Below are 58,644 nucleotides of genomic sequence, written 5' to 3' on the forward strand. Positions count from 1 at the left end.
TGTTTCTTGGCTCTCTCATGTGTGATGGTTTGTGATCTTTGGTTGTGAGCTTATCTGGACTGATCTCAAGCTCTGAAAATCTAGCTTCTTAACTTGGGCCAGTTTAGCTCAGTTTATTTTTGCCGGAGACTGGATTCATCCCGGATCCTTGCCCCCAGCTCTGTTCCTGGCTTCTGGATCAAGGCCTGGTTTCAAAGGAGCCCCTGGCCCTGGACCACCTACCTATCAGCTCACTTTTGTTCTCCAGTGTTGTGAGGATTTTCTCACTTCGTATGAATCCAGGATGCAATGAAATTACATTTTCGTGAGAGCACTAATTATCTTGTGGTGAAAAGTTCACCATAAAGCCAGAAGCCCTGGGGCGCCTGGGGGGTTCAGTGGGTTAAGCGTCTGATTCTTGATTTGGGCTCAGGTCATGAGCTCACTGTTTCTGCGTTCAAGACCCATATCAGGCTCTGTACTGGTGGCATGGGGCCTGCTTGGGATTCTTTCTGTCTCTCCTTCTCTCTGCCCCTCCCTTGCTTGCTGTCTTTCTCTCTCTCTCTCTCTTTCAAAATAAATAAACTTAAAAAAAAAAAAAAGCCAGAATCCCCTCCTCTGTATCACACCCTTCGGCCTCACTCTGGCCAGGACTCAGGAGGGGCTTTGAAAAGGCCACTTGAAACCCAAGAATTTAAAGTTTACCAAGACTGATTTCAAGCTTATTGCCGGTGAAATTATTTTTTATTATTTCGTATAACTTTCTAAGAAATTCTGAAGAATTTCCTTAAAGGCTACTTAGGTTCATAACAGTTGTCAACATTCCTAAGTAACACAAGTGAAAACATCACACCAAGTCTGTCCTGAATCTTGGAGCACGATGGGGACGTGTTTGGAAACTTATGAATGCCTTTCAAGTATGGCTTCCAGGTGGAGTGAGGCGCAGGGGTGGTCAAAGTCTTTCCGTGTAGCACAAGTCAGGGTGTGCACAGGCTCCCTTCTTTCCTTGACTCTGGATGCAGGACCCAGCACTCTGCTTGGAGGAAGCCAGGCCATCGGCTGCCACTGGTGCCTGCATAGAGTCGAGGGCTGCACCGCATCATGAACATGGCGGGAGCGCCTGCCGGCCTCAGGCCAGTCAGGCATCATGGGAGTCGGGGTGAGCGCCTGCCCTGGACTCAGGGGCTTCCGTGGCAGGGCGGACACAAGTTGTGCTGACAGAGGTATCCAGGTTGACCCTGGTCTCTCCCTGAGCATCGAGCGGGCCCTCTGCTTCCTAGCTGGATGGCGATGCCTGGCCCCAAGTCACCTCTTTTATCTGTCCTGGAAGCTGGATGTCCTCTCCATTGCACGCCTGCCCATCTGCAGGCTTCCTGGTGGTGGTGACAGTGGCAGGCTCCATGCTGTAGACCTGCTGCCTCTCCAAGGGGACATCCATGTGCGGCACATTCGGGCTGCCGGAGGGCGGTGTGTGCGGGAGCCTGAGTTTCTCCAGGGCTGCCTCCCGAGCCCGGATCTCTAAGGCCATTGGTGTGTGGACAGCCCATTTGGCCAGTGTGGGCTCCCCGGCTCCTGCAGAGCAAAAGAAAGTGCCATGAGCACCTGAGGGCGGTGAGCAGAAGGCGCGCCCAGTCCTTGGCCCCGGGTGCAGAACCGGCCCTCTGCAAGGAAGGCCAAGGACAGGTTCCCGGTGCAGTCCGTCCTGACATCTTGCCAGGAGGGCAGCTGCTTCTGCACAGGACATCTGTGTCTGCACACACAGCCCTGTTCAGCGGGTCAGCGGGAACCCTCCTCCACCTATCCCCCATGCTGGGATCCCCGTACTGGGCATCTCGTCGGACCCAGCAGCAATGCTCATGGCTCCTGGTGCAGCGGGCAGGCATTTCCCCACCCACACCCGGGATGACTGGCGGTGCCGACGGCCTTGTCCACCAGTTGTGTGTGCAGCACGGGCCCAGCCCACCAGCCACGTGCACGTCCCAGGCCCACCTGTGCCAGTCCTCAGTGATGTCAGACTCACACCTGCTCATGTGACAGGGACCTCACCCCACCACATGTGGTTTTCAGTCACATTTCCCGGAGGATGGCAGCAGGTACGCACTTGTTTGTGGGTCTTCTGGGTTCCCTGTTCCCTGAAGTGCCTAGTCATCATGTGTCTACGTTTTTCCTGCTGGTGTCATAGTACTTTGTGTCCTGGACACCAATTTTTGTCAGCTACGTGTTACAAATATTTTCCCAATTTTTGACAGCCTCCCTTTGTATCTGGGTGTGATCTAATTTCTGTGTATCTTCCTTTAGGGACAGTGCCTTTAAGAAAATCTTGCTTAAGGACCCTCAGTCACCATGAGGATATAAGGACAGTAGCAGGAGTGCCCGGGGGGGCTCAGTCTGTGAAGCATCGGACTCTGGGTCTCCGTTCAGGTCAAAATCTCACGGTTTCCTGGGATCGAGCCCCGCATCGGGCTCCGTGCTGACAGTGCTAAGCCTGCTTGGGATTCTCTCTCTCCCTGGCTCTCTACCCCTCCCCTACTCTCCGTCTCTCCCAAAATAAATAAATAAATTTAAATAAAGAAGATAGTACCAAATATTATCTTCCAGTTTGTATAGTTGTCCCTTCACGCATTATGTCTTTAGTCCACGTGGAATTAATTTGTGTAAACGGTACAAGGTGGGGTCTGGTTTCATTAGTGTTATTCCCACACGGCACCAAATGTTTCCGCGTTTATGAAACAATCTACCCACCCCTGCTGGTCAGTCGCCCCACGCCAGAAACAGTGTCCCTGTGCCCACTGACGTGCTCGCGGCCCCGGCAAGCCACCACACCAGGCCCTGCGCTTATTTCTGCACAGACACCACTCTGTCTTTGATTCACAAGCTTCGTGGAAGCAGCCCAGCCAGACATCCTAAATTGCTCCTTTTCTGCTTCTTGGCATTCTTGATCCTTTGCAGTTCCACACACATCTCAGACGCAGGGTTTCGAGCTGGCATCCTGCACTGGCCTCTCTGGGAGGCCTGGCACGCACTCCGTGAGCTGTGTCTGTCCGCACTCATCAGGCTCCTTAAAACGTCTCTCTGCAAGTTTTATCATTTTCTCCATGAGTCCGGCGTGTCTTTGGTTAGGTCTGTTCCTAGGGACATCGCTTTCTAAAAATGCTACGAAAATGGTCTATTTTTCACTCCCTAACATTCCTTACTTCTGTGTGAAGTGCCTGTTTCACTTTCACCTTCAAACGTGCTTCAGCCAGGGGGGCAGCCCTGGGCTGATGGCCCCCTGTACTGCAGGCAGGACTCCACTCTGCTGTAGCTTCCGTTACAATGAGTGTAGCTAGTCGATATTCCCTGGAAGGACTCCCCTTTTTTATCGCCAAATATTTTAAAATACGCATTTTATTTGTCTCTGGAGTGTGCCAGCTTGCTCACGACATATCTACAGTCTCATTTGCCGTTCCTGGACTCATCGGACCCGAGTGTGTGCGGGTTTGCAGTGCAGGGCCCTCAGCCCCACTGCCTCGCACAATGCCCCCGGAGCAGCCCTCCTTGTGGGGGACTCCGCTCACACCACAGACCCAAGCCCCACCTCCGGTCACGCTCTCCACCTGTCGTCCCTTCTTTGAGTGTCAGGAAACTTCTCCAGTTCCAGCTTCGAGCTCACGAACTCCAACTGTGACCCGTGTGCTACAAAACCCTCAGTCAGCTGCCCCACGTCAGTGGTATTCTCTGCAGCTCTAAGTTTTATTTGGTTTCTCTTCAAATACACATGCAATTTAAACAAGTTTTCTGTTCTCTTCAGATGTTTTTCCCTTTGCCTGTCGTTTCCCCAAACAACAACCACAGTTACTTTGCATTTGGTCCTTGAGCCCAGCTCCCAACATGTGTCTTTTTCGGTGGTGGCCTTGGCCTCCGTGAGGGCGTGGCCATGTGGGATGAGAGCGGCTGGTATCTTCCCAGCTCCTGCGAGGGGAGCGCCTCTCGGCACCTGCAAACGGCTGGTCCACAATCACTTGGTGTTACTCCTCAGCTTGAGGAGTTTGGGGATTTTCTCAGCTCCTTTCGGCTCCAAGGTTCATTCTTGTGTCCTGTGGGAGCGGAGCACGGGGTTCCTCCGGGCTCACCACTACAATGCACGTGTAGCCATTTGAGTCCCGATTTTACAGGATGACTTATTGGCCTTCCATTCTGGCTGTGCCCTGAGCTTGGGCCTGTCTCTCCCTTATGTGAGGCCGTGAGAACCCGGCTCACCAGGGAGGCAGGGGCCCTTGGGACATAGGCTGCAGGTGCCCACGGGGCTCTCTGTGGGTTTTTTCTTTGCCTCCGTCCCTGGCTGAGGACGCCTTGTTCTTACCTGTCCACAAGCACCACACCCACACGGACAGTGTGCACATGCATGTGCCCGTGGCGTCAGTCCACTCAGGAGCCAACCTGCCGTGTACCCAGACCTGAGGCTCAGGCTCCCTGTCACTTATGCCACTTGCTTGTATTTTATGTTTCTTAAAATCCAGCTTTGGCCCTTTCTGGAATCACGCAGAAATCAAACTCACCCTCTCAGCCTCCACCTCTTTTCTAGAAACAGGAGCCACTGACTCCTGCGGCCACAGGTGTGTTGAAAGGTCAGCCTCCACCTCTTTTCTAGAAACAGGAGCACTGGAGAATTGCACTGTGAGCTCTGAAGTGATGGTGGCAGTAGGAGGTGTCATCGTGGCCAAGGGTAGGTAGTTGTTTAAAAGCTGAGTGGTGAACATTTCCTTAGATGAGGTGGGGCCGTCTCAGAAGGACTCTGGAAGGGTCAGGCGAGTGAACAACGAAATCACCGTGCATTTCGGCAGACAGCGTGCGGGTGGTGGAGTCTGAGCCTCGTAACAGAGCACATCAGGCCTTTGGTTCCAGTCACTAGTCAAACTCTCCGTGGCCCTCGCTCCGGTGCCATCATTAGGCTGGCCACCCCTGCACGTCAGGGTCCATGGCTCACATCGGCAGCCACAGCAACGCCATCCAGGGCCAGCTCCTACCTTGCAGGCACTCTGCCAGCGGGGCGTTCAGCCCCACGTCTTGCACCTGCTGCTTTGTAGCACACAGAGCAGGTGGGGGGGCTAGCGTGGGGACGCCAGGCACCATTGGCAGACACTACGTGAGCCCAAGCTTGTCCTCCTTGCCACTGAGACAACAAGCGTCCTAGCCTTTGACTCCCCACCGGTGATTTCTCCCTCTCCTTGTTTTTCTGGAGAAAACATTTTCCTCTTTAGGGAATCAAACTTGGGTGGATGTCAACTCCCACACTGTGTGATGTCTTACCTGAAGCTGGGCCTTTGCCCTCAGCACTGTCTCCTTCCACAGGCAAACTCATTTCCTGTTGGTCCTTTGAGACCTGCAGAGAAATAACAGGAAATACGTGACATGGCATCTCTCGCACTGCCAAAGGGGACAGAATGTAGCAGCAAGAGCACAATTTGGAGATGGAGCCACGACGGGCTCTGGAACACTGGCAGCCATCTCGCCTCTTGAGTTCAGAGCACTCACTTGTATGTGGGGCTGCTGATGAGGCTGCGCTGGGGGGGGGGGTGGCTTTTCCCTCTGCACGCGCATCGGGACAGAGACAAGTGGTGCTTTTCCTGATGAGCAGGAGGGTCTCCTGGGGGCCAGCAAAGCCTATTTGGACCATTGGCATGGGGGGGAAGACACAACACAGGCCGCCTCGTCTTGCTTGGCACCTTCTCTGCACAATCTGCTTGCTGGTGGTGAGTTCTGGCTACCCAGGGGCCCCAAATGTCTTCACACCATCTCTCGAAAGCAGGAGGTTTCTCCCTTGCCCTGGTGCTACTGGGCCTGCTGACGGTGACTTCAAATCCCCTGCACAGACGACAGGGGAGAGCCTGGCTCTTGCCAAATGGCCGGGGACGGTGCTCCTTCTGACTTACAGGGCTGTGTGCGGTGGGACTGGACTGTGCAGCTGTGCACAACTTTCCTTGGAAGGTTCTGCAAGTCCAGTGTCTCTAGGAGATCTCTAAACCCGTACATGCCTTTGTCCTCCTCCCAGAGCCAGCTCTTGAGAATTAGTCAAGATACAAACTGAGGCATGAATGAGGTTAAACAGGAAGGAAATGAAAGGGGAACCTCATGAACAATGGCTCCCTGAAGAAGAGGAAGCAAACGGCAACAGACTGCAGAAAAGCCAGGCGTGAGGACAATGCTGTTGAGATGGACAGGCCCCCAGGGGACCCAACGCAGAGGCAGTTGTGGGAGCTGAGGTGGGGGCAGGGCTCTGACGGGTAAGAGGTGGCGGCGCCGGCCACAGAGGGCCACGGAGTGGGCAGCAACCTGGTAGAGGCAGGACGTGTAAGAAAAACCCACAGAAGGAGGTGATGGTGCTTGGAAGCAAAGGTGATCAAGGTATTACTGAAATGATGCCCCAGGGAAGCACACTGTTTGTTTAGAATGAAAACAGAAACACAATGGAGCCGGGCAGTGGAACAGTGGAGGCCTGCCTGCGGGGTAGAGATTTGTGGGGAGGTGGTGACACGTGTTCTCAGAGTGCACATCGGCATCCTTCACCTGAGGACAAAGCCAGGGAACAGGAAGCATGAGAGATTCGTCCTCCACAGATGTGACCACTGTGCTAAAGAGAGCCTTTTGGGGTCAACTATTCCAGACTCTGAAGCCAGACCAGACACGGTGCACAGCACCAGGGAAGAGATGCTGTCCAACTCTCCTGAGTGAGTGGTGTCAACAAAGCAGCGACAACCCACCCTCGGTCGTCCTGTGGCTACAGGCCAACAGCCTTCATTCCTGTGCAGGCAGTAGGGACTCTGTAGTCCAAAACTTGTCTGTTGTGCCTTTTGGTTGGTCTGGTCATGTCCCGAGGGGCCGGCACAAGGGCTCGCTTGCCCTGGCCCCCTTGGCAGCAGTAGCTGTCTTTGGGAGCATCTAATGGGACACTTATTCCCCCTATTTGCGGCCAGACATTGAAGGAAAACACTGGCTGACCACAGAGATAATGAGAGAAACTTTGCAACAACAAATACATGTTTTGCAAAAGTAGCTTGGGAGAGTCACAAACTGATAGTTCAACAAGCAAAGATCTACAATCCCAAGCAGTGGGAGAATCTGATGTCCAGACTTAACCACATTAAAATACTCAGAATATACAGTTCTCAACAAAAAATTATAAAACATCCAGAGAAACAGGAAAATATGGCGCATTCAAAGGAGAAAAATAATTTGACAGAGTTTCCTGGAAGAAGCCCAGACATTTGAATTAGTAGTCAAGGACATTAGGTCAGTTATCTTAAATGTGCTCAATGAGCCAAGGTGAAGAATTAAAGGAAGCCATGAAAACACCGAATGAACAAAAAAGAAAATCAATAAAGAGATAGAATTACAAAAAAGAACCAAATTCTGCCACTGAAAAGTGTGAAACTAAAAATTAACTAGAAGAGTTCACAACAGAGCAGGAGAAGAAAGGATCGGTGAGGCTGAAGATAATTGAAATTCTCCAACCTGAGGACCAGGGAGAAAAATGGAACAAAGGAAAATGAAGAGCACCCGGCGGACCTGAGGCCCAGAAGAAGAGAGGGGGCAGAGAGAAAAAGTATCTGAAGAAACACTGCCTGCACGCTTTCCAAATCCGATGGAAGATAGGAATCTACACATCCAAGAAGCTCAACAAACTCCAAGCAAGATAAACTCAGAAGGGTTCACACCAAGACACAGCACTGCCAGATTCTCAGAACCCAAAGAGAGGAGTCTGAAAGCATTGAGAGAGAAGAGGTTAATCACATACAAGGGGCCTCAGTAAGATCAACAGCTGATTTCTCATCAGAAACCATGGAGTCCAGAGGGCACCTTTCAAGTCCTGGAAGGAAAATCAATCTGCCGACCAAGAATTCTAAACCCAACAAAACCGTATTTTGGGAATAAAGAAGAAATTAAGATGTTCTTAGATAAACAAAAGCTGAGAGAACTCATGAGCAACAGACCTCCCCTACAAGAAATGCTAAAGGGAGATATTTAGGCTAAAACAGAGGCTCTAGACAGTAGATGGAATAAAGTACGCTCGGAAAGATAACCACACAGGTTGAGGCATAAGCCAGGATTGTCGTACTTTGGTTTGTAACTCCTCTTCTTCTCTAGGTGACTTAAAAGGCCAATTCACAGAATAATTATAAATCTTTCTTAATGGGCCCACAATGTGTAAAGATGTAACAATATAAAGGAAGAGGTAGGAAGATGTATAGGATCAGAGTATATATTACCGAAATTAACGTAGTATTATTCAAACTAGACTCTTATAAGTTTAAGGTATTAATTGTAATCCCCAAGGTAACCAGTAAGAAGGTAACTAAAAAGTACAAGCAAAAGGAAAGAAGATGGGAATCACAATGGCACAGTATGCAAATTCAACTAAATACAGAAAGGCAGTAGTGGAGGAAGTATGGAACAAAAAGTATACGAGACATACAAAAAATAAATCAGTGGGGGAAAGAAGGTCCATTTGATGTTTAGCGAAAGCAGCTGGAACAACAGAAACCCACCTGGAACGGATGAAGCTGGATCCCTACCTCACACTAAACACACCAATGACCCACAGAGTGAGGACTCAACTCTCAAAATCAAATGTTGAAAATTAGTAGTGGAAAGTATAGATGACTGTCTTTTAGAAGATTGGGTTCAAGATTAAACGAGACCAAAAAGCATTATCATAAAATATGCACAAGTGTGAGTGTGACTCTGACTCATCAAATGTTGAGTTCAGCTAAGCATCGAGTCGAGTTGCTGTGACACTCTATCTGTAATTCACCCAACTAATGAGGCGTTTGTATCAAGCATATATAAAGAACACAAATAAATCTATAAGAAAAGCAGAAACAGGCCAGGAGGAAAATGGGCCAACGACAAGAGCAAGCACTTCCCACAGAAGGAAATTCACGTGGCTAATGCGCATTCAGCACCATCGGTGGTGAGGGGAAGGCTGGGAGGGATCGTGAGCCGCCAGCCGCACCACTAGGTGCCCCGGGTGTTGGGGACGACACGGACCTACGGGGCTCCGAATATGCATATGCTTCTGCGGGAGTGCAGACCGAGCACCCCTGTAGAAGAGTCTGGCCTTGTATAAGAGATGGCCTACTGCTCATCACAGAGACCCGCACGGGGGCACACGTCCTGCTGGCCCACAGCAGAGGGGAGTTACAAGAAGCAGTCGCAGAAGGAAGGCAAATGAGCTCGGCCACCCGGGACAGGGAACCACCGTTTTGACCGAGAGGTGATTCCCCCAAATTCCAAACATCACATACACACTATGTCCTTTCTGTGAAATAAAGAGTAACCGATGTGTTGTGAGCATCTATTTTTTTGGAATACATATGATGTGAAACACTGAAGTGAAAGGAAAACATGAGAACAAAGAGCGTGGCCAAGCCACGTACGCAGAAGCAGACCACACGTGGCTGGGCCACACAGAAGCTGACCACATCAGGACCCTGCCTTTTTCTGGGGGGGGGGGGTGGGGTGGGGTGGGGTGATGCTTCATCTGTTACCAAAAATAAATAAAATACTGAGTAAACTTAGGAAGCAGGTAATGCAGAGATCAGTGATGAGTCTGTGTCCTCAGATGAGGATTATAATTAATGGGCAGCAAGGTCCAAAGCAGGTGTGATGGGGGATGGGGGTTACCATTTACTGAGCACCAGTCCCAGCTGGACACCGGCAGCAGGACTCGGGACCCCACACAGAGTCCATGCGTATCTTGCAAGCGTGGAGACCCAGGCGCTCCAGGAGGTTAAAGAACTTACTCTGGGCTGTGGAACCAGTCACGCCTGCACACCAGAGTGGACTCCAAGTCCAAATGTGTCTTATGGCGCCCATTTCTCTCTAATGACTCTGCTAAGAGCTACGGGCCTTGGGGTCGCCCGCAGAGGGGTGGGCCTGGCGTGAAGTGGGGGCACACAGGGTGTCAGGATTAAACGCGGGTTCCAGAATGAGCAGAGAGGAAGCCCCAGCCCGGGGAAGGGCGTGAGTTCAGTGAATGTGCATGGGCGGCTGAGCACCAGGGTCTGAGGGGCCCTCTCAAGTGCAGTCAAGCTCGAAGCCGAGGCTTCCAGCACATTGTCTGGAGCCTCGTGCTGTTACAGAAGCAACTCAGGCCCCACTGGCTGGGTGGCCTCGTGAGCCACTCTGGAAGGGAGCACACTCCGGAAGGGATGGACGGTGGGACCCGGGTCCTCCACAGCCCTGCCTTGCTGGGTTCTACGCTCACTTGCTGGTGAGGCTGCCACCATACTGTGTCTACCTGTGTCTCCTGCCTGGCCACACAGGCCACCCCACACGCCCTGTCCTGGGGCCATGAGCGTATCATCTGCAGGCTTCCTCACTCAACCCCGTGTGTGGCTCACACGCTCTGTGTTGACCGTCAGTTATACACACCCCTTCTCTATCCCAACATTTACCCCCAACATTTATTATGAAAAACTCCAAACACACAGAAAGTTGAAGGGATTACACAGAACACCCTGAAAACACCCACTGCTGAGAGTCTATCACAGCGGGCATTCTGCTCTGTGTCACCTACCACGTGGCCATCACCCGCATGTGGCACCAGAGCACACATACGAGGCTTGTTTTAGGGACACCTGTCTGGGGACTCTGCTTCTCACACACACGGGCCCCTGTCAGGAGCGTGATCTGCTCTCGCTTCTCCTCCTACTCCACACACACCGTCGGTGCTCTTTGTGTAGTGGCCCAGGCACCCAGTAAATGCAGAACACCAGTGCGACCAGCATCCAGGTATGGTGCTGAGCCCAGCTTACGAGGGAGCCCCAAGCCCTACATCTGAGCACAGGCTCACCTTCAACGGCAGGTGGTCCTCTGTGCCGGCAGCCAAGGTGGGGTGTAGGGTGAAGTCACTGGATGGCGACAAGGACACCTTGCTCCCAGGTAGGCTAGGGCAGAGCAGGGAAGGAGGAACACATTACAGAGCAGGCCCTCGCTGGGCGGGCTAGCACGTGGGGACCCTGCAGGCTCCACGGTGTCCGTGGACGTCTCCCCGCTGGGGCCCCCTCTTATCTGCAGGCTCGGGAGCAGGCAGCGCCTGGAGGCTGAGTGCCAGAGGGGGTCTCGCGCCATAAACATGCAGAAGGTTCATGCGAGAAGGACACTGCAGGCTTCCACCACCAGCGGAAAATTAAAACAAGCCACCCGGTGGATTTCTGCTGACAGAAATGCCTTTAAAACCAGACAGAAGCAGCTTCACCTGCATGATGGACCCTCCCCCTTATTCATATATTCACTGTTTGGCTGATTTGTACATAACCAGCAGACCATACACCCTAGACAGATAAACAGCCGGACAGAAGTACTCCCAATAAGTTTGTCTGCCAGCGACCGCCAGGAACACAGGCTACATTAAGTCCTACAAGGTTTCCCCGTGATCGACGTCCCAGGGAGGCCCTGGGTGGGTGGGCCTCGAGGACTAAGACTCGGGTGAGGCCTCAGGAGCAGGCCACGGAAGGTGTCTAAAGCGCTAGCTGCTCAACTGGGTGCAAACTCTTTGGTTACCAAAGAAACATTTTCTGCAACAATCCCTGCGGGCCAGAGCGGGAGGTGTGTGTGTCTGTGTGTCTGTGTGTGTGTGTGTGTGTGGTGGGTGACATTCAAGTAAATAACTTGCCCTTTTTAATTTTACTTCAAATGCATTAAAGGGCACTTGGTACAAAGTTACTGAGGTTGTGAAGTCAGGATACAATATTCAGACACTTACAACTGCGAAATATTCCCCAGAACCATCCTTCCAGGAACAGAGGGAGCCTGTGCTCACCGTGTGCTCAGGGAAATGTAGGGGAGACAGCACGGACCTCGCTGACACGGGTGCTGTGAAGCCTCCTGTTACTCATACTCCAGGAGAAGATGACGTCTTGTCAAGGGGACGGTAGTCACCGTGTTTCGCTACACCTGATTTACTCTCTAAAATGTGTGCTTGAAGCTGGGCCACGATGTGAAAGGGGCCCCTCTCTGTCTTTGTGGCATAGGAGAGGCAGAGGCCGTGTGCTCCCCGGGGGCCTGCGAGGTGCGGTCACCCACCTGGCACACGGCGAGCCCTGCCACTGCTGCACACGGTCATGGACCGCAGTGTCCTCTGCAAGCGGCACATGCTCACAGACAGAAAGTAGACGGGCATCGCTCACACCTGTGCACTAGCTCACATGTTACTTGTGAAGAACCTAGAGGGGTCTCATCACAAGCTCCAGTGAGCAGAGTATGGCGAGCCCTTCGGGGGGCAGTCTGCATCTGTGACGTCAAGGGAAACTGGTTTGTCTTCGATCACTTCATCACAGTACCCCAAGGTTTCCCACAAAAGACTGTGTTCCTCAGGAATCATGGTGAAGGCTTTGAGACACGGGAAGCACCTGCAGGAGGCTCAGAGACTCACCTGAGGGCAGATAAAGTCAGGCTGCTGTCCATTTCCTGTGAGGGAAGAAATGATTGTTCACAACCGGAAACAAGATGGAGTGGTCAATGTCGAGCTTCTTGTTAAACAAAACCCACATTCTCTATTACCCAATTTGGAGCAAATATCCTCAGGGTCCCGGGGTCAGGGAAGGGGTCTGTGAGGGAGCGCACTCCACAGCCAGTGCCCACACTGGCCAAGGGGCCCGCTCAGGACCGGTATGTGTCACACGCGGCCACCAGTGGGCCCTGACCTCTGTGGCAGGTCTCCATGCGGGCAGCTGCCAAGACTGAGGCACACAGAAGAGGGGCCCCCTGAGGACTCAGAGGGCTGAGGGGAGACGCCCCAGGAGAGTCTGACCTTGACAGCAACTGGGTCTCAGGGCAGTCAATACCTAAGTACGGTATTTTTCTTTTTTTTAGTTTTTTTTATTTTTTAAAATATACCTCCAAATTAGCATATAGCGCAACAATGATTTCAGGAGTAGATTCCTTAGTGCCCCTTACCCATTTAGCCCATCCCCCTCCCACAACCCCTTCCGTAACCCTCTGTTTGTTCTCCATATTTATGAGTCTCTTCTGTTTTGTCCCCCTCCCTGTTTTTATATTATTTTTGCTTCCCTTCCTTTGTGTTCATCTGTTTTGTGTCTTAAAGTCCTCATATGAGTGAAGTCCTATGATTTTTGTCTTTCTCTGACTATTTCACTTAGCATCATACCCTCCAGTTCCATCCACGTAGTTGCAAATGGCAAGATTTCATTCTTTTTGATTGCCAAGTAATACTCCATTGTATATACCACATTTTCTTTATCCATTCATCCATTGATGGACATTTGGGCTCTTTCCATACTTTGGCTTGGTTGATAGTGCTGCTATAAACATTGGGGTGGATGTGTCCTTTTGAAGCAGCACACCTGTATCCCTTGGATAAATACCTAGTAGTGCAATTGCTGGGTCATAGGGTAGTTCTATTTTTAGCTTTTTGAGGAACCTCCATACTGTTTTCCCAAGTGGCTGCACCAGCTTGCATTCCCAGTACGGCGTTATTTTTATTTCACAATGGATATGTGGTTGTTCCAGGACCATTTGTTGAAATTTTCACTTCTCCCCAAAGGATTGCCTTGGCCGTATGTGAAGGCTTACTTCTAGAATTTTTATTCTATTCCATTTCTATTCCATTGACTACACTAACCTGATTACTATAACTTTTTAGTAAATTTTGAAGTCAGATTGTATAATTCTTCCAATTTTGTTCTCTTTTCAAAATTGTTCTGGCTACTCTAGGTACTCTGAATTTCCATGTACATTTTATGATTAGCTTGTTGGTTAAAACAACAACAACAACAACAACAACAACACACAAAAAAACAGAACCTCCTAGGAATTCAATAGGGATTGTACTATGTCCATAGATCAGTTTTGGGGGAAATGCTATCTTAACAATATTGAGTGTTCATATCCATGAACGTTGTATATCTTTCCATTATTTTTTAAATGTCTTCAGTTTCTCTCAGCAATGACTTATAACTTTCAATGTATAGACTTTACTACAGTTTTGTTAAATTCATTATTGTTAATGCTATTGTTAATAAAATAACTAATATTATTTTCAGTGGCATTTTTGCCAAATACAGAAATATGATTGGACTTGCTATTTTTTTTAACAATACAAAGTCAAAAGATTTATTTTTTAACAACTGTTTCCATTCCAGATAATGGCAAATTACATAAAACATTTCTAGGTCAGCCAAGGCAATGGAGAAATTTTTACTTTGACCACATGGTGGCAATTTGCTGTGGAGCTAGTTGGAGGCACACAGAGGTTCCTGACGCCAGGTAGGGACTGTATTTGATTTCAGGTGTGCTCTGGATAACACTGAAGATAAACGTCCCAGAGCTTACTGGAGAGCACTTTACCTGCCTCTTGCAAAGCTATTTCATCACTAGTAGTTTTGTTTTTTGTTTTGTTTGTATTTTAGAATCATGTTGTCTGTGATCAACACAGTTTCACTTTCTATTCTTTATTCCTTTTTCTTGTCTTATTGCACCAGCTGGAACTTCAGTACATCCTTGCCTTGATCCCGGTTTTAAGAGGGATGTACTGAGTCTTTCACCAGGAAGTATGTTAGTTGTATTTAATAGGTGTATTGCATAGGTCAGAATGAAGATCTTTTCATTTCATTCCTAATTTGTTGAGAATATTTTTTTGTCACACGTAAGAGTTTCTTATTGGCAACTCCCTTTCTGAATTGACATCGCCATATTATTGTCATTTATTGTTGGTATTTTGTATAATGTCAAATAATTTTCACATAGCCATGGTACTTAATCCTGTATGCTGCTAGATTTGGTTTGCTAACACTTAATCAATGGTGTCTGTCAGTGTTTTCTTGAAGGATTTTGCCTCGTGATATTCTTTTGGGATGACATTGTCTGGCTTTGGTATCAGGTTGGAACTGGCCTCACAGAACAGGTCTCCCTTCCTCTATATTCTGAGAGGGTTTGTGTCATTATTTTTTAAAAATTCGGTAGAATTCGACAGTATTGGTAATTTGTGTAAATTGGCTGGAAAGGTAACTACCTTTCTCAAGTGAGAAATGCATTTTTCAACACTGGAAGATTTAGAACGAATATACAAATGTTTGAAAGCTCCAGACCCCATGCTATTACTACTGTGGCACTAGAAAGCCATATGACCATATCTGGCATATACAGTTTTGAAAACAGAAGAAAATGTATCCTCAGGGGTGTGGGGTGGGGAGGGTTTAAGCCGGTGGGATCCTAAAGCTCCACGCACACCAAGAGGCGAGCCCAGCCATCAAAGTGGGATGATGATCTATCTCAGATACTCCACAGAGGGATTAAACGTGATGATGGATGACAAGTGTCCAGCAGAGTGACAATGAACGGTCACAGCTTCCTTGGATTCCTGAGACAGGATGGGAATAAGGTGGCCCTGAGACTGCTCTACTACACATTCTAGAGGCGAGCTCCAGAGCCACACACCAGAGAGAGGGCTTCCACATGTTCACCTGGACACACATTATAACCCGCGGGGGTACATGGCCCTCACGGTCATACATGGTCAACACCCCACATCTTTGCTTCTTGAGATGTGTCCTTCATGTCACTCAGAAGCTGTGTGGCCACCACCACCCAAGAAGGGATGGCAGGGATGGGGCGCCAATAGATGCTATCACTGCCACAGCCACCACTGTGACCCCTGGAATGGAGCATCAGCCTGGTCTCCATGCATGTAAAGTGTGTACTTGTTGGAAGGCTTGATGGGAGCGAGTGGCGGGGAGGGGTCATGCCATAATTGTGTTGGCTACGGTTTAAGCTGTGACTTGGCCAGTCACACACAGTCCCCACTGAAGACCGGCCTCCAGCATCTCCAACACGGAGCTCTGACTCCAGGCTCTGCAATGAACACAGTGGACCAGGTATGTCCCTCCTCCCCGCTGACCTGGGAGATGAGCAGGGGCACCCTTCTGCCGTGACAGTAAGTGGGTCACTGAGCCCTTCCTGGCCAGAATCCCGCCAGCTTGCCGGAGTGCACACATGTCACCCAAGCACACGCGTGATGCTTCCGTTCCAGTAGCACCCATTTTTCCGTCATGTTTCTCTGCTCACACACATGCCCTGTGTTTTAGATCGTTTGTGCTGCCCGCCTTGTTTCCCTTTATCCCCCTCCCACCACTGTCCTGTTCGAGCAGTGTCCCCAGAGGACACCATAAATGCCTTAAACCAGCCAGACAAGCAGGTCCAAATACTGTCCTGCCCTTGCTCTTGTGGGGAGCTTAGACTCAGCACTGGACCCCACCCCTGTGTTTGAGGCTCACTCACGCACGGCCGTGCCTCACTTACCATCACCCACGAGTCCTCCATGAACGTGATGGTGGAGGAGGGTGGACCTGAGTGCACATCCGGCAGCAGGTAGTTGAACTTCACTCTGTGGGATGGCAGGGGGAAGGGGAGACACTCATCAACAAGGACGGCCACTGCTTTCTGGAGGGGATGCTGATGGCTGCCGGAAACCACAGGCCACAGCATCACACAGCCTCCTTACCGCCCTTTCCCCTCAGGTCCACTGCATGGTGGGAGACCCCGGGAGGGCAGGGGAGGAGCACCTAAAGGGAGAGTTGCAGGAGCAGCAGGGGGTGTCAAGAAGAAGGGGTGCCCCTGCAGATCAGGAGGGGATTTGGGAAGAGACCCTGGGTTTGGAAGGAAAGAGATGTTCAGGAGTTACCAAGAGCAATGGTGGGGATGTAGGTCGTGGGACACTCAGCTAACTGAACTGTGCAAGTGGATTGAACAGTGTCCACCAATGACCTCACATTGCTGTAAGGGGGGTTTTCAGATGCAGCAACTCTAGCAGCTCAAGGTGTCATCACCTGAGACCAGGGTCAGCCCGATGACCGCGTCCATGCAAGAGGACAGGCCCTAAGCCCAACGACTGTGTCCGTGCAAGAGGACAGGCCCTCAGCCCAACAACCGCATCCGTGCAAGAAGACAGGCCAGCCCTCGGCCCGACGACCGAGTCTGTGCAAGAAGACAGGCCTTCGGCCCGACTACCACGTCCATACAAGAGGACAGGCCCTTAGCCCAACGACCGCATCCGTGCAAGAAGACAGGCCCTTAGCCCGATGGCCGCGTCCGTGCAAGAGGACAGGCCAGCCCTCGGCCCGACAACCATGTCCGTGCAAGAGGACAGGCCCTAGCCCGACTACCGCGTCCGTGCAAGAGGACAGGTAGGCCCTCAGCGGGATGACCACTTCCATGCCAGAAGACAGGCAGGCCCTTGGCCTGACGACCGCCTCTGTGCAAGAGGACAGGCAGGCCCTCCTGGTTCGTTAATTTTCAATCATTCTTGCCAGAAAGGGGCAAAACGGGAAAACTGAAGAGACAAAGGGAAAACAGCATCAGGTACGAGCCAAGGAGAGAAGCCACGTGCAGGTCCTATGACTGGGGACATGTCGAGGTGAGTCCGGCTCCAGCCTCCAGAGCATTGAGACGGTACGTTTCTATTTTTTAAGCCACCTGTTTTGTGGTCCTTTGTCAGGGCAGCCCTGGCAGACCGAGACCCTCACCCTAACGTGAGCATATTTCTCATTTCTCCATGTTCTGAGGTGACTTTCCACACTGGTACGGTTTCCAAGTGGAGACCAAGTGCACGTTTTAAAATGTGTGCTTACCCTGGGTCGTGACCTTCATAATGGGCCACTTTCTGCTTCTGTGACTTTGCAGGGGTGCACTTTGGGTGCGTGTGTGCCTGCAGGGCTGTCCTCTGTGTGACTCCTCGCAGGCTCAGAATGAGCAGGCATGGCCCAGGAGCGACGGGAAACTAGGTATTATCGGAGGTCATAAAAAGGAGGCTGGGACCCGCTCCCCACACGTTCTCCGACTGACACACAGAATAAATGAGCGCTGACGCTGGCGTGCTAGTTCAGATGCGAGTTGTCCACAGGGAGAGAATTACTACATTTCCCCAAGCACGTGGAGCGCAAAAGGTCCCTGCGTAGCTGTACGTGGCACTGTTACGTTAAACAGAGTTATTTCCTACTGTGTTGTCACATTATTTAAAAATATCCCATCAGAGATGAGTCACTTTCCAAAGCAATTTGACTTAAGATCGCGTAGCCATTTTCATTCAGAGAGAACAAGTCCAACAAGCTTACAACCTACCTGTATGAGAGTGATTTCAGGTCACCTGTGGCTGCCTGTGGGGGTAAAGGAAAAAGAAGAAGAAATTGTTGGTACTGAGGCTATTCGTAGGAAATCAAGTCCGTCATTAGTTTCAGGTGCGTGTGGCTCAGAGACTTCCTAGGAAGGGGTCTCTGTGTGGGGGTCGCTGTGTCAGAGGTTAAGAATACATTGAAGATTTTAAGAAACTGTCAAACTACTTTCCACAGTGGTATCACTGTAAACCCCCGACGACTTTGCACACCTAGCTACGGGCCTCCGGTTGCTCTGTGTCTCCCGCTCCTGGTGCCGGTAGCCTTTCTCAGGGAGCCGTTCCAACTGTCTTACCGTGGTTTTAGTTGCACTTTCCTAGTGGTGAATGATGTTGAACATCTTGTCAGGTGATTACCTGCCACCCATATATCCTATTTGGTAAAGTTTATTAGAATCTTTTCCCCATTTTAAAAATGGGGCCGTTTTCCCCTATTAAGTGTTGAGAGTTGTTTATTTATTCTGGATTTAAGTACAGGGTTTGCAAATATTTGTTCCAACCTGTGACTTACATTTTTATTTTTGCAGTGGTGAATTCTGAACAGGAAATGCTTTCTTTTATAAAAAAGTCAAATTTTCCATTTTCTTCATAGTGGTTTTGGTGCCCATATTAAAGAAAACTTTGTCTACCTCAAGATCACAAAGGTTTTATTCTGTTTTCTTCCTAAAGTGTTATAGGTTAGCCCCTAAATTCAGAACTGTGGTTGATTTTGAGTTATTTTTGTGTGTATGCTGAGAAGCAGCTATTAAGCTCTTCCCCGCCCTCTTTTTTTGCATTATGGTCATCCAATTGTTCTGGCACGGCTTATTAAATACACTCTCATCTCTCCCTGTTTAATTATCCTGGCACCTCGGTTTAACACCCACTGATCAGGTTTTATTTCTGGACTTTCTATTCTGTTCCCTTGACCTGCATGTCTACCCTCACTGGGCACACCACCCTCACGGCTCACACTGTCCTGACTACTGTAGCTTGATAGTTCATTTTTAAGTCAGATTGAGTAAGTCCTCCAATTTGCTGCTTGTTTTTCTAAATTCTTTTGGTCACTCTACGTCCTTTGGATTTCTGTATCTATTTTAGGGTTGGCTTGCTATTTCCTTAAAGGAAAAAGCTTGCTGGAAACTCAATAGGGCTCATGGTAATTATGTAGATCAATTTTGGGGGGAGTTTTCTATCATGACAATATTTTGCGTTCCAGTCCACGAATATTCTAAATCTTTCCGTTTATTTGGATTGTGTTCAGTTTCTCTCATCAATAGTTTGTAGCTTTAAGTATACACATTTGGTGCTTGTTTTATTTTATTTTATTATTTTCAATGCTATTACAGATGGAATGGTTTTCTTAATATCATTTTGAGATTTTTCATCGTTAGTATACAGAAATATAATGGGGGTTATTATATTCATTTTGTATTCTACCACCTGGCTGAGCTATCTTATTATTTCTACTATATTTTTTGCAGATTTGTTAGAAGCATGTTTCCTGCAAATAAAATCAGGTTCATTTTCAAATCTATATGTCTTTGTATTTCTTGCTGTATTACACTGGCTGGAACTTTAGTAAAATGTCAAATAGAAGTTTGAGGTGGACATTCTTGCCTCAGTCTCAATCTGTGAAGAGCAGACATAAACAGACACACACACACACACACACACACACACCCCTCACTCCACGTCTGTGTCCTATAGTTGTTCCCTAACACTTTTTTAAGAATGGACAATTTCAAACACCCAGAAAAGTGGAAAGGATTGTACAAGAATGCCCAAACACTCAACTTCTAGGTTCTACCATCATTAAATATTTCTTTTTAACCATGTGACTATCCATCCATCATTTTATTTTCTGGTGCTTTTCAAAGCCAGCAGGACACAGACATCAATACCCTTCGTTAAAGCACACGGATGCCACTTCAGTCTTCGCACACCCAGATTGCGTTGCATTTATCTCTTTCTCCCCCCTTACACACACACACACACACACACACACACACACACACACAATAAGCCCTACAGTTAAGGATATTTTCTGTCAGTTTTCCTTCTCTTCTCCCTCCACCTTTGTTCCCATCTGAGTAGCATGCCTGGGTACTGAGTAAATACTTCAAATCAGTCAAACAAGCAATCCCAAGCGTTTTCTGTCCTCATTCCGGGGGCAGCCTGAGACCTTTCACGTGCCCAGCAGCTCTCACCTGCAGCGGGGAGCTCTCCTGGCACGTGGGGAGGGTGGAATGCAGACCCGGGCACCTCGGCTGCGGCGGGGCCTCCTTGCACTGCTCTCTACAGGGATGGGGCAAAAGGGAGGACAGACTTCCATGAGCAAAGAAGGGCCTTGCTTTGTGTAGTGAGCTCAGAGAGCACCGCTGACAGCTGCAAAGCTCCATGCACTGGCCGCCATCGTGACATGCTCATCTGCAGAGCCTCAGAGCCAGCAGCTCCTGGGAGGCCGTCCGTGTGCCCTCGGGTTGGCTGCACAACGGAGGACACGGTGCAGGAGCACCATCCATAAAGGTCTATGACTGCTTGCCGGTGGGAGGCCACAGGGGCGCTTCTTCCTGCTGTGGCACCCCCACGCTGGGCCACTGCGTTCTTGAGTCTGTGGGTGCAGCAGGGCTCAGTTACAAATGGACAAAGTGACCTGCCTTGGAGACCATGGCATTGTCACTTTGTGCTCATTCCTTGCGGCAACTGTAGGAAACTGAGGACTGTCCTTGATTACCCAAGTATGTCCAATGCAATCACACGAATCCTTAAAAACTGAGAAATGAGGAAAGGGAGGAAGTCCGAGAGATCTAAAATATGAAGAGACTAGACCCACCATTACCAACTTAGAGATGGAAGGGCCACGTAGCAAGAGTGGGAAAGCAACAGCTGCACTGGCATTCGCTATCTGCCCGGAAGCAGACTCTTCCCCATAACCTCCAGAAAGGAGGGCTGACCTGGTGAGCCGTGACTGTTGCCTTGGGAGGCACCAATCAGGGACCCAGCTGAGCTTGCCAGGCACATGACCCACAAGCACTTTCAGACGAGTCTTAGTTCAAGCCACTACATTTGTGGGAATTTGCCAGATAGCAATAAAAAATTAATACAAGCCACTTGATGGACATTAGCTGAGCAGAACACCTGTAGAATTAGGCAAGAAGTATCTTCACACGTGTGATCCTACTTTTGCAGCAGATTAATGGTCCAGAGGAAATACTCCCAATAAATTGGTCTGATACCTACTAATAGAGAGAAGCACCTTAGAGAGTGCTACACTAAGTTCTCCCCTAAAATATACCAGTGATTTACATCATGGAACTCCACAGGCACTTACTGAGTGGATTTTCCTTTTGGGGGGATTGACAGAGTGCCACGTGATTTAAAGATACTCTTTGATCTCTTGGAGCTGACATTCTGACAGTGGGCCTTGCCTAACATGTAAGGTTGTGAGTGTCCAGGTCAAACTAGGGACACTTCTGCAGGAAAGAGGGGCCACTGGGACAGATGGCCCAGCGCATTGAGAGGGCTTGTCTCTCAACACAATCGACCTTTCAATACAAAGGTTAGCAGCTCACTTTCCAGTTGGAGAAGGGAACACTATAGTGATTGAAACTAAGGAATAACATTCCAGAAATGAGGAATATGGTCCCTCTCAAAGATGAAGTAACTTATATTCATAAAAATTATGTTTCTTTTTCTTTTAACTATGTCCACAATGTATGGAATTTTTTTTTAAGTTTATTTACTTATTTTGACAGAGAGAGGCCTTGGGGAGAAGGGGCAGAGAGAGAGAGGCAGAGAGAATCCCAAGCAGGCTCACTGCTGCCAGCACAGAGCCCAATGTGGGGCTCAACCCCACAAACCGTGAGATCATGACCTCAGTAGAAACCAAGTGTCCCATGCTTAACCGCCTGAGCCACCCAGTGGCACCACAATATATGGAATTTTTAAAAGGGGCTCTAAAGAGTTGAACAATGTGATTACAATTTTACAAAAACAAAGCACTGTGAGTATAACTCACAAAATAATACTAAAACAGAACTTGGAAGACAGTCCTCGGAGCACCAGCAGTGACTGCAGTGCGTGGGGCGGCCAGAGACTCGAGGTCCCCAGTTCCTGCGCAGTGTCCACACCGACTGCCCGAAAACGGGGTTAGTCTCAGTTGCTTCTAGAGGCGGCTGGCCCCCAGGCTGGACAGGGCGAGGGGAACGTGCTCAGATTGTACCTAAAGGACCGCAGTGTGGCAATGCTTCAAGTGAAACTCCAAACGACCCAGGTTTTCCCAGAAGCATGGCTACCGGGTGTCTAAGGAAACAAATGCAAAAGGAATGAGCGGATTCTTTGGAGGGATTCCCGATCCTCGGTCAAGAACCAGCAGCAGCCCTGCGACCTGCCCAGCTCCGCCAGAACGTGGGAGTCGCCCCCCACCCGTTTCTGCGAGGGCCGAACTTCCGAGAGCACCACAGAACTGGGGCACTTCCGGCCCGCTCCCCCAGGGGAGACCGACTTCTGGGGCAGTTTCAGGGCTTGGAGCTGAGACCATGCGGCTCCGCTCGCTCCCGCCTCTAAGGAATGTTTCCTGTAACTCCACTTCGAACTCTGCCTTTCTCAGAACTGCATCAAAACTATTTAAAAAATTATACGGAAACTAAAAACGTGGAGGAATTGTCAACAACTATGAAAACTAAAGAATGTCGAGGGCGTTCCCCTGCTGGACGTTCAGGGTGAGGCATGGCCGGAAGAGGGTCTCCTGGGGGGGCCCGGGGCACTAGGTCCTGGGCAAATCCACCTTAGCCCCTGTCTCCGTGAACACACAAATTCAGGACGGCTTGGAAATCAAAATGCAAAGCGAAGAAAGCTGGTGAAAACACTAGCAAAGAATGTGGATATTTGTATAACCTTGGAGTAACGAAGACTTTTTAAAGCAAGACAATTGAGAGCGTGTAGTCTTTGTCAGACAGATAAAACAACTCTAGTAAGCTTACACACTTACCTACGTGCAGACAGACTCAGGTCATCTTCTTGCTGTGAGCAATAAAAATTCATAACGTGAAAAAGTTGTTGACACTGGGCTTAGTCTTATACACGATTCAAGTCAGTTATTAGTTAATTTTGAGTAATGGTGCTTCAGCGTCCCTGGGTCCTAGGAAAGGATCTCACTGGGGGATAGCACCCCTGTCACATGAATACCTGTGTCTTCACTTCTAATAGTTAAGAAACTGGAAGTGGGATTGCTGACTTCAACGGTGACTATACATTTCACTTTTTAAGAAAACACCAAACTGCTGATCAAAGTGATATAATTTGGTATCTGCACTGGTAACGTAGGAGCCTTTCGATCTACAGCTTCACCAATGCTTTTTATTATTGGTTCTTTTGATTATAGCCATTCTACTGGATGTGTAATGGTATCTTACTGTGGTTTTGTGTTTTCTTAATGGTAACTGATGTCGATGTGCTTATCTGCTACCGTGGATCCTCCTTGGTGAACAGTTGGTTCAAATCTTTTGCGCATTTAAAAAGTTAAAACACTGGGTCATTTTTCTTATAATTAAATTTTGAATTCTTTATATATTCTGGGCACAAGTATATGATTTGCAAATATTTCTGCCTTTGGCTTATGTTTTCATTTTCTTAATGGTGCTCGTTTGAAAAGCAAATGTTTTTGGGGCGCCTGGGTGGCGCAGTCGGTTAAGCGTCTGACTTCAGCCAGGTCACGATCTGGCGGTCCGTGAGTTCAAGCCCCGCGTCAGGCTCTGGGCTGATGGCTCAGAGCCTGGAGTCTGTTTCCGATTCTGTGTCTCCCTCTCTCTCTGCCCCTCCCCCATTCATGCTCTGTCTCTCTCTGTCCCAAAAATAAGTAAATGTTGAAAAAAAAAATTAAAAAAAAAAAACAAATGTTTTTAATTTTGATGAGAAACAGCTGCATTAATATATGGGCCTAAAAGGAGTCAGCCCTGCTGGCTTGATTCTGTGGACAGTGAACGTACAAATGATATAACACACATGCACACCACACACCAAACACACATGTACTGCGCTGCACACACACACATACACGGCATCACACACACCATGTACACATGCACACATACACATGCACTGCATCACACACATGTACTCAGTCACACACACAAGCACCGTATCTCACACTAAACACACACACACACACACACACACAAAACCACACACACATGCACTGCATCACATACTATGCACACACAACCACACACATGTGCATCACATTATACACATCATGCACTCACACGTGCAAACATGCAGTGCATCTCACACCAAACACACGCACACACACACACTGCATCACACACACCACATACACATACACACATACACCTGCACTGCATCACACAACGTGCACACACACACACACACACACACACACACAGAATCAGAGAATTGTGCCAACACAGAAGCAAAGGACTGTGAGAAGTTCCAGCTGCAAGGTGACACTGGGCGCTGCCCCAGGCCTGGATAGCGCAGATGGTGAAGCAGAGGGGCACCCGCTACCTGTGGCATGCTTATTTTGAAGGACAGCTCTTGCCTCCCTGCTGGAACTTTTGGAATGTTTTGATAGCGTTTCTGTATCACATACTCATATGTGCTCAACTTCTTGAACACTAGAGAGGAGAAAGGCAGAAACAGGCAGTTACAATTACGCAGGCGGGCAGAGTGGCCCACAGGCCACAACCCGGTCTTCCAGGGCTTCCCCCCAGGATGCCAGGAGCTGCCTCCTAACCTGGGGCGCTGGGGGGCTGCTGCATGGCTGCCCCGGGGCCCACCTGGCCTGTGGGAGGCAAGCAGTAGCTCGTCACAGCCCCAAGGCTGCTGGCGCCCCGTCCCAGGAACAGCTACCCTGCGGCCTTCCAGGCCCACAAAACCAGTGTGGCCCCGGACGCTGGCTCCGGCACTGTGGCAGAAGCACCCCAGGTCACTGAAAGGACATCTGAGACCCGGGTCTGTCAACAGACAGCACCGTCCACGAAACGGGTTCTGTGCCTGCTTCAGCAGAGGCACCAATCCTCCCACTTCTCTCCCTAAAACCAACAAACACGAGGACAGATGGCTTCTAATTATTTCTGGAAAGGGATAAGGGCCACCCACAGAAGCCTAATTGCAGCTGGAGGGGCAGGCGGAAGGTGGGCTGCCCCCCACACCCGCGTGGAGCCCGTTCCCTTCCCTGGGTGGTTTGTACAAGGGCATCTGTCTGTGTTTGCTTTGGCTTCCTGATGAACTACACCTGGCTCTTACTGGTTCTCCCACCTCCCCCAGAACCTGTGTGAGGGCATAATTTGCATCTGGCCACATGCTCGAGAAAACACTAGTTCTCTGGCAGGGATTGCAGGGATGGCTGCCATCACCATCAGGTGGCAAGTACACACTGCGTGTTCCCCAGAGCTCACACTCGTCCTGAGTTTTGAGTAAACACCTTCATCTGACAGTAACGAGAGGAGATGTGGCTGGGGAGGGAGGCCAGAGTGCGGTGTGCACTGAATGAGTGTCTGCCGTGTCCCCTCCAGCGACACTAGGCGTCAACACAGCAGCCCGGGGCCGCTGGTCTTTGGGATGCTCTGTCCCCCGCTTGTGTGGAGGCGGCTTTCCCCACACCCCTGCTGCTGGTACCAGACATCTGTGCATCTTCCTGGGAGGTCTTGCCCTCACCAATGCTGCACTCCACTCGTGCTGCAGTGTCAGGATGTCCTTCCCCCAAACTTCAAAGAGGCATCCAGCTGCCCACAGCTTCTGACAGGCCCCCCAGCAGCCCCTACCCCCCACCTCAGGGTATTTGTGTCACGCCATCCCTTGGAGAGTGGGTGGCCCCAGCGCCTTGCACAAGAGGTGAGGGGCGTCGCTTCCATGACTGGGCTACAAAAGGCCGGCTGCCCCCTCGTGCTGGAGTGTCCTGGTGGGAGGAGGCACCGGCCAACAGCTCACGGGGAACTGAGGCCAGGAACTGGCCTGCCAACACCCTGGCGTTGAACCTAAACGTGGGTCCCAGTCGGAGGAGACCACAGCCCTTCCTCACACCTGGAGGAAGCCTTGTGGCCGAGCAGGGCCAGTGGACCCAGCTAAGCTATGCTGAACCCATGACCCACAGAGACTGCAAGGTGATAACTCTGTTACTTCAAGCGGGGTAAGTTTATTATAACAGTAGCTAATATCCCAACTTTTTCTGGAAGTCTGTGCTTTGCTGTCCAAATACCTTGTAAACAGCACCTTGAGCCATAAGCTCCGTGTGCATCTCCCTCCCCTACCCCCACAGTGAGTGTGGCACCACCACCCTCCCTGTTGCTTGGGTTGGGGCACTCTGGTCCCTGTGCCTGGATCTCCCATTGGCCATCTGTCCCGTGGACCTGTTCTCCAGTCTCACATCCGTCTGTCCTGAGTGGCCGCAGTGGACTTCTGGACCTGCCCAGCTTGCCACCTGCTGGCTGTACTGTATGCTGCAGCTGGGGCACTGTCCCCAAATTCACCCTTGTCCCCATTGGCCAGTGCGTGGAAGCTTTTAGGATAAGGGCCTGGGCTGACCCACCTCTGGCTCCGGGTGCTGATTCCGGCCCTGGCTCTGCTGAGGACACTCCCTGTGCCAGACCCGCTCTGGCAGCCACATAGGGCCCCCGCTGCCACCTTCTCCCTTGCAGAAGCCACAGAGAGAATTCATGCCCTCCCCTGGGCCACGGCGTGGTGGGGCCTGCTGCACGCAGTGCCGCGTGGACTCCAGGAAACGGCCAGTGTCCCTGCAGCAAGCTGGGTCAGCAGATACCCTGTCGCTGGCTCACTATTTTTCATTGTTAGGACTTGGTGCTTCTCTAAATCCCCCGTTCTTTTCTCAATGGTGCCTGTTCCTGCCTCACACGTTCTGCTCCCTTATCTAACTTACTCCTAGTCCCTCTCGTGGCCTCTGCAGGCCTCAGAGCAGAATGAGCCCTGCTGTCCCTCTAGGGGTGTCTCTTCCTGTCATTTGTCTGATGTGCTTGTTTCTAGCAGGGGCCGGCAGACCTTGTCTTGGGCCACGTGGGAACGCAAGGGACAGAGACTGGAGTGGGGGTCAGGACACATACTTAAGAAGAGGTGGAAGATGAACAGGTATCCAGACATCAGGAGGCTGAGGGCAGACAGCAGCAGGACGAACACCCCAATGCCCAGGACCACCAGGGCCTTCGTCTTTACAGGGAAAAAAGGAAGGAACAGCAGCCAAGTGTCCTTGGGCACATCTGCGGAGGCAAGGGAGACATGCATGCATCCAGCACCTGGGGCATGGCCAGCCCCTCCTTGGGAGGTGGGGGAGGGTGAGCAGCCCAAGGAAGCCCCTCCCCCACCCCAGTGTGTGCCCTACCTCACCCAGGTGCCCTTGCAGCCCCCTGACTGAGGTGGGTGTCACAGCCCCACTTTACGGGTCTGGAAGGTGAGGCTGGGAGAGGATAACTAAGGGTCCGGGTTGCAGAGCCTGACCCCCTGCCTGGCTGAACTCCCACCCTGTCCCAAGGGCCATGCCACTGTGCCAGGCCCTCCCTGTTCTCAGTCAGCCACCCTCACAGGGAACTGCAAGGCAGTAGCCAGCGCCTTGGGACATTTCCAGGACTTGGTCATCTGGGCCCCAAGGGCTGTTGACACTTCTGAACTCCGGTGTGAGGAAAGCACTGAGGAATCTGCAGGCAGGCCCATGGAGATGGAATCCAGCTGAAATGCTCTCATCCCACCACGGAGTCTGGGAGGTACTGATTCCAGTCCTTTACGTGGCATGGAAAGTGGCTGCCAGGCCCGCTGTGTGCCTCGGGGGCTGCGGCGCAGTGTGCATGAGGCTGGATGTACCATGGGGTGGCCGGCCACATGCTTGTCCCCTTAGCCGGTGATGTCTTGATGAATTCCCACCAATGAGACCAAAGTGCCCCAGGGAACTGGCGGGTAAGCAGCCCCATGGAATCTTCTGGAACAGCAAACCCAGGAGATTGCCTCAGTCATCAGGCATTCATGTGCAGCACATCCACGATGGTTCTGGAGCGGGCAAGTTCCCAGAGAGAAGCACCTTCGGAGACCAGGCTGCCCTCTGTTCTGCCAGCGCGTGGCAGCGAGGGCCCAGCTGACGCCCACATTGGGAGGAAGTAAGGACATGTGCTATGGAACTCGGGTGCGCTGAGGCTGCTGCTTACCATGTGCGAGCCGCATTTCAGAGTGTGTTGGGGCAATGAGAGGCCCCGTGGCCGGGAGGACCTTCGCAGGGAATCCCCAGTGCCCACCGGTGACTGTTCTGAGGCGGCGGTCACCGGCCAGCCCCTCTGCTCAGGCCACGTGTGGAGAATGTCAGGAAGGATGGCAGGCGGAGACCTCCAGCTGGCTGTGTGCAGAGCGCAGGCGGCTCTTCCCGCTGAGCAGGGCCGGGTCTCGCTGAGACTCCCACTGTTCCCTTTTACCATGGAAATAGCCAGGATGCACTCCGGAGCAGGTGCAGGTCAGATGGCCCATCCCACCACGGCCCATCCAGCCCAGGTGCACTGAAGGCCTTGGGATGAAGGTGCACAGGGCATGGTGCCCTTCCAGGAAGAGGGCATGGCCGTGACGTGCTCTGGAGAGAGGCCTGGACCGGGAAAGGAAGCTTTGCTCTGAACCCTGAGGGCTGAGGTCCCCAAACACTCAGGACAGACACATGTGGTGCTCCGCTTGGGGTTCTCCCTGTGTCAGTGTCCAGGGCTGCTGTGACTGATGGCCATAGACCAGGCAGTTTCAACAGCAGAGATGAAGCCCCGAAGTCAGGGTGTTGCAGGGCCCGTCTCCCTCCGAGGCCATGGGGGAGGATCTGTCCTTGGATCTTCCAGCTTCTGGGGCTCCAGGCACCCCTTGGCTTGTGGCCATGTCCCTCCAGTCTCTTAGAAGGATGTTTTCACTGGATCCAGGATCCCACACATTGCCAGGTAACCCATGATCATCTCAGGATCCTTAATCACATCTGGGAGGACCCTCTCTCCAAATAAGGTCACGGTCACAGGCCCGGGGTTGCGCAGTGATGGACAGACCTTTGAGGCACATGTGTTCCCAAGGCCAGGTTCCTGGAGCCGCTCAGCAGACACCTGCAGCCACACACCACCCAGCACCTTCCCCAGGCAGCCCTGCCCTCCTGCCCCACCCTGCTCCCTGTCAAGACCAACTACTGGGTGATGGGCACGGGGCCCCAAACCTGCCTTCTGGTCCCTGGGGGACTGCTGCCCTCCTGCCCGGCCCCACAGCTCACCCAGCTAGGGGCGGGCCAGACTGACATCCCCCAGAAGGAGAGCTTTCCCTGAAAGACAGCTGGAGGGAGAGGCTACCACCACGAGTGACCCAAGAGAAAGCAATGCCAGAGAGGAGCCCCCCCCACCCCCCGCCCCGCCGTACCTTCATACAGGGGATGAGTGCGCAGCACCTCCGGGTTGACTGAGTACTGGATGAAGATGTACAGCAGGATGGTGATCAGGCAGAGCAGGATGGCCGAGGCGGAAACCACGGAGCTGAAGAAATATCTGCGGGGGGCAGAGCCAGACTCAGGGCTGGGCAAGGTGCCCCTGACCCCGAACCCAAGGCCCAGCCTTCTTCCTGTCTCCTGGCACCCGAGATCCCCAGGGGACGCCCTGAGGGCACCACCAGTTTCTGTGCCCCCTTCCCACCCCCACGCGGCAGTGAGAAGGGCCTGGCCTGGCTCCCAGGTGGGCACACGGAGGCTCCAGGCGGGTCGGGCTGCCTGCAGCTTCCTCCGCACGCCGCTACTGCTCACCAGGGCTCCGCCGGGTCAGGATCGGGACCACCACCCCTGCCCCCCATGTTGCACGGGATCCTGGGTGCTGTGCTTCCATCCAGAAGCATGGAAGCCCAGCAGGTCGGGGAAGCAGGGGTGCTGGGACGGGCGCCTGGCCGGCCAGCGGCCCACAGTGCATCATCTCCACACACCCTCCCGGGGCCTGTGCACACCTCTGTGCACAAGTGACATCTTGTGCTTTGGCATTAGACCAGAATCACTCCTGTCCTCTTGCCTGTGCTCAGGACACAGAGAACAATCTAACCATCAAAAAATTAAATTCTGGTCAGCAATTCTTGGAATAATCTCCTGCTGCAAGGTCTTCCTTTGGGCTTTCTACCGTGGTGATATTTAAGGAAACTGTTTCTTTAGCATTTTCAATCTTCAGCAGTGTCTTTTATCCAGCTGAAATTTATCTGACTCCATTATTCTTTTCCAGAACATCTTGAGGTTTGTTTTTGTTTTTTTAACACATCTTTAGGCAGAGAGCTAAAACGAGAATGTCCTCAAAGGGTCATGTGGATGTGGAGGGCAGCCTGCATTGTGGCCCCTTGTCAAAGGCCCTGGAGGGCACGTGTCCTGTGTGTCCCCGAGGTGCAGGGGGCACAAACCTGGCCCCACACCTGGCTCTGGTTCCCAGGGAGCCTGTGGTGTGCGGTGCAGCTGTTCCAGCCGACGGGCCCACCCCGCAGCAGAAGGCCCTCGGCCATCCGGTGCTGCTGGCACCAGGCCGGAGGCGGCCCTCCCGGCAGGGTGAGGGCCAAAGCCTGTCCAACTGCATGTTCGGGGCCAGAAACGTCGCTGTCGTCTCTGACTCCTGTGTCTGTGGTGCCTCAGCACCCAGTCCGGGCACTTCCCCTGTGAAGGCACGTCCTCTCAGGAGCTTATCACACTTTGCCAACTGTTTTGGCCAACTCGTCTTGTAAATGTAGTCATTTCCTCTTGCTTTCTCTGCCTGACGGTGGAAGGGACAGGAGGGAGTCTGGGACTCCACGTGGACAGGGGTGGCCATGCCCTCACCAAGACCCCCGCGCACATGGTGCCCTCCCTCACTTCTGCACACACTCCTTGCTGCTGCCACTGCCCAGTGGATAGGAGGGCTCCTGGGGCCCAGCCGTCCCCACCAGGAACTTCTGCAGCCTTTTGTGCCCGGAGGCCACTGTCAGGACCTCGGAACTCCACCCTGTGTGCCCTGTGGGGCCCGGTCAGCTTGGTCCTCCTCAGTGGCAGGGCCACACACCCTCGCCCATCCCAGACAGCCGACCAGACCTCAAGGCGACCAGCCTGTGGCACCAAGACCTTAAGAGGAGCATCTGGGGGAGAGAAGAGAGCCCTGCTACCGTGAGGAGGCAGCCCCCCCACACTCCAGCTGGCCTGGGGCTCCTCCTCTGTAGTGGAGAGGGCGACATGAGGGCTCCCAGGCCCCCAATTCTCATTTGACTTTTCTAATGATGACAGCTTTGCATTTCCTTCTGCTCAAAGCAGCAACGCTTTTGAAGCCTGAACAAGTGGAGCATTTCTTGACAGGGCTGCACGGAGCATGGCCCTCCTGAACCAGGCTGCCCGGAGCACAGACCACAATGCTCCTGGACCGGGCTGCCCGGAGCACAGACCACGACGCTCCTGGACCAGGCTTCCCAGAGCACAGACCACAACCCTCCTGGACCGGTGGCTGCCTGGAGCATAACCCTCCTGGACTAGGCTGCATGGAGCACAACCCTCCTGGACCGGGCTGCATGGAGCACAACCCTCCTGGGCCAGGCTGCCCGGAGCACAGACCACAACACTCCTGGACTGGGCTGCACAGAGCACAGACCATGACGCTCCATGACCAGGCTGCACAGAGCACACCTGCTATGAGTGGTGGGTGAGCAGTGGAACCCCTTGCAGCGCCATGAGCCGGCAAAGGCCACTCTGAACTAGCTGGGGGAGCCCCTGCGACTTTCTTGGCCACTCACAGCCTGGGCCCTAGCACATGGGGTCCTGGCAAAGCCCGTGCAGGACTGAACACCTGCTCCCAGTGCAGCCTCGGCCCACATCCTCTGTGCTCTGACGGCCTCCCAGGAGAAAGCGCCCGGGTCCAGGCCAGCGGGTCAAGGACAAGTCAGCTCAGCCTGAGCCCCTCTGGATGGGGCTGGGCCTCCACATTCGGAAGGGGCTCCAGGCCAACACATTTCAGAGCCAGACAAGGAGAACAGAAAGACGTTAAGGACCGCTGTGCTGGGGACAGCATGTGACTCCCCCCACTGCCTGTGGCCCCCACCCCCTTACCCATGAGGCCCCCAGCCTGCAGGACCCCTCTCTCCGGGCCCCCTCCCCCCTCCCCCTGACCAATCCCCCTCCCTCCCCCAGTCCTTTCACTTTCTCCTTCCCTAGCACCCCACCCCTCCCCCCTGCCAAGGACCTCTTCTCTCTCCACCAGGACCTCACCCCTCCCCACTTCGAGGTCCCTCCTCCCTTCCCCACCCCTGGCCCCTGCAATGCCCTTTTCCCTCTTCCCTGCTTGGTCTCCCTCTCCCTCCCCCAGGACTCTGCCCCTCCCTCCCGGACCTCCCCCTCCAGCCCCTCACCTGTAATTCCTGCCCCCTACACAGTTGTTAAGCAATTTGCAATGGTGGTCAAAGTCAAAGACACACTTGTTGCAGGCCCCACAGTGTTTAGCCTTCTGGCTCCTAGAAGGAAGAATTCACATGAGCAGCCCGTTAGCAGCATGTGTGGGAGGAAGACAGGGTCAGAAAGGAGAGACAGGTGGCAGGGAAGACCAGGCCCCAGGGGGGTTATCTTCCCTCAGACACGCCTGCCACACTGTGCCACCAGCTCCCATCCTGAGCCACAGGCCTCCCTCCCAGGCTGCCTGCTGAGCCCTCAGGGCTCTGACTAGCCCAGGTGGGGTTCCGGTGGGGGGGCTGAGACTCATCTGAGCCCTTAGATGGGTGAGGGGTCCTGCGTGTCTCAGGGCCACTGCTGGTCATTCAAGGAAAGCAGCACCGGTCAGCTGCGTGAAAACAGAAAGGCCGGGGCAGGACCTGCCTGTGCACAGCACGGAGAGGGGATGGGTCCACACGGCAGGGGCCGTGCCCTCGGGGCTGCCTGCTCCCACACCCTGGGCACTTACACGGTGACCTCACACAGGTGGCAATATTGGTTCTCGATGACACGCGTGTGTTTGGATGGATCAAAAATGGGTACGGGCTCCAAGTAGTTCTTGAGCCGTACGTTGGTTTCAGCAGGATCGATGCAAACAGCAAGCAAGTGGACCACGAAGTAGAAACAGAAAAGCCCACCAGTCACCTGGGCGTGAGTGTGTCAAGGAACGTGCAGGCAGGCCTGGTCAACACGGCGAAGGTGCCCGCTCAAACTAGAAGCAGGACCCTGGAGGCGCCTGCTTACGGCCTGAGGGTGTGGACCCCGCGCTTCACCGAGGCAGCAAGGGAAGGCCTTCAGGGGCCAGCGGCCACCACGCTGGGTGCCGAAGTCGTGGGGGTTCTTTGGGCAGCAGAGATGCTCAGAGCACGTGCGTCGGGCGAAGAAGACAGTGTATCATCAAAAAATGAAGGAGGGGAGCAGGGAGGGCTCACACAGCCAGTCTGCACGGTCTGTCTGGGTCCCATCTTGTCTCTCCTCGCCCCTAGGCCCCTCAGGCTCTCTGGCACCCACTCCCGCCGTGGCACCCAGGGTAAAACCAGTCCCCGGGCTCCCACCCTCATCCTCCCCTTCGGGACCAACACACTGTCTGTCCCCTTGGAAACCAAACAGAAGAGGTGGAAGCCGCCTCCCTGTCAGCCCTGCCCTGCTTCCCAGGACCAGTGCTGAATGGGAGGGTTCAGGGTTTACAGGTTGGGTTCCCGGGTGTGGTTGGGGGAAATGACCCAGCCTGGGAGGCGAAGCCATGGGTGCACGGGGTTCTGCCGGGATTTGACAGGGGTGGGGGTTCGGAGCAGGGGGCTGGGGCTACTGCTCAGGCCTGCGGGAAGCCCCCTCGGGGGGTCCTCCTCAGACCTGCCAGCAGCCTCTGATTCCGCCTCTGAGCAGCCTGGAGCTGACAGGCGGGGTCCTGCCTCCACAATGCACTAGCCTGAGTGGGAGGCTGCTTCTGGCCCAAATCGCTCATTCCTCCCTCGCCCTCCAGCCTCTAGGCACCACGTGCAGACCCAGGGCTCAGGCTGCCAGATGAAGGCATGGAGGCGATGGGGACCCAGCCCTGCTGGGGGAGGAGGGCAGGAGGAGGGCAGGAGGAGGGCAGGAGGAGGGCAGATGAGAATGAGCTGAGGGCCACGAGGATCAGCCCAAGCTGGTGCCCAGGCCAGGGGTGAGTGGAAGGGTGGCTGAGAACCAGCAGGGCCCTGGGGGACCTGCACGGGGGCACGAGACTGACCAGATCACTCAGTGCCACATAAGTGGTGTTGTGGTGACACCAAGGCCCTTCCTGTGGCCACCGGACCCTGCAGGGCTGGGTAAGGCCTGAGCCTCCCCTGCTCTGCTGTCCCATTCAGGGTATGGGGCTGTGGCCGGGTGGTCAGGGGTCTGGTCAGGCTTTGCCATCACAGCTGGAGACACCAACACAGTGCTGGTATGCCATCTCCCTGCACCTATTCCCTGAAGCCTGAGGTGCTGGCTGGAGGCAAGCACTGTTTGTGTGGTTACTGGGGCAGCGGGAGCAGGTCCTGAGCAGAGGGGTCCGACCCAGGACAAGAGGTGCAACAGGAAGGCCCCTTCCTCTGTCGCATCAGAAATAGGCAGGCAAAGTATGGGGGAGGGACTGAGGCGTTGGGGCCCTTGGAGACATTGTAGGGGCAGCGTGGCCTGCACTATAGCCTCAAACTGGAGGCAGCAATGCCCCTGACCTGAGCCTGATTTTCCCCACATGTCCCAACCCTGCAGGTGCCAGTGGCCAGGCCACTCCCAGAACGTGTCCCCCAGGAACAGAGGGGCAGCCCCCCGCCATGTGGTGGGCAAGCCCCCTTAAGCACGAACACGGGTTCATGACAGGTCACCCGTGGGAGTGTCACGGGTGAGCAAAAGGCCACCTCGTTTTGCCTGGCCGTTCACATCATCAGCCACTTGGCTGAGAAGTGTCAGCAGGTGGGCACCACACCAAAGTTCTGCCCCCACATTCAGATGCCCGGGTTATGGGTGTCTCTCAGGTTGCAGAGAATAACAAAAAGTAAAAGGGACAGGGTAGGAGGTCTCCAGATGCAGAAGGCCAGGCCCTGCCCTCGAGGCCTCATCCCCTTAGAGACAATCTGTGTTTGGTAAACACAGCTCCGCCAGCCCAGGACACATGCCCTCCTGACCTTCCTTTCGGGTCCTTCAGGTTCTGCGGCAGGAAGGGGTGAGGCGCCCCCCAGAGCTCCCACCACCCGCCACCAGCCCTGCAGTCACTGAGGCTAACCTAACCAGGGGTTTTGCCTGGCCACGGCGCAGGCCCTGGGACTAAGACGGGTCACATCAGAGGCCAGTCCCTCAGCACAGGGACCCTCTGGGCCCTTCACAGGGGCAGGGCGGTGGGGGAAGCTGGCCTCTGAGGTCAGCCGGGAACCAGGGGTCCGCCTCCTCTGCTTTGCCTTCTGGAGGTGCAAAGGAGACCCTGCCCTCCCTCCTGGGGCAGCAGCCCCTGCAGGGCCGAACGACGCTGGTGCCCCCCGGTGGCCAAGCGCTTCGGAGCCTGGGGGAAAGGAAGCCAGCCAGAACCTGGGACTTGGGGCCAGCCAGGGGCTCCTGGGAGAAAGGGTGTGCAAGTGAGCTCAGGGCGCCCTCTGGGCCCCAAAGCAGGTGAGTTCTCAGAGTGCTCCCTGCACAGAGAACACGAGGCAGCTCGAGAAGGCCCCAGAACAGGCTGAGCCACGGCGAAGGGAGAAGGGAGACAACGGATTAGAACCCAGAACGCAAACCCACGGTCAGGGACGGAGGTTAGGATACAGATAGAGGGGCAGCTGGATGCTGCAAGGAGGCCAGGAACTAGCCCTCCCCGGAGCTGGCCCCTGCCAACACTGAGGGCTTCTGGTCCCAGAACGAGAGAGGGCTCCCTCTCAGAACTGGGAGATGTTTCCTGTGGTGCGAGTCCCAGTGAGAGCGCCATTCTGACCAGGAAGTCGTGGGTCGGGCACTGCAGGCCTTTGTGCTGGGACAGAGAGAGGAGACCCCTTGCCACATGCAAAGCGTGAATTGTGACTGGATTCTGGATTTAAAATCCCGACAAAGCAGGTTTTGGGGACCAGTGGAGAAATCTACAAGGCTGGCCGACTTCTGCCCATCCTCTTGTGTGTGTGAAAGACACAAGTTACACGGGGTGATGTGGGGCGTGGGATGTTGGCTTTGGAGGCCCCACCTAGCGTCGCCAACCCTGGGCCACAGGCCTAGAAGTGGGGCAGCTGCATTCAGACACACAGGACCCACATTCCCGGCTCTGTGCCGCTGGATCAGACACCCTGAGGGCCCCACGGGGGGAGGCCGGCCAGATCAGGGGCTGCGTGGCTCTGGGCAGGGGGCAGCAGGCTTGCACATCAGGCCATGGGGGACGCCCAGGCTCACTGGTGGGGTTGGCCAGCGGTGGCCCCCAGAGCACGGATGCGCTGGCGGAACTGAGGTCCGTCACTCACAGAGTGAGGTGTGAGGAGGGGGCTAGGCTGGCGATGCCCGCCTGGCCAGGGGAGGAGCACTCGGCTGCACCTGCCACGCTCCACCACGGGGCCTGCGCGTCAGCCCCAAGTGCGTCCCTGATGCCTGCCCACCTGGCCTGAAGCCTACTCTGGTGACATGTCTGGAACCTCCTTTCAAGGCCACCACGGGGTTCACAGTCCCCACTGTGTGGCTCCTCGCAGCCGGCAGGTTTTCTCTCTGGCCTCGGCCACTCCAGGCCCGGCCAACACCCGTCACCAGACTCACTTGTTGCAAGAAGGGACACGGTTATAATCGGTGTCTTCCTTGCACCCCTGGCGTGGTTCCCCCACCAGCCAGCCTGACCCAGCCCACTGCAGACCTGCAGACAAGTGGGGCCCGCATGGGGCACCCCAGACCCTGAGAACGAACGCCATGTGAATCCCTGGGACTCAGCCTTCAGTTTCTGAGCCATCCCTGTGACCCCTGTGCGACCCTTTCCTGTCGTCCAGGCTGCCTGCCTCACCCCAAAGACCCTGGACCCCAGGCGTGCTCTCCCTGCACTGACAGCAGGCAAGCAGCAGACACTCCTGTGCTTTTAGCCCCAGCCCCAAGCCAGTGAGCCACACAGAGAACAAACGTAAGATTTCAGGCAGCGTGGCCATGGCGGGTGTCTGGGGTAAAGAGGGGGAGTGGGGTCGCAGAACAGGGTGCGGACCCATGGGTGACTCAGGTGTGGGGGGCTGGTAGGCATGGCAGGGCCCCGAGCCAGATCTGGGGCAGGGCCCGTGGGGAGCCTCCCTGGGACAGCAGGCACTGCTCCCACAGTGAAGGATACACCATACATGATCAAGTTCCACTTAGGTGGCAGCAAGGGGACGAAGATACAGAAGTTGGTGAAGGCCAAGATGAACAGTATGGTCCAGGCCACCACCTGGAAGGTGTGCAGGGGCCACGACCAGCCATTCACTCTGGACCAGCGGCGGGGCGAGGCCTGTTTCCTGCTGGCTTCCCGCAGGGCCCCTCTCTGGCTCCGGCTGCACAGATCCATCTGCAAGACGGGTGGAGGGCCACCCCCACCCCCAGGGACACCGAGGAAAAGGTTGCAGGAAAAGCAGACCTTATGACCACGCGACACTTCTGTGTGCTGAAATCCTCAGGGAATCTTCTGCAAGTTTCCCTTGAGGACGTTCCTGCTCCAGAACAAAGGCCTGCTGACCAAGGGGCTTCTGGGGTCTCTGGGCACTCTGGGGACACCCAGGCCGAGCTGAGGGGCTGGGAGGGAGCCGTGGCCACTTCTGGCCAGGTGTCAGTCTGTTGGAGAAGGTGAGCCACATCACAGCCGCCCCCGGCAGAGCCGAGGGTCCTGGGGACTTTGCCTCATTAGGGTGGATTTCTGACACTCTTCTCGGGGTGTGGGGCCAGGCAGGGCTTACCTGATCAGTGAGACCCCTGGGGGACCACAGAGACCATCCCACATGGACGGCGAGGCCAGCACCCCGGGGGTTGGAGCACAGAAAGGCACCCTGTGTTACAAACGACACAATTCCCGCACGAAAACAACATTTGGATGGAAGTACCGGCCAATGGGAAGGATGCTTCTGAAAACCAAACCCCACTAACGGGGAGGTGGGCTCTAGGGTGTAACCACAGACCTTGGCACAGGGAGGTGAAGCAGGGATGTGGGAGAAATTGGAAGTGCCATGGAGGATGGCAGTGGAGACAGCACTTATCTTGTCGAAGGAGCGAGGGGGTGCGGAGAGGACACGAGGGCACAGGGAAGGCACGGGAGGGCGCATGTCAGCCCAGGAGCCCGTGGAAGGCAAGGGTGGGCCACATCCTACGGGGCTTCCCAGGACAGAAATGGTATCACTGATGTGGAAACACTGAGGTTGCAGCTGGCATTGGATTTGGTAAAACTTGAAACAGAGCGAGTTTTCAAGTTCTGAAAGTACTTTGAACCCGAACAAAGACAGCCAAAGTGTCACGGGAACATGGGACTGAGAGTGCACGTGTGGGGGCACCGCAGCAGCACTCCTCGGAGGCCCCCCGAAAGCTTCCCTGCAGCCAATCTCAAAGTGGCACCAAGAGCAACACTCCGCGGAGGGTGAGCGCAGCCTTGGTCCCTGGGGCAGGACCACAGCGCCATGAGTGTGAGGTCACAACCACGCACACGGCCCAAGCAGCCGCGGCGGGAGGTGCACACTTACCCAGTCACCAGGAGTGGCTGTGGTGGGCACCACCAAAGTCGGGCCCCGCGGGCTCCGCAGTCACGTGGGCTCTGGTGAGCCGGGGGGTCTGGAGAGAACAGCTGCAGGTGGTAGCAGGGGCCTCGCCCCGGGCCCCCTGGCGGGGCAGGTGTTCGGCTCGAACACCCCCTTGGATCTTCTGGTTTGGTTTTTCAGTCTCAGAAGATTCCAGCAGCTCTCACCAGGACAAATACACAGTTACCAACAAACGCACGGGTTCCCGACTCCTGCCGAGACCAGACGGCACAGTTAACGTGGGCTCCGTGTGTGCACAAGGCACCCGTGCGGGCACGTCCATCCACATGCTCACGCTCACACACCACACACGGAACACACGTGCACACGCAACACACCGCACATACCACATGCGTGACGTACCACACACATACACCATAGAGCGCATACACGTGTGGAACACACACCACAGAGACATACACATGCACCACGCGTACAGCACACACACAAGACACACACGCAACATAGACACACACCACAAACACACACACGCACGCACACACACAGCATAGGCACACAAGATTTCTTGACTCATTTCTCGTTCCTCACCTTTCTCATGCTATTTCCTCGGACTGGAGCCACGTCGTTCCCCACCCCCTCCGCTAATGGCCATCTCTTGCCTTTGGAGCCTGTGCTGGTGTCACTCCCTAGACGACCTCCTAACCACCCCACCCCCACCCCCACCAGATCTGAGCCAGTCCCCCGTCTACTCCTTCCGCAAATGCCAGGACTGTTCCTCTGGATTCAGCCTGCAGGAAGGGAACCTAACGATCTCCCTCTTGGGCAGACTCGGTGGGGCCTGGGTCCCCTCTTAGCCCAAGCTCAGTTCCTGACATTCGTTTTTCGTTACTCCTAAGGGTTTAGTCCAGGTTTTGGTGTGAGATGTGTTGGAGCCGCAATGCTCCCACAAGACCATCGTCACCTCCACGTCCCCAACACAAACATGGCCGACTCACAGAAGCTTCGAGCAGAGGCTGCTGCACTGGCCCAGTGTGACTGTGGATGGTGACCCTGCCCCCTGCCAGACAGACACCGTCACACCATGCTCTCTGAACAGGCCGTCCTGGGCACACCTGCGTGTTTATGATATCACAGCCTGGCAAACGGGACCTTCTGAAACCTGACACAGGTCCTGACAGCCCCTGAATCATTATTTCATTCTGTGTCTTGCTTGGGGATGCGCACAGGTTGTGCTTCTGAGTTCTCTGGTCACAGTAGAAGCAGGAGACACCTACCTCTCTGGGAGACAGAACCCGCTCCACTTCCTTCCTGGTTAACAGTCCAGGCAGGACTGAGGATCACAGTCTCACTCGGCCCAGGCCTGAGAAACAACAAAGGCCCAGTTGCTGTGGCAATGATGGAGCCCAAGGCGCCACATAAAGCCAGGGCCGGCCCCACCCTGGGGCCCCCACAGCCAACGGGGGGCAGGGCAGGTCCAGCTACAGACACCCTGTAGAGAAGGCCCGGGGCCCCCACAGCCAGCTGGGGACACCCTGCAGAGAAGGCCCCCGTGGCTGGGGTGGGGCCAACTGCTGGTCCGGGTCATTCCTACATCTAGCCTGACTACCTGGGCTTCCAAGTCCTCAACACATACCCCCTTTGGCCCAACACACCATGCAGAGCGATCTTCAGAAGCAAAGAGTCCCTGGGGATGACAGGGACGCTGATCCTGGCAGCTTTGTCTGACCACAGGCGGGCGAGAGGAGATGGGGCCCAGGATGAGGGGCCGCAGGGAATGAGGGTGCTGGAGGCCGATGGCCGGGCGGGGGAGGGGAGAGCGGCTGCCCCTGAAGGGCCCTGCACACCAGCACCCGCCTGTGGGCAGCCCCGGGCTGGGGCCCGCACAGCTCTGCGTGCTAACCTCCACCTGGAACCACATCCCAGGGAATCCCGTGCCCAGGCCTGCCGGCCACCACTGTCCACAGCGCTACCCCGGGCCAGGCCAACATGCCACCAGAGACCCAGGGCAGACGACAGGCTGCTTGACCAGGGTCTCAGACCCCCAAGAGCACAGCCATCGGCACAGCAGAGGCCGTGGATGGTGGGAGATGCCAGCAACTGAACACAGTTCAAGTTCAGGGCAGGGCACCCACCAGAGTGCGGGCCTCCCACAGTGCACTCACTTTTGAGCCGCCACGTCTGACACGGCATGTGAGTGTTGGCTGTGAGGCCACCACTCCCACTGGCAGAGCTCAAGCTGCGGCAAAGTTTAGTCTTTACAGCGCTTGAAAGTGCTTTTCGGTAAATGAAGACGAGCAAGGTGTCGGCCTTCTGCATAGAACGGGCTTCCCCAGATACGCCTGTGTGCAGGCTGCTGGCCCCTCGCTGGGGTTTTTTCTGGGGCCTGTGGCCTCAACCCCTCCACTCGGCAGACCCTGAAAGAGGCACCAGGGAGTGGGGCAGGGGAGGCACTACCCCAGGGGTCCCCCGAGTCTGCAGGTTGGTCGGGCCTCCTGGCTGACCTGGAGCCACGGTGACCTCAGCCACTCACACCTATGAGAAATGTGCCTCCAAAAGAGACATCTTCGCTCCATGAGAAAAACTTCAGAAGCTACAACACTAAGAAACAGACTAAAAACCAGAGCCGTAACCCCCGCCCGGGACGACCAGGACTTTTCCCACGCACAACCGCATGCCCTAAAATTCTAATGGGCCCCACTCTGTGCTGTGGGCCCCACTCTGTGGGCCCCACTCTGCAACCCACTCTTGTCCCCTCTACTGCAGCCCAGTGTCCCCTTCCCTCAACACAGACTCCCCCCTAGTTTTAGGGTGCACAGAGCACTCCACCGAGTGTGATCCTCAACCTGCCTGACAGGAAGGTCATTCACAAGCTCTGTTACGGGCCTGCTGCAATCCCGCTGCGCACACACCTAAGCACCCAACCCCCAAAGGGTCAGCACTGGGGCTGGGGGCAGGGATGGCGGAGGAGTGAGGTGGAGTGCGGGACAGGTAGGCGCTGGCACTCACGTGCACACACACAGGCACCAACACACACACGCCAACACATGTGCTCACACATGTACGGACATTGACTCACACACATGCTCACACACGTGCTCACACATGCACTAGCACAATGTGCATGTGCACACCCGTGCACCAGAATAAACATGTGCACATGCGTGCTCACACATATGCTCACATGTCACACGTACTCATGTGCACACAGATGCACATACGAGACTGCACAAGCGTGCAACACTCACACATGTGCACACTCTCCACCTCACTGGTCTTGTTTGGAGTGTGGCTTCCCACAGAAAAGGCAGCAAGATGGACCCCCATCACCTGGCACTGTCTGCCCTCACAGCCCCTTCCTGGAGAGTCAACAGCATGGTTGAGGTGCTGCGGTGCTCCCATGCATCCGTGGCTGACACGTGGCCACTGTGGCTCTGAGGGACACTCCCCCTCTCAGGCCACCTGCCCCCAGTTATTCTGACCACCAAGAGCACCTGTGGGTTCTGACCTGGATCCTGCCAGCTTTCCTGGGGCAGCAAGCCCAGGGAGGCGCCCCAAGCTCCAGGTCCCCCCTTCACGGCTGTGTGTGACACACCCAGGAAGGAGCAGCCTGACCGTGGGGTCTGTCCTCCTGGGGACTTGCTCCTTTGCTGGCACCTGCCACGGCTTCCTGACGCCTCAGCTATGCAATGTTTTGCTCCCCTTCTCCTGAGGTTCCCAAGGCGCCCTACCAGTGCAGCAGGCAGTGGCCAGCAGGGCTGGCCCACCCCGTGGCACTTGTGGGCCGGGGGACGTCGTGCTGTCCACTGCCTCTGTCACACATACCCCCTTCCCCCAGGATTCACTCTGCCCTGTGAGGTGACAGAAGCGCCAATCTTGTTTTGTTTTAATATTTTGAAGTTTATTTATTTTGAGAGAGAAAGAAGTGTGCGCATGTGCGTACAAGTAGGGGAGGAGCAGAGGGGGAAAGAGAGACTCCCAAGCAGGCTCCGCACTGTCAGCACAGAGCTCGACATGGGGCTTGAACCCACGAACCGGGAGATCATGACCAGAGCCAAGATCACGAGTGGGACGCTTAAATGACAGAGCCGCCCAGGCGCCCTTCCAATTCTGTTTTCAAAAAGGAAGCCACCTGGAAGTTGTGCAGGGTGGGTAAGAGAGACACACTGCGGGCGGAGAACGGGGCCAGACACAGAGTAAACGCGAGAGGGTGAGCAGCCGGAACGGACGCTGCTGACCTCCTGTGACAAAGGTTCTTGCTGAAAAGTCACTTGGAAGTGGACACTTACAGGGGTGCCTGGGGGGCTCAGGGTGGTTGAGCGTCCGACTGCGGCTCAGGTCATGATCCCACGGTTTGTAAGTTCCAGCCCCATGTCGGGCTCTTAGCTGGCAGCTCGGAGCCTGGAGCTGCTTCCGTTTCTGTGTCTCCCTCTCTCTCGGCCCCTCCCTCTCTTGTGCTCTCTGTCAAATATAAACGTTGAAGAAAATTAAAAAAAACAAACAAAGAAGTGGACACCTATGGGGCTGCAAACAATTACATGCAATCGCTCTGTATTTTATTGAGATCTCTACATTTTGCAAATGTAAACAAGCATCCAGTAAACACATCCAGATTAAAAAAGTCTATGGACACAGCACATCACTGTCGTCAGGGGGCAGTGTCAGCTTCCAGCAGAAGGCAGGCCTCGCCCAGCACAGAGCCTATCCCAGGCCAGGAGGGTGCGGCCCCGCCATGACCTGCTTCGGAAATGTGGGGACTGCGGGGAGGGCGGGCAGGGCAAACAGCACACAGGACCCTCAACGTGGGCATCTCTTGCCTCCCAGGGGGTGCTCGGGAAGGAAGCTGGGGCAGGATGGTATGTCCCGGCCAGACACAGAGAGGAGCTTTACAGACCCCTCAAAGCTCAAGAGACAAAGCACAACGGCTCAACCCCACCCAGTCACACACCTGTATGTGTGCTGTCCACTGTCCAGGATTCACGGGGCTACCCACAGAAACACGGGATCCGCGTGTGGCTGACATGATGCCAGAGACACCTCCCCACCTCCCCGGGGCTGCTTCCCGCACGCCAGAGGGGACAAAACGAAAGTCTCTGTCTCACGACAAAAACTCTGTACACACAAATAAAAAAATAAAAAACTAACGGAAGTCTATCTACAAGGCTAGCTCTTTGCAGAGGCTGCAGGTTCTGGAAAGTGAAGAAATTCGTATGGGTCGTGGGTCACCTCTGGCTGCTCCCCGATGCTGAGGCCAGAAGGACTTCCTGCAATTGTGGGAAAGACAGGTGTTCACACAGTGGATCCACACACACGTCGCGGTTCACACCGGGCCGAAAACGTGTCCTAGTGACGGCGGTTAGTGAAACCACAACTCAGCCATAGAGCCCGCTTGTTACTCAGCCAAACCTCCACCATGGACGAGCACCCCCGAGCCCACAACGTCAAGACGTATTTCGCGAGCCCGACCTTCTATCTGGGAACTACAACAGCAGCATGGGGAAGTAAGGGAGTAAATTCAAGGAGCCAGGAAGCGTTTGGTTCCCTTCCTGGTGGGACTGAAATCCCGGTGGGGCCCACACACCTGCCCGCTCTGTCTCAGTAAACACAGAAGGCCCCAGGCCGCCTGCTCTCCCCTCAGGGCCCCGGAGGATCGACACACTCGTTGACACTCTGTGTTAGGACTAAAATCGGGAATGGCAGAAAGAAACAAACGTTCCCCGAGTTGAACTCAGCGTCTGAGGCTCGTTCTGCCCCTTCCAAGGTCCCTGGGGTGTAGCCAGCTGGGGCTCCTCATGACGCAGGGCCGGCCATGTCTCACGGCCACTCCCCACGATTCCTAACCCCAAGTGACTTCCACTCACACGCTTCAGCCCCGTGCAGCTGCCCGACTAGAGGGCGGTCTCAGCGCCCCAGGGGCAGGGGCACCCTGCAGAGGGAGCAGCCCACAAAGTCCCGGGGCCACCTTACCCAGGTGGTGCTGGTCCCTACTGGAGGGGGAGGTGTTGGACAGGGAGCTGAGGTTGGAGGACAGCCAGGAGCCCCTGCGCTCTGCCTGTGCCTCGTGTAGGTCCTGCAGAGGCGTACAGAGACACAAGCAACCAGGAGAAGAGGGAGGCTGCAGCGCAGATGACTGGCAGGCCTGACGTCCATCCGCCGGTGGGCAACATCCCCACTACGGGGCGAGCCTGCCTGCAGCGACCCCGTAACACACACCACTTCTGGGAGGGTCCTGCTCGCGAGGCACCCCAGAGATGGAGCTGGTGACAGGACCCAAAGAGAGCCTGCGGGACACGAGCTCTGCCCTGACACCCCTGACGCTACCTTGCCCCCTGTGAGAGCCGGCTGATCCTGTCCCGAGCCTCGTCAGCTGCGTGCTCCACCAAGGCCGGCACGTGCTCCTCTGCCGTGCTGTCAGTCAGGCTGCAAGCACTTCCTTCCAGCTCAAACGTGCAGCTGCGAGGCAAGAACACCACACATGTCACCGGGGCACGTGCTGCTCCCACCTCACCACAGTCAGTCCCTACCACTCCCCAAGGTCACCATGGGCTGGGAGCAGAGGCATGAAGTACTCCTTGACCCTGTCCTCATGGCTGTAACTGCAGCAATACGCGAGGCCTCCACGAACAGCAAGGGAGACCCAAACGGCCGCTGGAGGTGTCTCGTGTCTCAGCTGCACACCTGAGTCGATCTAAGAGCAACCTGACGGCAACCTCACTACTCACAATGTCATTCGAGGCACCGTTGGAAAAAGAAGCAAAGCTCCATGGAGCGTGGAGACACCAGAAACAAGGGTGAGCTGGGAGCACAGGTCATGAGGCAAAAGGGGCATCCCGAGCCTTCGGCAGGTGGCCTCAGACCCCACACAGAGAAGAGCTTTATTTGAACAGCCAAGGGTCGCTGGGTGCAGCACCCAACGGATGTGGTCTCTCCTGTGGAAGGTTCCAGAAGCACATGGACAGATTCCATCCAAGGAGCTGTGGGAGCAAATTCTGCCTGCGGATCCCAAGCCTGCAAGAAGCACCCCCTCCCTGGCCCAGGGTGGATGGCTGCAGGAGTTGGGGGGGTCGGGTATGATGAGAATGAAGCCCCGCCCAAAGCGTGTCACTTGCCTAACACAGCACAGCTATGTCCCCCGCCCAGGGACAGCCAAGCCAGGCCACCAAGTGTCCTGCATAGGAGGGAACTTCTTCAGAGTGAAGGGCCAACAATCACTGCAACACACATATGGGAACAGCAGTGTCACACCTGGAACAGAGCCTGCGTATGGCTGGCAGGGGCGGTCCAGCCCTTGTGCCCCCAGGTCCGTTAGCGTGACAAGGCCCGGCTGGTCCAGGTTGCCGGCCAGCTGCCTGGAAACATCTGAGACCAGAGCTCACATGCAGCCTCTGGGGACCAGGCTCCTTCCAGCAGGTGGGGTGGGTGGGGGGGGGGGGGTCCGCAGACACGGGCGCCAGCACAGGCTCACCCTCACTCACATTCCTGAGGTGCGTTTCCCGATACCTGATAACTTCTCTACTTCCTTTTGGATTCCTTGGCAGTTTCAACTTGTACAGGTGCTGCTTCAGGAACGAGCTCCTCAAAAGCTGTGTCTTCGTTGCCCCGAAGATCTGCCTGCTGAGAAAAATCCATGTCCTGCATAAACGACATGCTGTGCTTCAGAGCTAACAGCCGCTCCTAGGATCAAAAAGGACAGAGCAGCAGGCCTTTACCTCTGCCTCACAGCCGAGGCGCCATGGCGATGGGTTGGATGTGGACAGCAGCAGCCTCGCCTGGCCTAACAGCGGGCTCCCATGGCGCTACCGCGGCAGGTGTAGGTGGGACTCAGCACCACAGGCGCGGCCAACTGGCTGGGAGCACTCGGGGCTGGCAGAGGGGGACGGGCCAGAGGGCACAGTGGCCCTCACCTCACCTACAGGCTGATCAGGTACAAGGCACTGGTCCTAGATGCGTGACACATGCAACCTGGCTCGTGGGACAGATCTGGGAAGCCACTCTGGATGGCTAAGACGTCCTGTCTGGACTCAGTGAGGCAGCCACGTAAAACAAATCACAGTCTGGCTGCAATCCATCAGACACCCACACTTAGATCAACAGATCCAGCACTTTCCACCAACCCTAAAGAAGACGTTCCAGCTGGCGCAGGAGCAGAGAGAGAGAGAGAGAGAGAGAGAGAGCACCTGGAGGGGAGGGTGGCCTGGGATGTGTACCCTAGAGCAGAAGCTCCGCGCCACTGCCAGTGATGGACTGGTGGAAGCATGTCAGTCAGTGGGGGTGGGGCTCTGTGTAGGCATCGAGACAGAGGGGAACTCACGTCTCTGTGGCTCCCTGCTGCCGTGGGTTTCTTACTTTGCTCATCTTAAAGCCTGCGTGAAGGATCTTCTTGGTCTACCTGTAGTACACGGTGTCTGGTCTGTTGTAGGTCATCGCGTTATCACACATCAGTTTGAAATCTGCCTGAAAGGGAAAAAAATAGAATCTGTCGAATTTGAATCACTAAGATGCCAGCGAAAACCGGATTCCTGTCAAGAGGCTAAAACTGAGTGGCAAGCAACTAAACCAGGCTCTTCAGCTTCACAAATGGTTTTTAACGACTCTTTGAGGAAAGTTTCAGACCTTTCAGTGAGAAGCCTGCCAAACCTAGAGCTTCCTCTTGAGCACGACACATGCTTGCTTTCTGTTTCTGTTGTTTTATTCTGAGAAAGAGAATGTGTGTGTGAGCAGGAGAGAGACAGAATCCCAAGCAGGTTCCACGCTGTCATCACAGAGCCTGACGTGGGGCCTGAACTCGCGAACCATGAGATCATGACCTAAGCCGAAACCAAGAATTGGACGCTTAACCGACGGAGCCTCCCAGCTGCCCCAACAGGTGCGCGTTCTAAGAACACCGCAGCTCCCTCTCTCCACCTCCAACTCCCCCGCTTTGGGAGAAATCAGATGTAAATAGGAACAAGAAGTGACAGCCAGGTCCTTTTAAGTAAAAGCTGAGGGATGAGCAGAGACCTGAGCACGTTCACGTCCTCTCTCTGGGATTTTGCCACAGAATTCAAAACTTGGTCTATCGGCGATTACTCTAATAGCATCAGCAAAAAGGCTTTCCGTAAGATAGGAAAATCTTGCTGAACAGCTTACATTAAAAGCAAGCTATTGGACATTTCCATATATCATCACCCCAACCAAATTACAGACAGCACACACCTGTCACAGGTGCGCTGGCCATGAGGACGCATAAGGACAGCTGAAGCCAGCCAGACCCTGACTGAACCCCAGCACTGGCCCCACGGCCAAGGTCCCCAGGGCTGGGCCTGTGGCCCCCAAGTCCCCACCCTCTGCAGGCCTTGATGTAGCAGTCTTGAGGACAAGGCAGAGGGGGGACACTGCTCACATCCAGGACTGTCACTGGGCAGCAGAGCAAACCAGCGCCCGACAAGGAAGGTGGAGGATTGAGGGCCGCCCGCCCCAGTACCCTTGCATGTGGCACAGCCTCTGAGGCTCAGCAAACACGCTCAGTCATGTCACCAGAAAATGACAGTGATAGAGCTAAGCCTTCCAAATTGAATAGAAACTAAGAAAGAAACCCGATGCCTTTTCCTAAATGACATCATTACCAAAGTGTCCAGCACTCATCTTGATCCGCCCCTGGTTTCAAAGCCAACAAACAATTCCTACCTCGCAGTTTTACCAAGAAACAGAGTTCAGAACTACACGCTAGAGAGTCATAGCGGCGGTGGTGGCGAGGTGGCATTGGCGGCGTGAGTAATTTATTAGGAATATTATTATTAAGGGTTAGCATATAAATTTTATTATAATAAAATATATTAAAATAAAGATATTTCTGTAAAGAGAGAATCACCAAATAAGCTTCTTATGGAAAAATCACATAACGTTAAGTGGGTAGTTTACAGCCATCTGATATGAATTATATCAGGAAATTATAACCTTAATTATAACAGGAAAAAAATTTACTTACAATAACTTTACAGTAAACATTGAATATAATATTAAGTATAAACATAATGCATAAATATATGTTTTATTTCATAAAAACTGAAAATGAAAGTGAGGGATTCATGTCTGTTATATTCCTCAGTTTTCCCAATTTACAAATGCTTAAACAATCCTATCATACTGAGGATGATACCGAGGACCCACTAGATCAAATATTGATTCCCATTATAAATAGAAATCATTTCAAAATACAATTATGATCACAAAATGAAAATTTTAGAACTTTATCCTACATAGATTTCTCCAAAGAATGGTTGGATTGACATCAGCTTCATTAGAAGACAACTTATGTTTAAAGCCATCGTATCTTTCTATACTATTCTTCTTTTGCATCCTTAATTACTTGTATGATATATTCCTTTTGCTACATAACTAGCCGTCCCAAAGGACTTATTCTAATGGTACTCACCTGCATCCTTGAACATATATACATACCATCTTACACTGACTGTAAATAGCCAAACCACCTACTTTGTCAGTTCAGAGACAACAAATCAATGCATGATAAATAACACCATTCCACTTTGGACTAAAAAACAGGAGGTTAAAGTGTTTCCCATTATTGCTACCAAGAAAAAAAGAAAATTTTCTGCCTTTGAAAATAGGCGTTGACTTCTCTTGACAGAATGTAAGTTTATCTACAGAAAAGATCCACGAATTCTTAACACATTTTTTTCATAATAATATAGTCTGTCCTTTAAAAAATAAACGTAAGAAAAAAACTGTATATATTCTCTATAACAAGTAGGTAAACCATTTCACATACCAACAAAGAGTTAAGTAGTGTATATTTCTATATGCTACTGTATAGATATAGGTATATTCCTATATTGAGGTTCTTATAAGGCAGACAGATACACATATGAATACATATATCACAAGGTATTGTGCATTTACAATAGCATAGGAACAAACATAAAAAAAATAGCCATTAATTATGGTATGTCCCCATGGTGGTAGTAGATGGTGGGCAAGGGTGCTGAGAAAAAAAGTATAAATGAAGAGAAAAAAGTTATGGATGAAATGGCATTTAAACTTGGTCTTGATAAGTGCGTAGAATCACAGTAGAAAGATGGATTATAAAAGCAGTCCATGCGGACTAAATATTATGGGCAAGTTCTGAGTATTCTCATGTATATAATTTAATTAGAGACCAGAAATTGAAGCACATAAAACTGTCAGGATAGGTACTCAAATATGGGTCTAGCTATAGACAACTGAGTGCCAGAATAAAGCGTTCACAATTGATTTGGTAACTAAGAGAGAGAAATTGAAGGATTCTGAGGAGAAAACCTGACTTGCAAGCGAGGATGGGAAGTCTACTGGAATTTGTAGGAATGATGTTGGAAAACAATTTTGACAGTGTAGGTAAGAAAATGTAACCTTGAACTGAGGGAACTAGTTATAAAAGACACCCGATAGCTATCAGTATAACTCTAGTACTTTTCTATAGCAAATTTCCCCAGAAACGGATTAAAACACCAACATGCTAAGGAAAATCATATGTTGTAGGGAAGGCCAGCAAAAGAAACTATGTGCATATGTATGGATAATTTTTTGTTTTGGATGCTACTTTTTTTAACAGTATGGTAATTAATAACTGCTGTGCACCATAAAAAGATAAGAAGACAAAGTAGTCTGGGCTTAACTTACAAATCAACAGACATGCAAAAAATCATCAAGGACAGACATCTGTGTGTTATACCTCCCTCAGTAGTATGTCAAAAAGACAACCTACTCTCTCAAGAATGATGCCTGCAAAAAGCAGAGAGGAAAAAGTTCTCCTCAAGAACGCTTTTTGTTTTTCCTACAGCAACATTAATTACATTGTCGGCTAGAGCTGAAAGCATGAGATAAGCAGAAGCAATCTGATTCTCATCTTGTTTAAACTTGTCAGTTCTAAAATGAAGTCAAGAGTTAGGGAAAATGGAGAAGGTCTCCTTCCTCATTTAAAGATAAATGGGAAGTCCAACTCCTGAATTTTTTTAAAAGGACGGTTACTCTCTAGAAGACAGTTGTCTCTTTGAAAGTATTTCTAATTCAGCCTCTCACATGACAGCCTCCCAGAGTCTGAGAGTGATATGTTTCATCAGGAGACACTCCCGTCTTCAGTGCAGCTCTGGATCACCTGTTCTGCCTTTGACCCTCTGCTAAAAGAAAACGGATCTCTACAGGGCTTAGAAGCTGCCAAGACTTAACAAATTTTTCAGCTGAACTTTTGCTTCAACTCAGTGTTCTTACTTCCTAGTTCTGCTGTTTCATGTGGCATGCTAGGCAACCCTAAAGAGAAGCTACTTTCAATAAGCACTTATTTGTTAGAATTCTGACTCCCAATATGATCCTGGAGATTAGATACATGTTCCTCCAGAGAAGAGAAAGAAGGAGAGGGAAAACTGAGGAAAGAACAAGAATAGATGAAGTATGAATACGTAGATCACCTAGTGAAGGGAGGGTTAGAGAGTATGACACAGAGATGTGAAACAAAGCGTCTGAGGGGATGCGATGCCTGCGATTTGTCCCAAGTATCAAAACACTATGAATGTACCATATATTGAAGGGAATTTCAATACAGATCTTATCCAGTCAACATTTTTTTTTCCTTCTGAGTTGTGAATCCCTTTCCTCTTCTAGTTGTGTATCCCTAAATTTTTCCTCAAATAAAGCCTTTTATTTTTTTCAAGTGTTAAACGAGTGGAATGAAAAGAAAGAGACCATTTTATTTCTCATTTCTTGGACACATTTTTTTTATCCCTTAGAAAGTAAATCCATTCAAATAATTACTTATTAAAATTATCTGGGACAATGCTTTAAAAAGCCCAATGCATGAATGGTTTTATTGTTGAGATTAATATATTTCACCAAATTCTACCCACTATTACATATCCAGACTGCTCTGATTGTTCACATGAATTTTTTAATGAGATATATTTTTAAAGTGTATTCTTTGAAGAATTTTTTTTTTTTTTAAATAGAAGCTTAGGCACATGAGTGAGGTCTGACTTTATGGGGGAAAAAATATCACTTGAATCAAGACATGAGGTCTAGTCTATGCACCGATGCAGTGCCCACAATTCTGATGTGACATTCCAATGAAATCCTGAAAGTTAATACTTCCTAAATTCAGGTTTAGGGTACATGGGCTGGGAGAAAACAATTTCCCCATTATCTTCTTCATAATCTGAATCTTAAAGGTCACTTAATGATGGCAAATTGATGGGAGAAAAACTAAAAGCAACAAAAACAAAACCAACAAATAAGTTTTATTGTCAATTGAAAAAATAAATAACCAGCGCTGACAAGTAACAAAGAATCCTGATTTTAAAAAAGAAACTGCATTTGCCATTTTTTTCTAATCTCTTTAAAGGTTTTCAATAGTTCTAAATTAAATCCCTTTCACCCTTATCTCTTTTTCCATCAGAAAATCTGAAGAGTATTTGGATTCAGACATCCACTGCACCAAAGATCTTTCATTACACAGCACAAACAAGCAATTTATTGAACAAGAACCCAATTACTTAACCTAGCTTCAGGTTTCATTCTATCTACCCTGCCGCATCTACCTTGACAGAAGCCTACTCATCTCTTCTCATGGACGTTGCTACATATCAGTTCTGATACAGAGAGATGATTCCTAACCTTCTTGTAGAGAACCACTGATTCAAGAAGCTCAGATGCCCATCTCAGCTTCCTTGGACCCATGAATAACAATGGGAAAGAGTGCAGACAGATATGGACCCTTTCCTCCTCTGTACAAGGAACCAGCATTCAAAGAGTTGAAAAAAAGGAGTATCTGCTCAGAGAAAATGACTAACATTTACCAAAGTCCTGTACTGGCAGTGTCTGAGGTTCTCTCCAGTGTGTTTCTGTTCTTTACATTACTATCATGCTCCCCCCATTTTGCTAGTAGAGAAGAAAATAAATTCCGTAAAGTTCTTGTACCTTTATTGCTGCCATTCTTGTTTTCAAACTTACTGATAAACGATGTTAATGACTTGACTTTTACATCACAAATTCTCAATAGCAAATGCACATTAGAAGAACCTAGAAACCTACAGCCTGAGTCCCATCCCTACAGATTTTGACTTAATTCATCAGGACTGGAACCTGCGCATTGTTATTGTTTTTAAATTTCTCCAGATGATTATAATTTACAGCTAATGTTGAGAAGCATTATTTGATGTGAATAGCAACCAAAATTTCGTTATTATATTAGAATTATGAACAGCTGTTAGGAACCATTTTAGTTTAGCTTCATTTCCAAAGCGGTAATATTTTAAAGAAAAGCCTCTGGGGGCACCTGGGTGGCCCATTGGTTGAGCATCCGAATTCCTCTCAAGTCCTGTCCTCCTGGTTCATGAATTTGAGCCCCAAGCTGGGCTCTTTGTTGAGAGCTCGGAACCTAGAGTCTGCTTCATATTCTGTGTGTGTGTCTCTCTCTGCCCCTCCCCTGCTGACACTCTGTCAATCTCTCTCTCTCAAAAATAAATAAACATTAAACAATTTTTAAAAAGGAAAGCCTCTAAAAGTTTACACTCGCGAAGACATCGTTACCTCACAGGAAAGTCTATTTCTTTGGTTTCCTTTTTAACATTAAATCTTTAGAGAAAGTTCCCGATATATTTCAAAGTATCCATGTACACGACTGCTCATGACAACACTGTTTTTCTTGATAAGTTCAATAATACCGACAATAAAGAAGTGGAGTTACACACACAAACACAGAGAAAGAGAAAGAGAGGGAGGAGAGAGAAGGAGAAAGGAAGACACCAACTAACTCACATAAATGGGAATAGGGAGAATGCCTTCAGTGTAAAATACTTTACGGATGTACTTATAGGCATATATGTACATGCATAATACCTTTTTGAAGAACACTGTAAAGGGTGGTTTCTAGAAATAGAAGGTTAGGCTTTTATTTCTAGTATATACCTTTTTAATTCTTTCTATATTCTAATCATTTGTATGAACTGGTTTCATATATTTCAACTAGGAGAGACTATTTGGATAATGGGATAACAAATCATTTGTTTCTTTTTTAGAAGTTTTCAGTATTCTCCCAATACTGATGTGCAATTAGCTACCCACACTCTTCCTTGTGCTACCGTTTGGAGGTGATGAAGTTACCAGTCTTCTACATGATGGCCCATTGGCTATTTTAAAGAAAACAACAATGTTTTCCTTTGGTGGAAACTCATTTCAGATTCTTCATATCCTTTTGAAGACTGTACTGTGTGTTTAGTATTAATGTGCTGGTATTAAAGGATATGAAAATAATGTCACCAATTTGTGCCATGAAGAAGCTTACATTCGATCAAGGAGATAAAAATAAAAACATAAATAAAAAGTAGTAATTTCATTGCAAGTTCATTTGTAAACAGAGGAAACAAATGCCCACAGGGGAGTCTACTCTCTCAAGATGGTGAGCAACCAATACAGGGAGTGTAAAATTGGCAAATGGGCATGGAACGTGTTTCTCAAAATTTACTTTTCAAGTTAACAGAATTTTGATGTGTTATTTTAGTTCAATTTTACAACAGTACCAGATATCATTTATTCCCAATTTATAACTGCATAAGTAGCAGCTCACGATATAATGGCTTTAAGATCTTTTCTTCTCTGACCATGTTCTGATTCATCAATGTTGCTCTACAATAGCCAAGAATTAAATATACTTTCTAAATATGGTCTGATCAGTGCACAGGCAAGTGACACTACTGAGTCCACTGATTTTAGCACTAATATCCCTGATAATTTGTTCCAGAGTGAAGAGAGTGGAAGGAAAAATAGAGTTGATAGAAGCAGTTGGGTATATGGAGAAAGAAACGGCAAAGCCTGCCTGGAAGACTCAACGATGGCTTCAGAGAGCAGGCAGTGTTGGCTTGAACTGAGATTTGAAAAGCAAGGTTGAGTATTCCGGGGATAAATAGTGGGGTCTTCATTCCAAGCACAGGGAGTAATACAACCAGAATACTACCTGTTTAGACACTGTGGATGCTTTCCACATTGTGTACAGTCACAAGAACAGGAACAAAGGGGCAAATGGGAGTGAGGTTTGAAAGGGAGATAGAGGACTGACCATTATTATCTTGGGAATTTGGATATGATTGTACAGGCAATTAATATAACAACATAATAACTCATTTTATGTCCTGGAGAAAGACCTGTGTATTTTCCAGACATTAAAAAGGAATGAAAACATGTATAATAGAGATGTGCTCAGCTAAAATAAAACATCACCTAAATATCAGTAGTTTTCAAGTTGAAATGACAATTTCATACTTTTGTAATTTTTACTCCCCATCGGGAACACAGTTACACACTTTTGTGAGAAACAATGGTCTTTTTCATTAAGCTATGCATGATATAGAAGAGTCAACAGGTGCCTAACATGACTGCTTGTGGTTAGGATCACTTTCAAATTTATTTTGGCATAGTATTTCCATCAGAAAATTCTAAGTCAATAATTTTTTTAAAAAATTTGTACTTCTATTACAGGCCATTTATTGCAGGCTGTTTACTATGATTTTTTGCTTACGATTTCTTGTCAAATGAAAAGCCCTAACTTAGCTTCTCCCGAACAATTTCAAGCTTTAGCTTCTATAGTACAGGTGTCTACTGCATATCCTAGAATTGGTATCCCTACTGGGAACAACAGGAGACCATGGTGAGGAAAGAAAACACACAGCAATATGTATGAAAAGAGGTTTTTTTTGTCTCTTGGTTTTAATGTTCTTTAAGATAGCATGCTGGTTTCCTCTGATGCAAGAAGATTCCTCAAAAGACACTAAATTTAGAGTCTTTAAACAATATTCTGCTCTGTGAAATTCTTATCAAACATTCATTGTTGAGATTTTTTAAATATGGGTTAATAAGTAGTTTCAGACAAGAGCAGAACAAAACTACTTATTTTATATTTGGAATATAAGACAAAATTGTATTTGTGTGATACAATGTTAGGGACTAGATTGGTTATTTTTACTTGATAGAAGTATGATTTATAGTGTCTTTGTGTAGATTGTGATTGTTTCATGTTTTATTGTCAAGTTTCCTTGGCTAATAAAGCCACAGATAATGAAGCTGGCACAAGAGATCATTGTCTAGAGTTTTCAAGGTCAATATGTCAATTAAGATCCATGGGCTACTCATTAGGACCGGAAAAAAATGAACATGCTGAGCAAGAGGAGATTACAAGTCTGGGATATCAAACATCTGTATCGACTTATGACAGCGTCAAGTTCTCCCTTTTGTGAAGTGATTTAGAGGGGCAAATTACTTTTTCACTAATTTGACAAAGATGACACTTTTTAAAGCTTCCTAATATAGGTTCAAAGATGCTTCATCACATACATCCATAAACCATGATACATATATTGCATCAAATTCTCCAAGTACATATTGTCCATGTCATCTGGCAGAAGCATTAATTTATTTCCTTCATTCATTTGACAAAGACTTATAATTTCCTGAGTATGTACTGTGAATAAAGTTCTGGGTTAGCCAGAGGAGAGGGGGAAAAATGAGGTAACCACCATTTCTGTCTCAAATACCCTACAGAGATAGATACTAAGCAATTAAATACATGATCAGTTAATTATAGCTGGTATAAGTGTCACAAAGGGAAAGTGCATGATGTGAGAACATACAATTATTATCATATAGGACCTGCAATGAGAGAATCATGTGGTATGAACATATCCACAGAATATAGATATTAATTTACTAACTAAATATAATTGAATATGTATTTATTGAGAACCCACTATATTCCATTCATTCTGTGGGGGTTAAGGATGTAAGAAAATCATACAATGTAACTGGGGAAACAGACATATGTACAGAAAAATGCTAAAAGCTACAGAAGCACAGATAAAGGGTGGTCCCTGAGATTTAAAAAAGAAGAAGAAAAATACTTGAAAGAGAGAACTGGTTCATTCATTTAATAAAATATTTATTAAACATTTATCATTTTTCCAACTTGGTGCTTGGTGTTAGGGACTTATGTCAATAAAATATAACCCCTGTCTGTAAATGACTCACTTTCTACAGCAGTGGTCGAAACCAGGATGGTTTTCTCCTCAGGGGACATATGACAAAGTCTGGAGACATTTTTTTTTTTTTTTGTCATAACTGGGGAGGGGGCACTACTGTCATCTAGTGGATAGAGACCAGAGATACTGTGAAACAGCCTACAATACAAAGAACAACACCCCCAGTGATGAATAATTATATATCCCCAAATGTCAACAGTACCAAGGTTGATAAACCCTTGAGAGCCACAGAGAAATAAGTAACCAATTACAATGCAGTAGTATTAGTGATGAAATTGGGCTGTGTTTTAAAAGACTAAGGAAAGTAAAGGAATAAATGTGATGCATTAAGGAGAGTAGGCAAGGAAAATCATTTAACATAGTACACTATTATTGCAAATTTTGGTGAGATTCTGGAAATGCCTGTCAAAATGAAGATAGCAAGGTTAATATAGAATGGATGTGAGAGGGTTTTTGAGAGGTAAAACAAACGTTAATTTATGAAGCAATTATATGATGAAAGTTTGTGAGGTTGAAACAGATGGAAGAAGCGGATGGAAGAGTCAATGCTTTCCTTACAATTTGTTTTGTTTGGGTGGTAGGTTAGATGGTGTTAACATGAATATATATCAAGACAAAGGTGAAAGACAGTTTTGAAAGATATTAATGATAATAAAAATAATACTTACATGTTACATGTCAAAGAGTATGTTAGTCACAGCAAACTATTAAATGTGTCATAACCCTGGTTAGGGAGGTAGAGCTATTTAAAGTAAGTAGTTATCTCTAATTTTTAAGAAAGGGAAAGAGAGATTAAATACATCACTCAAGGTCCCATTGCTTATTTGTGGCAACATCCAAACTCCAATTGATATTTATCTTCTGAAGCCAGTGTTGTCAACCTCTATGCTCTACTGGATAAGGAAAGCGAGACTGTAGACCATCTAGGTGGAGTTTTCACAGTTTGGATTTAGATTGCTTGGGTTCTCCAAAAAGTGAAACCTGGCATAAAAGTTTATATACTGCCAGTGTCTTAGGGAATACAATTCCAGGGAAGCAGAAGTGAGGAGAAATTTGAGTGAGACATAGATATACGGAGAGCAAACATTCAATTTTAAGTCAAGCACACTTGATGGTTTGATTGCTGGAATGTCTTCTAAGAGACCATCCTAACTGTTGCATTTCAGGACAGCCCATGGATAAGACAAAAGGGAGAATATTCACCACCTCTCAACAACATTAGTTAAAAATTTGCTCTAAAAACTTTGGACTCTTCTGCCTTTCCTACGTTGCTCATCTAGAGATACCAAGTGGGTGTCAGTGGCAACAGAGATGTCTTGAGGCAGGAGGCAAGAAAGATTCAGCATGAATGGAAGATAAAACACGACGAGTTGTGCCAGTGAGAATCAATCACAAGGAAAGCTAATGCAAAATAAGAGGCCAAGCCCTGAAACAAATACAACTGGGAAGCTATGCAATGGTGTGTACGAAATAGCTGACCTATCTGCTCTAAATATTACCAGCTTTGTTGCGCTCAAGTTATTTCCCCTTCTGGGGTCTTAATTTTCTCATCTTCAAAACAGAGAAAATCATAGTACCTATCCAGTAGTATTGAGAGGACTGAAGGATTTAATATATATTAATAATTTGAAACAGAATGAACATAAGCACCAAATGCATTTATCATTTATTATTGACATCACCATCATCGTTGTTGAGAAGGAGAATATCAGCCCCTTAATAGCCACAAATGGGCTGAGTCTAACAGCAAGGCCTGGGTGTTGTTAGAGCTGGCCTGGCACCCACAGTTAAGGGTATAATGTCCTCTTGTTGAATATAAATTATCTCGGACAAAACACGAAGATCCAACAATGTCACTTTGTG

General features: G+C 51.0%; 1 protein-coding gene across 1 annotated transcript; it reads right to left on the reverse strand.

Moving 5' to 3' along the window:
* Positions 1 to 1,255: 1,255 nt before the first annotated feature.
* Positions 1,256 to 38,367, reverse strand: LOC125153318 (uncharacterized). The gene is made up of 15 exons (XM_047836383.1): positions 37,943 to 38,367; positions 37,345 to 37,557; positions 33,025 to 33,200; positions 32,480 to 32,581; positions 29,513 to 29,637; positions 27,205 to 27,357; positions 24,653 to 24,762; positions 23,118 to 23,149; positions 20,335 to 20,422; positions 18,097 to 18,131; positions 16,279 to 16,363; positions 12,395 to 12,429; positions 10,814 to 10,907; positions 5,269 to 5,341; positions 1,256 to 1,551 (listed from the first exon to the last, which is right to left on the reverse strand). Exons 1-15 carry the CDS (start codon positions 38,303 to 38,305, stop codon positions 1,256 to 1,258), a joined length of 1,980 nt encoding a protein of 659 aa, XP_047692339.1. The 5' UTR covers positions 38,306 to 38,367.
* Positions 38,368 to 58,644: the final 20,277 nt, after the last annotated feature.

This window comes from Prionailurus viverrinus, chromosome A2, assembly GCF_022837055.1.
Source record: "Prionailurus viverrinus isolate Anna chromosome A2, UM_Priviv_1.0, whole genome shotgun sequence".
Lineage (NCBI taxonomy): Eukaryota > Metazoa > Chordata > Mammalia > Carnivora > Felidae > Prionailurus > Prionailurus viverrinus.

Excerpts from the sequence above, each read along its gene's own strand:
- LOC125153318 (XM_047836383.1), bottom strand. The coding sequence starts at position 38,305 with ATGCGCCCTCCCGTGCCTTCCCTGTGCCCTCGTGTCCTCTCCGCACCC. Across the intron at positions 10,908-12,394 it reads CTGACTTTATCTGCCCTCAG|CCTACCTGGGAGCAAGGTGT; the intron begins GTGAGTCTCTGA and ends GCTCTGCCCTAG. Across the intron at positions 1,552-5,268 it reads GGGCAAAGGCCCAGCTTCAG|GAGCCGGGGAGCCCACACTG; the intron begins GTAAGACATCAC and ends TTTGCTCTGCAG.